This window comes from Bidens hawaiensis, unplaced genomic scaffold (assembly GCF_021521415.1).
Source record: "Bidens hawaiensis isolate Kalapana, Puna unplaced genomic scaffold, B.hawaiensis_p1.1 tig00032083_1, whole genome shotgun sequence".
NCBI classification, from domain to species: Eukaryota; Viridiplantae; Streptophyta; class Magnoliopsida; order Asterales; family Asteraceae; genus Bidens; species Bidens hawaiensis.
Window position 1 is genome coordinate 167,949 of NW_027505237.1, and position 53,188 is coordinate 221,136.

At 36.1% G+C, this 53,188-nt stretch overlaps 9 protein-coding genes, 1 non-coding gene and 1 pseudogene across 11 annotated transcripts; 3 read left to right on the top strand and 8 right to left on the bottom strand.

The window, feature by feature from the left end:
- Nucleotides 1-229: 229 nt before the first annotated feature.
- LOC143611730 (putative serine/threonine-protein kinase WNK11) lies at nucleotides 230-2,347 on the bottom strand. The gene is made up of 3 exons (XM_077085888.1): nucleotides 2,327-2,347; nucleotides 907-1,455; nucleotides 230-826 (listed from the first exon to the last, which is right to left on the bottom strand). The coding sequence occupies exons 2-3, from the start codon at nucleotides 1,408-1,410 to the stop codon at nucleotides 449-451; spliced, it is 882 nt and encodes a 293-aa protein (XP_076942003.1). The 5' UTR covers nucleotides 1,411-1,455; nucleotides 2,327-2,347; the 3' UTR covers nucleotides 230-448.
- Nucleotides 2,348-2,748: 401 nt separating this feature from the next.
- On the bottom strand, nucleotides 2,749-5,994 carry LOC143611733 (uncharacterized). Of its 2 annotated transcripts, none has more exons than XM_077085891.1 (4): nucleotides 5,974-5,994; nucleotides 5,818-5,882; nucleotides 4,095-4,287; nucleotides 2,749-3,119 (listed from the first exon to the last, which is right to left on the bottom strand). In XM_077085891.1, the coding sequence occupies exons 2-4, from the start codon at nucleotides 5,869-5,871 to the stop codon at nucleotides 2,989-2,991; spliced, it is 378 nt and encodes a 125-aa protein (XP_076942006.1). In that variant the 5' UTR covers nucleotides 5,872-5,882; nucleotides 5,974-5,994; the 3' UTR covers nucleotides 2,749-2,988. The 2 variants fall into 2 exon arrangements, with proteins under 2 accessions (XP_076942006.1, XP_076942007.1); XM_077085892.1 differs by having other exon boundaries at nucleotides 5,970-5,988.
- Nucleotides 5,995-12,744: 6,750 nt separating this feature from the next.
- Nucleotides 12,745-13,915, top strand: LOC143611746 (chlorophyll a-b binding protein 5, chloroplastic). The gene is made up of 2 exons (XM_077085905.1): nucleotides 12,745-12,953; nucleotides 13,198-13,915. Exons 1-2 carry the CDS (start codon nucleotides 12,808-12,810, stop codon nucleotides 13,847-13,849), a joined length of 798 nt encoding a protein of 265 aa, XP_076942020.1. The 5' UTR covers nucleotides 12,745-12,807; the 3' UTR covers nucleotides 13,850-13,915.
- Nucleotides 13,916-16,002: 2,087 nt separating this feature from the next.
- Nucleotides 16,003-16,993, top strand: LOC143611735 (chlorophyll a-b binding protein 5, chloroplastic-like). The gene is made up of 2 exons (XM_077085893.1): nucleotides 16,003-16,173; nucleotides 16,260-16,993. Exons 1-2 carry the CDS (start codon nucleotides 16,028-16,030, stop codon nucleotides 16,909-16,911), a joined length of 798 nt encoding a protein of 265 aa, XP_076942008.1. The 5' UTR covers nucleotides 16,003-16,027; the 3' UTR covers nucleotides 16,912-16,993.
- A 339-nt stretch (nucleotides 16,994-17,332) lies between these two features.
- Nucleotides 17,333-17,518, bottom strand: LOC143611748 (U2 spliceosomal RNA; annotated as a pseudogene).
- Nucleotides 17,519-19,097: 1,579 nt separating this feature from the next.
- LOC143611737 (F-box protein At3g07870-like) lies at nucleotides 19,098-20,424 on the bottom strand. The gene has a single exon (XM_077085896.1). It carries the CDS (start codon nucleotides 20,374-20,376, stop codon nucleotides 19,165-19,167), a length of 1,212 nt encoding a protein of 403 aa, XP_076942011.1. The 5' UTR covers nucleotides 20,377-20,424; the 3' UTR covers nucleotides 19,098-19,164.
- Nucleotides 20,425-21,238: 814 nt separating this feature from the next.
- LOC143611747 (U2 spliceosomal RNA) lies at nucleotides 21,239-21,434 on the bottom strand. The gene has a single exon (XR_013149819.1). It is a non-coding gene; the product is annotated as a U2 spliceosomal RNA (small nuclear RNA).
- A 1,316-nt stretch (nucleotides 21,435-22,750) lies between these two features.
- Nucleotides 22,751-25,671, bottom strand: LOC143611741 (31 kDa ribonucleoprotein, chloroplastic-like). Its single transcript, XM_077085901.1, has 6 exons — nucleotides 25,620-25,671; nucleotides 25,454-25,572; nucleotides 25,333-25,371; nucleotides 24,945-25,278; nucleotides 23,147-23,265; nucleotides 22,751-22,984 (listed from the first exon to the last, which is right to left on the bottom strand). Exons 1-6 carry the CDS (start codon nucleotides 25,669-25,671, stop codon nucleotides 22,751-22,753), a joined length of 897 nt encoding a protein of 298 aa, XP_076942016.1.
- Nucleotides 25,672-29,054: 3,383 nt separating this feature from the next.
- LOC143611745 (cytochrome b561 and DOMON domain-containing protein At5g35735-like) lies at nucleotides 29,055-31,207 on the top strand. The gene is made up of 3 exons (XM_077085904.1): nucleotides 29,055-29,720; nucleotides 30,366-30,620; nucleotides 30,728-31,207. The coding sequence occupies exons 1-3, from the start codon at nucleotides 29,109-29,111 to the stop codon at nucleotides 31,037-31,039; spliced, it is 1,179 nt and encodes a 392-aa protein (XP_076942019.1). The 5' UTR covers nucleotides 29,055-29,108; the 3' UTR covers nucleotides 31,040-31,207.
- A 191-nt stretch (nucleotides 31,208-31,398) lies between these two features.
- On the bottom strand, nucleotides 31,399-33,676 carry LOC143611742 (putative MO25-like protein At5g47540). The gene is made up of 10 exons (XM_077085902.1): nucleotides 33,569-33,676; nucleotides 32,912-33,073; nucleotides 32,707-32,825; nucleotides 32,474-32,642; nucleotides 32,335-32,394; nucleotides 32,201-32,266; nucleotides 32,036-32,104; nucleotides 31,806-31,949; nucleotides 31,599-31,701; nucleotides 31,399-31,511 (listed from the first exon to the last, which is right to left on the bottom strand). Exons 1-10 carry the CDS (start codon nucleotides 33,674-33,676, stop codon nucleotides 31,399-31,401), a joined length of 1,113 nt encoding a protein of 370 aa, XP_076942017.1.
- A 17,026-nt stretch (nucleotides 33,677-50,702) lies between these two features.
- On the bottom strand, nucleotides 50,703-52,328 carry LOC143611744 (polygalacturonase-like). Its single transcript, XM_077085903.1, has 4 exons — nucleotides 52,235-52,328; nucleotides 52,072-52,157; nucleotides 51,440-51,955; nucleotides 50,703-50,951 (listed from the first exon to the last, which is right to left on the bottom strand). Exons 1-4 carry the CDS (start codon nucleotides 52,245-52,247, stop codon nucleotides 50,703-50,705), a joined length of 864 nt encoding a protein of 287 aa, XP_076942018.1. The 5' UTR covers nucleotides 52,248-52,328.
- Nucleotides 52,329-53,188: the final 860 nt, after the last annotated feature.

The following is a 53,188-nucleotide window of genomic DNA, read 5'->3' on the forward strand; positions in this document are numbered from 1 at the left end:
AATCTACATTAATGTCCGCCAAAGAACTAGAGCCCTCAACCACTAACCTAAAACACACTTTGCTAGTTTGACACCTCTATAAGCTCTTTGATATGTATATATTTTATATAATAACTATATAATATATCCAGACCAATAATAACTTGGGCCTAGAGAAAATGCTTTGCGGACTATGTTAATGTTTTGATGAGATCCATCATCCAAGTATCATCAACTCACCCTAAAAACCAAAAGCCATTTCATAGCCTGCCTTACAATTCATTGCTTCAATGTCAACAAAACAATACCCGAGTAAACCTTCACCGTTCAAGAAAACACTAAAAACCACTAATCGTTTGATCTACCCATGTCGACGAACGAGAAAACAATTATATACGCAAAGGATAAAAAAATGTTATAATAAAAAAAGACCTCCATATGGGACCTCTTCATCTGTTAGCTACTAGCATCACACAGTTTCGTCATTATCAACCTCCAAAAGAAACGGATCCTTGAGAAGATCAGAAGCAGAAGGCCTTGCTCGTTTCTGACCGATACATCGTTCAATAAACGCTTTTAACTCGGGCTCTGCTACTTTATTAAAGGCTAGAGGCATCACACCACTTGTAACCTTCTTGTATATTTGAGCAACACAGTCACATTCAGTGTATGGTATCTCCATTGTAGCCATTTCTAGCAAACACATTCCAAACGAGTATATATCAACCAACTCGTTGTAATCCTCCTCGTACAGCTCGGGTGCCATGTATTCTGGTGTTCCCAGCAATGAATGAGCCACGTGGCTCTTTCCTACCACTGCTGCTAAACCCAAGTCACCAATCTTCACCTGTTACATGTACATTGGACATTAGTACCGGCCTGTTAGAATAAACAAAATGATTTAGACTCAAGTATCAAATGATTTACCTTTCCAATATTGCCATTTATGAAGATGTTGCTACAATTGAGATCTCTATGAATGACACACGGCTCGTGCGTGTGTAGATACTCCAAGCCTTTAAGGATCTGTTTCGACCACTTTTTTAAGGCTTTGGTTGACACGCGCTTATGTTTCTTCCTGTAATCTCTCAAGTTTCCTGATGCACATGCTTCGGTTATGAAGTTCAAGGTGTTGTGCTCAGTATCCCTCCAGAAACCATAAAGAACTATGAGGTTTTCGTTCTTCAAGGTTTTTAGAAGTTTCACTTCTGAGAATAACCTCTTTAACACGAACGGATCACCACTGAAATTCCTTAGTTTGACTTGGTTCCAAGCCACGTCTCTGCCTTCGGCTTGGTCAAACCCCCTGTAGACCTTCTTGACCGCACCAGCACCCAACAGGTCACTGTACCGACCAAATCTTCCTGACGGGTCAACCTCAACGAATGGCTCTCTGTCGTGCTCTGATGGATCAGGACTTCTTACTTGCATCCTATGGATTTCTTCAGTAAATTGGTGATTATCCAACAGATTTGCCTGGTTACTGAAAGAAGACAAAACAATAGATTAGACAAACATATCACACAAGGTTACAAGAGTCCACCTACTCCATAATCACTCTAACCAATTAAGCTGATAATACTAGCTAAACCTCTAAACAAACCGAACGTTCATGAACAGTTCACCTTCATTTACGTCCGTTTATTTAATAAGCGAACATACATGAACACATGTTTTATGTTTTGTTCGTTCATTTACTTTTGTTAAGTTTGTTTGTTGATGTTCATTTGTGTTCAATTACATTCGTGAACTGTTCGTTTAGGTTTTAAACGAACGAACGAACATGAATACGCCCATATTCTCAATATCTTAATAAACAAACAAGAACAAAAAAAGTTGTTTGGTTATACGTTCACGTTCGGTTAAAGTTATATGAACGAACACGAGCATGCCCCTTTTCCCGTTCGTTTGGTTCATTTACAGACCTAATACTAAACGATCACTAAGATTTATAGAATAATTCATTAAAAGCTATCATTTCAACGCTGCTAAAAGTAAGTACATGGTTCCTACTTAATAATAATCTGTATACGAAGTAATCGACAATGAGATTATGCACTAAAAGCCGCAAACTATTTACAGTACACACATATAATAATCAGAGATAAACAAATCCTATTAACGCACAATCGCATTGACAACGATCGGATCTATTACGTCATTGAGAAATCAGAACTCAATACGAACAGGAATCACACTAGCGCGATATGAATTAGGGTTACGAAACAGCAAAATTAGCATCGAATGAAAGTTATTATTATTAATATTATTATACAAAATACAAATTAACATCTAATTACAGTTATTATTATTAATGCATTAAAATGAGATTGAGTGGTGGTGTTACCTCAACAATTGCTCTGCTAGTTCTTTCTGGATGCCAAAGGCGAATGGTTGAGGAGTCGTGGGGTATATATAGAAGAACGAGAATGGTTCCGTACTCCAAATTTCTATTCATTATCATTTAATATTATTTTAGGGCTTTGACTTTTTGTTTTTTTTTTTTATTTTATTTTGACTTTAACGTGTTGTTGAAGTATTAAATACTTAGGCTACAAGTTGATGCCAACTTGTCATGACAACTCAGTTTAAGCATGATAACATTGACAGTTATTTATTTATTTGGTTATGTGTAAAATCATTGGTTACAGATCATTTTTTATAATATAAAATAAAACTTTTTATTTATTTACTTATTTATTCATCAAAAGATGGTATAGAGAAACATATCTACACAAAATGCAATACAAACTTTACACAAAAGCAAATAAATAAAATTGACACGTAACATACAATATGGCTTTTGCGAATCCTCGATCACACTGTTCACACACCCGTTTCAAAACACGTAAAGGTACTCTTTGCTAGTTTGATTTCTAAGAAGAGAAATGAAACAAAACAACATTTGCGGATGGAGGATATATTGGGTGGATTACACGGGATGTATCAAGTATATGATAAAACTGGGGCTTTTACATGTTTGATACATCTTACACCTTGCATGTCCGGTCAAGGTTCTAGTTTCATGGAAACGACTCGTGATTGCCTGTTACGCTTCGCCACCCTTACAAACACTATTGAGAGGCAAGATGGGGCCCACCATGGCCGCCGGACCTTTTGCTCCCCCTTCAAGCAAGCAACTGTAAAACACAAATATATTATTAGGCAAAAAAGCTTGAACAAACAAACGAACCTAGTAAAATCTCACTGATAGTATCCAGGGAGGGTAGGATGGGAGAAACCTTTCCTCTATCCCTGAAGATAGAGAGGTTGCTCCCACTAACCTCGCCCGACTATCAAGATAATACAAAGTTTGGCATAGGGAATCATATACAACAAACTATAAAGTACAAAACAATAGCAGTAATAACTAGATAAAAAAAGTAGGAAGACATGATTATTTCAACTCAACTACTTGTTCTTGCTAATTAACTAATGGTATTAGGACACTAGTTAGTGCATCAAATGTAAGAAAAACAGCTGTTTGGGAGACAATCAAGAACTACTAAATAGGAATAAAGAAAATACGGTTTTCATAAAGAGTTCCGTAGAAGTCATCTAAGTTTCAAAATTAGATGATACTCAATTGAACTTTTCACTTGTCATACCATATTCTATCATGCTTTCTCATGTAAATCAAATGAATACTTATATTCTAACATTAAGCAAGAAGAATCAAGATTATGTAAAGAAATTAAGTCACAAATTTGATCTTTTCTATTCCATGGATCAAAAATGCTTTATAATCCACAAAAGCCATAGTCGTTCTTGCTAGGAAAAGAAGGGACCAGAGGGAAGGCAAGGGATTTGGTGTTATTTTATTAATCAAAAGGGCAAAACGGACATTTGACATCGACTTAACATACACTTCTAACGTCCATAAGTGTTAGTGTTAGGTATCAAACATGTTAGAGTGTGACAAAAGGTTGGGACAAAATCCCATTAACAACAATAATAAAGCAAAATGATAAGAGAAATATCTGTCCTAACACCATAAATAATGGACGTTATGCCCAATCATATGGCATAACCACTAACATAGGAGTTTGTAAGAGACAAAGATTAACTACCAATATATAAAAATTAAAATCACAACAGAGTTTGAGAGACATTACCTTTAATCCTTCTAAGTTCCTTGCATAATGTTATGAAATCTCCCCACTTCATGTGACAACGCCGAATAAACCGAAGAATTTGTTCAGTTGTAAACATGGACATACCTTCTAGATACTCCCCGTTAACACCATTTTCTTTAAAGGTTTGGCGATACCCGCCCAGATTTATTTCCTCCAACCAAAGGCCAACATCCTGGAAAACAATATTTGACAACACAAGGTCAAACCACTCTGCAATATTCTTCAATATACATAAAGACAGTGCAACTAAAACGAAATAATGGTTCACACATAAACACACATCCTGGAAAACAATATTTGACCGCACAAGGTCAAACCACTCTGCAATATTGTTCCATATACATAAAGACAGTGCAACTAAAACGAAATAATGGTTCACACATAAAGACACATCGTGAGGTACAATTTACTCTTTGTTCTTCTATAGAAGTCATATGACCATGGTATGTTCATTGCAGCTAACTGATGTTACAAGCATATATGATTTATTGGTTTATTACTTTGTTTGTGCTCTATTAATTTAACTTTTTCAATCAGCCAACCTTATTTCTTTGTGTAGCAGGGCCGATCAAAATACAATATCTATAGATATGTAGGCTGTAAATGTACCGCACTGGATGAGACCTTGTTCATGTTCGTCCGTTAAGCTTTTATTGGGCAAACAGATAGTTCATGAACACTTTACTGAACAAAATTTCGTGTCCATGTTCGTTCGTTAAGGCATTGAGCTTGTTCATGTTCTCCGTTTCGGTTCATTAATTTTGTGAACTGATGCAAACGATCCCTAATGGAAACTAACAAACACAAACGAATGTAACGAGACACTAAAGAACACAAATGAACATAAACGAACACAAGCGAATATATATTAATTTGAGAATAACAATCACCAATCACCCAAAAATCCAGAAGTACACCACATAATTTCCGAAAAAAAGCTTAACATAGTAATCATAAACATAACTTAATCAAAATAGTAATAGTAAAAAAATAAATTAATTAATTAAAATAGTAATAGTAAAATTTTTATAAACGAACATATATGTAAGTAAATGAACGTAACCTGGTGAACGTAAACGGACGTAACTGAACAAACCTAAACGAATGTTCACAAACACAATTGGATGAACACGACCTATGTTCGTGTCCGTTCGTTAAGCTTACCGAAAAAAATTCTATGTTCATGCTTACATATATGACTTCCCACCGAACAAACGGCTCATTTACGGCCCTAAGCCTAAGATTCTAGATACACCTGATAAAATAAAATGTGTTTACTTCTTTTGCTCTTTCTAGTGTAAATGATCCTCAACACGCCGTCGCACACGAAAAGAATACATTGGTCACAAACCAACGGGATCACGGCCAAAAAATAGAAATCGAGAGCAAATTAAAGCACAAGAATACTGATACATCTGCTAAAATTGGGATAATCAATTAATCATAGCATTAACTGAAAAATTGGCTGTTTTGTTAACTGTCAGGCATACATAGAGAACTGAAGGTAAATCTGAGAGAAAATTAAACAACTAGAATCAAATATCATCAGTACTGCTGTAATTGTGGACTATAAAATAAAACTCATACTATCCCTAAAAACCCCCAATTAGGATAATAATAATAATAATAATAAAATAGTAATTGGAAAGAGAATTGAGGCAAGAGATGTGTGTGTATAGAAAGAAAGAAAGAATAATAATACCTCAACGGTCCAGATGAAGAAATCAAGCGGCTCCGGTGGCCGTTGTTTGGTCATCTCACAAAACCCTAGAAAAGTGAAAGAAAAAGGCACAATTGAATCAAACAAATCACTAATTCAAAGAATCAATTAGAATTAGAAGTAAAATTAGTTACTTGCCGGAGGGATTAGATCAGGATATTACTATTATTATTATTATTATTATTATTATTATTATTATTATTATTATTATTATTGTTGTTGTTGTTGATTCAGTGCATATGAAAGTGAGAGAGAGAGAGAGAGAGAGAGAGAGAGAAGGAAGAGTTGTTTGATTTGCAGTTGGTTGGAGTGTGTGTTAATGTGTGTGAGGGAGAGTGTTGTAGTAGTAGTAGTAGTGTTGTTTGTCAGCATTGACATGTGGACCTTCCTTCCTTCCATTCCATCCTCTTTGCTTTTAGTATTTTCCATATTTGTCCTTCCTATCCTATCAGCCTTTCCCACACATATTATACATGCATGTGTATTGTTTACATAAAATCTATAGTCACTTTAGTGATAATCAAGTTAATTACTTTATTCTCATTAGGGTGGACGGGCTCCTTTACTCGGGTAGTTCGAGTACTTGACCCGCGTATCCAGGTATCTTGAGGAAATATAAGGAGTACCGAGTATGCTGAGTAGTTTGGGTTGGGTATATGAACTTGGGCTGAACTAGTGGGATTGCGGTTGGAATGATTTTGGTTGACTTGAGGTTTGTATTAGTTAATTGTTGAGTGAGTATTTGGGTACACCGTCCATTAATATTAAGTTTTTGTTATTTTGAGGTGAAATTACTGTGTTGGTTGGTTGGTTGGTTGGTTGACTAGGAGGCTGTTTGTTTACATCTGAATGAAACCATTCAGCTGTAAACATCTGATTTATTCAGACTTCAAACTGTTTGATTCCAAACAAAAAAACATCTAAATGTTTAAAATTATGTCTGAATCATTCAGACTTATTGTTATTGTTGAATGGGACAAAGCCTCATTCAGATCTGAATGAATCTTATGCTTTACTTTTGGTTAAAAAATAAACACCCTTGGTAAGTTAGTGCATGCTGTCCTAGCCCCTAGGTGAATAATATACAATAGATCATACTTATATATTGTGAATTAGTTATCTTGTATCAACTTACTCTTCAAGTCTTCAGTATTAAATGTTTTATGTGCTAAAATGATGTTAGCTCGTATTTTTAAATTTTGACACACCATTCCCATGATGGATACTAAAAAAACCAGCCATCAACAAACGATTAATCTTACGATTTGAAAGAACTGTGATGTACTAGAACAACATTCATCGATAAAATACCATATATTAGTGACACTCATTGGCTAAACGCTTCAAGACATTGAATAGGAAAACTCTTATTGTCACACCCCGATTTAGGGCCTAAGCGTGTGATCACAAGTTGGTACCTGTTTTGTAAATATATCAGAGTTATGGGTTAATTCTAGCGGAAGACTTTTAGGTTTGAATATAGTATAAATTTACATTGAAAATCTACTTGGGAATTTAATACCCAAGTATTAGTTTACAAATATATGTTTCATATATTACAAGGATTAGTTTATAAAAAATGGAGCCATCTCGTAACGCGCTTTTATCTTCATATAGACTCCAATCCTTGCTATTGCTATTTATGCTTAATTACCTGCAATGGATTGGAAAAATACGTCAACTATGTGCTGGTGAACACGTAAGACTCAATAAAACATTTTGAATGACGATTACAATACAAACATAGTTTTCTTGACAACTTCAGCGGAAGTATTTCTACTTCCGGTATATATACCACTGCCCTACACACATAACGGTATTCTCCGAGCCACAAATCCCTGAACAGAGAACTAGTCATGCCCGTTTAGCTCGCGGCTACCTAGCCTTTGATTGATTGAGCTTTACGGTTATGTATGGATCCAAACACATGCGTATTCGGTCTGAGTTGATTTTATTTTCTATTTTGTATTATAACGTTTTAGAGATCACATGATCTCATGTAGACATTGATTGACTCGTTAAGACAAACACCCGTTCATCTTTATCGAGTATAAATATGTTCTGACTGATTAAAAAGGTTAACGTATTCACCTATACCGTCAGTGTTGAAAACCTTGACTGATTGATTGAGAATGATATTAACCTATACAAAAATAGGTTTGCATGAATGTTTTGAATGGTGTTTCTTGATTAAGCTATGATTGCTAAGCTTAACCTTGAAATCGTTTATCTTTTATTGTGAACGAAAACACTTAGATTTATATGACGTTTGATATAACATGCTTTGGCTTAATAGGTTCTAACACGTTGGTGAGTTTCTCCAGGTAAGTAAACGGGTCCCTCGGTTGATTGGGATTTGTACGAATTACTTTCCTTAGGCAAGAAACTCACTACTAGTGGTATCCCCCTTACAGTTACTACATGCCCGTCAAAATATATCATTTGTTTTACATTACTTCATCATGAAGTAACGTTTATGAAAACTCATTTGTGAATATTTATAAAACACGATAAAGGTTAAAGGTCATAGCCTCGACTGATTGTCTAAGCTATAATTCAAATAACTTAAACATAATTCCTACCTTATATGGGTACTTAGATTGATAATAAGAAAAAGGCAGGATCTTGATCTACTAGATTGTATGATTGCTAGCTCGATTATAACTTATATTCTTGCACGAATTTCGAGATAAAGACACGTCGGCTTACTACGGCAACATGGCACATTTCCCTATGCTTATGTGTGTGAAAGTGAAGGTGTAATGGGATGAATAAGGCTCAATCCCGTAACCCTCTATTTATAGACAGAAACAGGGTCCCATCGCGATACGCGATGGGTTTTCTAACAACGTCACGTATCGCGACGCCGCAAAATAAGCCGCCATGCCACGTTGTGACACGTGGCCTGTCATATTGTGCCACGTGTTGACACATGGTTGGACACGTGTCTCCGTTACTTAGCCTGGTCATCGCGATACGCGATGACCTTGGTGTTTAGGCCGTAGCGTATCGCTACACCGCCCATTTATGGGTTAATGTGCAAGGCAATCGCGCTACGCGATGGGCTTTATGCTTGCCTCATCGTGTATCGCGATGGATAAAGATTTTCAGATTTTACAAATTTGGTCCCTATACTTATAAAAATTGGTATTTCAAGCTAAATCTTAAAGGGTTATAGACGCGGTGTTACACTTATGCATTAAATAGCCAAATATAAGAATAAAATGGAAATGCGTGTTAGTGTCGCGTATATATTGAGTTTTATTAGAAACACGTATTTTGTTCATAATACGTGAACAAAAGATGATATGCGAGTGTACGACATTATTTAAGAAACAAGAAAAACTAAAAAGAGGAATAAATATTACAACTTTATCAAGAAGCACGTTTACAAGTAAAGGGAAAAGTAACGACTATGGAGAGAAATGGAAAAACTTTTAATGGTACAATTTAGCAATGTGGATAGTGAAATGACTTTCACGATCAATCGATAAGTACAGAGATTACCTTAACGTCTGGATGCTACAAACATATGAGCTATTACAATGGTTATTTTGTCATTATGGAATCTTTATATATGCAAATATTGATAATTAAATGAAATCTATGTTTTCTTATATAGCTTTAGAAAAGTGATTTGTAGATATTTTTACTTGCCCCACTTATGACGTCTAAAGAAATGCCATCGTTTTCAACACAAAGTTAATATTACAACTATATATATGATTGCTCAAACTGACCACTAAAAATGTTTAAAATTAGTTGCTACAAATACTAAATAAATAAATTGTAGACTAATATGAACTTGTGCTATTAGATCCAGGTTGCATCATTGTGAATTCGATCGAAATCAGTTAGATTTGTGATTTTATGAGCAATTAGTACCGAGTACCGGTACTCATACCGTTCCGATAAATTTGGTCAGCCTTCCATAAATTAGGTATCGTTATTTTAGTATTGATACCATAGAATGCCGAATAGTTGTAACGAGTTCCGGTACGTACCCATATCAAACTAGTAATGTATCGATAAATTTGGTATGGTATTCGGTACCCACCTTTTAAAAATTCGATATTGGTGCCGGTAACGACTCGACATCAATATATTTCATACCTATATATGCAATATCAACTGTCATGGAAAAAAAAGGAAGAAGACATTGTAATTTCATTGTGTATTTTCTAATAATTATGTATATTTTATTATGATATTGTATTTTATAGTGTTCATTTTACTAATGACCTGACCTCAAAATTATAGCATTTGGTTATGAAAAATCTGACTATCAAAAACTAACTTCATAAAAAGAAATTTATGAATCAATCATTGCGTTCATGTTATATATAACTAGAGGTTGCACCCACTGTGTTGCGCCGGTGTCTTATAAAACTAACAATAGAATTTGAACACTTCTATTTTACTAAAAAAAAACTAAAAACCTACCCTCGCAAGGTTCAAACCCGCATTAAACACAATGTAACACACCAACTTTAACACCGCACCACCTTACATTTTCGTTGTTTGATTTAGTATATAGTCTATAAATACATATACCTTTAAAAAATGGCAATTTGGATTTTAATAATATCAACTTAATACAGTTGGCCGATAATAATCCTAACTTAGAAAATAGTTGTCACCGGTCCCAACTCTCACATTATTTATTTTCATTGGACGTCCGTTAAAAAAATTCTTAGACAAATCGCCGATTACGGTTTCAGAATCCGGAAAACCAAACATGCGATGTTGGTTGGGCCAGCCAGATCGACTGGCTGATGGTTTAAAGGTCATTTTTTTACTGTTTGAAGTATGAACCTATTTTTATATTATATTTTTCCAAATTTTATAATGTACTTAAAATGATAAAGTTTATTAACGTCCAACAAACATAGAATGCCTAGGTACTCCGTAAGGGGTGATCCAATGACAAAAGACCACCGTCAACTGGACCCAACTCAGCTGTACGGAGCTCTTAAGCGTCTCCAAGTGATCTCCAATTTCAGGGAATACCCATCCGCCTGAAGGCCACTAGTGGTAAAACAAAGACGACCTCAGGATTGAATTAGTCTCCCTTCATTTTCATTGAGCCACTCATGTCCTCCCAGAATGTCCTAAGTAGGAATTGAACTTGGTATCTATTGAGAAACACATGCTTCCTAGTTCCTACACCACATTGGAAAGTACAAGTCATACACATACGTAAAAGCAATTTTTTCAAAAATAAGAAAAATCATAAAGGTTCAATGGCTGCTACGGTTTTCATGGCTGTTCTTAGGTTTTAAATTGAACCGTCAGCCCGCAACACTTTTATATGGTACCACCGTATTGAGTTCCAATCAGGCAATGAGACTTAATTCTTTTGGTTTAACTTTCATTGGTCTTGACTAGTTGTAACATTCAATCTTTCCTACACGTTGATCATTGTAAGTTTTCTATGGGTCTTAAAAGTTGTATTATTGCATCTCACGAGAAAATATAAACAGCAAAACATATACACCAAGAAACAAGCTAGACCCTAAAGGCTCGTATATGATATGGTATCAATTATCAAGGTTTCTTGAAGATTCTAATCTGGTAGATTAAGTTTGGACTTTGAAGTATATTTAAAGGTTGTGTGAGTTATTCGTTTTAAAAACATCATAACAAGTTAATATTATTTTCTTATTTAAATATTTTATTTAAATTACTATTGGAATGTGATTCTCATACAACACCCATAAGCTGACTGGACATGTATATACGGCTCGTATAGGCCTATACGGGCCGTATAGGCTACGCATGGTTAACAAGTGTATGGAGGGATAAAAAACAATTTTTTGCAGCCTATACGACCGTATATACCTTTACGAGTCGTATATGCTTTTAATTGCTTGTATATCACCTGGAACACCATAAGATCTTCTATACGGGCCGTTTAGGGCTATACGAATGTATAGAAAACTTATTTTTATGTATGGAGACCAAATGTTTTGTTGTTTGCTTAATCATTGATTGATTATTATGTTTGGACTATTGTATGGTGTAACATAATATATAATCTTAGACAGAGGTTCTCGGGGCACAACTACAAATTACTTAGCCAAGTATGCTATGTAAATTTCAGTAGACAGTGTATTCTATTATATTATTCAACCTTTCAGTATAAAACATAATTTTATATAAGTGAAACAAACATGAAATAGTCGAAAAGAAGAGCGGCTAAAATTGCTAAAAAATATACTGCAAGTCGTGATGATGGCTTCATAAATATATGATGTTAAAGTCATAAATCACATAAATATATGGTCATAAAAAAATTGTGTACAAAAAATTGTATATACGGCTCGTATAGGCCTATACGACCCGTAAAAGCCTATACAACCAGTATAGGCCTATACGAGGCACTACAAACAATGACCGACAATGTACAACATATACTGACACGACTCAGGTGCTATACGGCCCCCATTTTAGATTCTCACACACCGGTTTTTGTCTATACAGCTCGTGTCCTATACGAGCTGTATAGGAAAAAAAAAACGGTGTGTGAGAATCTAAAATGGTGTACGAGGATAGTAAGCCTTATTATTAAGTTGATGATTTGCTTTCATTATTTCATATTATCCCTTTATATCAAATTGAAAACGAATGTTCCTGATTTCAATTATTTCAAGCATAACTTTGAAAAGAACAAGCTTGGATAAACAATTTACAAGCCACAAAATTGCCTGTTATTTTTTATTATTTATTCTTTTTCTGGTGGCCCAGGCTCAAACGTACCAAAAAATCGAAGATCCACGTGGCATAACAAAAACCACAATCTTAACATTCTCACCCGCTCAGAATCAGCAACCAAATCCAATGGACCAATCACATATTGCTGACATGTACACAATCTAATCCTTCAATCTTGTTAAGTTTCCATAAATAACCCTCCAACTCCACTTCTCAACCATCAACAATCTAATATCCAATCACAACCCCATTACACCAATGGCAACCTCTGCAATCCAACAGTCAGCTTTCGCCGGTCAGGCCGCGTTGAAGCCACAAAACGAGCTCGTCAAGAAAACCGGCAGCTTTAATGGCGGACGCTACACTATGCGAAGAACCGTCAAAAGTGCACCACAAAGCATTTGGTATAATATTTTATTAATACTGTGTAAAGTAAAGTAAAAGTAACATTTGCTATTAATAGATATATGTACCGCTTCTTAATAAAATTGTTTAATCCTCTCGTGGTACAAATATAAAAATATTGTTTCTTAACAAAATATTACAATACAAATTAAATCAAGTGTTTTTATTTTTTTATTTTTGACTTTTCTAATTTTAGTTTTTTACTAGTTAACGCACTAAGTGAAATCATTATCGGTTTAATAGGTACGGTCCTGACCGCCCCAAATACTTGGGCCCATTCTCTGAGCAAACCCCATCATACTTAACTGGTGAATTCCCTGGTGACTATGGGTGGGACACCGCTGGATTATCCGCCGACCCCGAGACATTTGCCAAGAACCGTGAACTTGAGGTGATCCACTCTAGGTGGGCCATGCTCGGCGCACTCGGGTGCGTTTTCCCCGAGATTCTTTCAAAGAACGGTGTGAAATTCGGTGAAGCCGTCTGGTTCAAGGCGGGTTCCCAGATTTTCTCTGAAGGCGGGCTCGACTACCTTGGGAACCCGAACTTGATCCATGCCCAGAGCATTTTAGCTATTTGGGCTTCTCAAGTTGTTCTCATGGGCCTGATTGAAGGGTACCGTGTTGGTGGGGGCCCACTCGGTGAAGGGCTTGACAAGGTTTACCCGGGTGGGTCTTTTGACCCACTTGGGTTGGCTGATGACCCGGAAGCTTTTGCTGAGTTGAAGGTTAAAGAGCTTAAGAACGGTCGGTTGGCTATGTTTTCGATGTTCGGGTTCTTTGTTCAGGCCATTGTTACCGGAAAGGGGCCGATTGAGAACTTGTCTGACCATCTTAGTGACCCAGTAGCTAACAACGCTTGGGCTTATGCTACTAACTTTGTGCCCGGAAAGTGAGTTGAATGATTGTAAATTTGAGAATGGTTATGGAGTAATATTACAAGTTTCTGGCTCTTTTAGTTATATTCTTACTTGTTTTTCTTCAAAAATTATACTTGCAACGTGATGGTTTATAAGATTAATCAAATACAATTTCATGGATTGACAATTTGATAAATGGAATCTAACATTATTCATGACTTATAATTTGTCCTGATAATTTGATTAAAATGAAATAAAGTTGACGCAGTACAACAACTTTAATAATTTGTATGAACAACGCAAAGTGTGTGTGTGTTTTTTTTATTTGTTAAAAACTGTTGTTACAAATTTCATAATTTACCAGATAAATTTCTTTTTTACTTCTAGGACTTGAACTCAATATTTTTAAGTGTTTAAGAAATTTTGTCTGTCACTGGCCTGTGATGTAGCAGCTTTAAATTTCATAACATTTAATAGATCGATTATTTTAAGCGGTTATTTTATAGTTTATACATATTGTTTAATAATTATCATATTAATATAAGGGTGAAGGGAGTTGTCTCGGGGTGGTTGAAATTGGGATGCAAATTCAATTTGTATTGAAGGGGACAAGACGGTGTTCTTGCACATCTTTCACCTTCCTCTCACCGATACCAATTTGTGTTTTGTTCTTTCATGGATTCGGGGTGGCCATCCCAATTTGGATGATTTTTTGTTAGTACCGAAGGGCCGAGGTGGTGTTCTTGGTGGTCTCGATGGCATCCTTCCAGCACCTCGATGACAACTATACCTAATTAGGGTGAAAGAGACGCCCTAACTTTTACCCAACTACCTAAAACGTCAACCAACCATGTAGACGTGTAGTGCAACCTCATTTTAACCAAAACTACCAAAGATGGTTGTGGTAGTATTCCCGATTTTATCCAATTACTTTCTCAAGGTGCCCCGTCGGCCGCTAAAGATTAATTATATAAACAAAAAGCACTTTCCCTACTAAAAAGCCTTTGACCTGATAGTACTAAGCTGATGAATAAGATTTTGTGTTTGTAATGGTAAGAGCCCAAGTCTTGTAGTAAACAAAAATGTATATTTTATGAGTGAATTACGTAGTGTGCGAGTTGTCAACCTAACTACCAGTTTCCCGTTCATCAATTTCCTAAAATAACACCCATGTCACAGTCGCCATCCATCATTTATCTCCGCTTCTATAGGAATTACCTCGGTCTTCATCTCCGGCAACTCATCGAAGAGTCAAGATACCAACTTGCAAAGGTAAGATTGGAAATAAGCTAATTATAAATTTTGTACAATTTGCTCAATAGACTTTAATCTACCCGTTTACATCAAAAGAAATATGCTTTCTTTTTTATTAATCTACGCAATAAGTTTCAAAGAAAAACATTTTAAATACAATATAAAAAAAATTACTTCAAGCGCAGACCGTGGGGCTCGAACCCACGACCACAAGGTTAAGAGCCTTGCGCTCTAGCTAGACGGGCTTTTGTCTCATACTGGAATGATTAGTATTTGTTTCAGTGTTACAAAAGCCTTTAATACAAGACAAGCAAGTCTCAAAAAATAGAATCTGTCATCATAAGTTCAAACACTTAAGACAAACATAAGGTAAACATAAAGATTGAAACATAAAAGTATAAGGATATCCATATTAACTTATTTAATAAATTCGAATTAACACGAATATATGTCTCTATATATAGTGGCGTATATTGTTCAAGGAAAATACACGTTTAGAAAGGGTTGAATGTCTACTCGAGTTGAGGCCTCCGACCTTGAGAGGTGAGGTTAAGCCAAAACCCATGGGCCTGATAAACCAGGAGCCCAATAAAACCGGGCATAACGATTGAGTTGATATGTTTCTTGTCGTCGCACTTGGAATTAGGCTACAGTCATGAGAGTTAGAAGTGGTCCAGAGCTCTAGACAAATAAGATAATGCTGTCTATTCAACAACTCATTTTTTATGTTTTTATTTTTTGTTTGATCTAAATAAATATAGGATGAAATATGCTAGCCAGGATCTCCATTTAACACCTCAAATCACAGCCTATATCCAACTGACCAATCAGAAAATGCTGACTTGTACACATCCTAATCCATCAAAATTCTTATATTTCCTATATATATATAACACTCTAATTCTTCATCATCTCATAAGTAACTAAGTATTACTTATTTCCTTTCAATCTTTTACACAAATGGCAACCTCTTCAATCCAACAGTCAGCCTTTGTCGGCCAGGCCGCATTAAAGCCACAAAAGGAGCTTCTTCAGAAGACCGGCAGCTTCAATGGTGGACGCTTCACCATGCGCCGAACTGTCAAAAGTGCACCACAAAGCATTTGGTAAAACAAAGCTCACACATTCATATTTTCTCTTTTTTTTATTTTTATTTTCCAAATTTATGTCAATATTTTAATTGGCTTAATAGGTATGGACCGTACCGCCCTAAATACTTGGGCCCGTTCTCTGAGCAAACTCCATCATACTTAACTGGTGAATTCCCTGGTGACTACGGGTGGGACACCGCTGGATTATCCGCTGACCCCGAGACATTTGCCAAGAACCGTGAGCTAGAGGTGATCCACTCTAGGTGGGCCATGCTCGGCGCACTCGGGTGCGTTTTCCCTGAGATTCTTTCAAAGAACGGTGTCAAATTCGGTGAAGCCGTCTGGTTCAAGGCGGGTTCCCAAATTTTCTCGGAAGGCGGGCTTGACTATCTCGGGAACCCGAACTTGATCCATGCCCAGAGCATTTTAGCTATCTGGGCCTCTCAGGTTGTTCTCATGGGCCTTATTGAAGGGTACCGTGTTGGTGGGGGGCCGCTCGGTGAAGGGCTTGACAAGGTTTACCCCGGAGGGTCTTTTGACCCGCTTGGGTTGGCTGATGACCCTGAAGCGTTTGCTGAGTTGAAGGTTAAGGAGCTTAAGAACGGTCGGTTGGCTATGTTTTCGATGTTCGGGTTCTTCGTTCAGGCCATTGTTACCGGAAAGGGCCCGATCGAGAACTTGTCTGACCATCTTAGTGACCCAGTAGCTAACAACGCTTGGGCTTATGCCACCAACTTTGTGCCTGGAAAATGAGTTGAATGGTTGTAAATTTGGTTATTGTTAAACACTGTTTCAAGAAAAAGATTTCATATTTCAAGATTACCTTTTTATTTCCCTTGTGTGGTTGACCTTATGAATGAATCTCTATGACTTTACATTGCAAGCTAACCATCATTGGAGTTTATTGAGCTAGACAGCTAGCAGCATAGGTGAAAAATGAGACAGTAAGGGATGTAAACATTTTTGTATGATCTCCGGCGTTTCATCAAACATTCAAACCTAAGTCTCATCATCATCCCCTTATTCTACTATAATTTTAATGAAACAATAATGGTGTTAACAAGTTTGCATTGCATATGTTTTGTATTTAACACTTGTTAAATATTTTATTGATGATTCTTGAAAAAAAGAACTCATTGCTATTCACCAGCAACAAAATTTTCACTATGTTATAGAGGGGTGCGCCAGGCCTTGGTGATAGTGGAAGACCAAGGCGACACGTGAAGACCCAAGCAGCAATCCCCAATAAAAAATAAGATTAATATCGAGTGAGCCGATGGCTCACATATCAGATATTAGATATTAAACTGAAAAGAACAGATACTACACTTGATCTTAGCCAAAAGGCCGAGAAAAGTATGCTTTTTTTTCTCTTGGGCTGCTGTTTATATAGGCTGTCTTTTCCTCTTTATTTCTTCACTCAGCCAATGTGGGATGGTGAGTGACTTTGCTCTTTGTATTTCCATCTTTCAGAATTTAATACCATCAATAAAGCAGATTAATATATGATAAAATTTAAGATCACTTAAGTGTTCATCAACTCATCAGCTTATGAACAACACTCAAAAAAAAAAAAAAAAACTGAAAACATTTGTTAAACTGACTCCATATGAGGGATCACAATTCACAACAACAATACTCAACTCCACAGTTTCACTATGGAATCAAAACAACCCTTTAGTACTTCCAAGCTGTGATAATATATTTTTAAAAAGTGAAATGCATGATTCACTTGATTTAGTGAGAAATATATCCATCAATTAACCAAGTATATGTCACATGAACAGAAATAATACCTTTATCTTCCATTTCTGTAAGTAATATATCTACTTCATCTACTCTACCCTCCAAACACAACTCGTAAATCAGTGAACTATAAATTTAAAATTTGGTGTGCAATTTCTTTAGTCCATTTCATTATAAATCTTGATTGTAAAATCAACGTATCCGTTTCGACAAAGCCCGTTAATTAAAGATGTGTAAGTAAACATGTCACCATTTCTTACATAACGTTTCTCCTTCGGTTTAGATAAACACCATATTATTGCAATATCATGAGTGCAGCTTCTACATCCCCGTTTTTGCTTAACTGTCTATTAAATCACTAATATGATTATCTTATTCAGTGTTAAACCTTGGTAAACCATTCGTAAGGGAAAAAGTCAACACTCCATCAAGACCTTGTTTAACACAACGCTGAAATAAGTTCAGCATAAATCCGCTCATCCAGTTTGCATCCATTTGCCTTCGTTAAACTCAATAATCTGATTGCATTATTCAAATCCCTTTGTTTCATAAATCCAAATAATCAATGTATTATGCGAAACAACCTTTGGCAACGGGCCTACATTTGTCATTTTACTCAAAAGAACCATACCCTTTCTGAAAATTTTCATGAAGCAAAATGACTTCATTATAGGTTTCAGCATTTGACAAATTACCATTTTGCCATCAAACACCACAAAAAAACAGCATCAAACCGCCCTATCTCGCCTAACTCATATATCATAGAATTATAAATAACCGTGGTTGGAATCAAACCATCTTTTAACATTTTATGGTAAAGCCCAATTGCTTTGCTAAATGGGCTGCGAGCGTTACAAAACAGCCCACTTATATAAGCTGTGTAGGTCTGTACAATTGGCCTTTTTAACAAGCACGTTTGCTTGAGCATGTCCGACCCAACCCGACCCGACCCGCATTGCAGAACCCATTTATAAGATTGGTGTGTTGCAGCATTCGATTCCTACAATATCCTAAAATCATAGAACTGGAGGTGAAAAGTACATCCGAAAGAAACTTTGCAAATCAAAGGCAGGTGTACATTCTGTAAAACAACACGTTAAAGAAAGTTTTAACTGTGAATTGGAGGGGTGCGCCTGGCCTTGGTGGTAGTGTAAGACCAAGGCATGATAAAACTAACCTTTAAAGATCACAAAGTGTTCATCAACTGATGTACAACACTCCAAAAATAAAACAGAAAACATTTGTTAAAACTGTTGACATTTAAAACACATCAACTCTCTCCGAGGGGAAGTCTTGGAGTTTTAGAAAGCTAGGACGATAAGTCATTCCGGTTACATGGCGGTCAAAAAGTCCAGTGTCTTCAACTGTTTTCCTCAAAGTACAATATGCCATTAAACTGTCCTCACCAGTTAACATCAAAACTGTCCCATCTTTTAAACACTCTAACACAGTTGTATAGTCCCATATCTCTGACTGTGGAATAGGGCCAATTATTTCCTTGATCACCACCTCTCTACGCCAAGATTTCTTGACCCCGTATTCTTTCATCACCCAAATCGTGAAATGAGAGCCGTAGATATCAGATGCACACAAACAACCCTTTAGGACTCCCAAGCTTTGATAATGCATTTGATGTTCATCATTTGTAACTTCAAAAGGAGGAGATGGAAGTAACTCGAACTTCTCGTCGTCAAAATCAAAGGTGCAAATCTTTTCAGGAGAGTCCTTATCACAAACAATCCAATGAGCACGGCCGTTTAGAAACGGACCATCCCATCCTTCGAGCCAGTAAGGGACACGGCCAAGACTTCTCCATAGACTCGTGCCAAGCGTGTATACCTCGGCTTCTAAGAAACTCGGCCGAGATGTTGAAGAAGGATTTGGTGGTATGTCCCCTTGGAAAGTCCGTATCACTTTGTATTCTTTTGTCCGTAAACCGACTCCAAAACCGTAAACGATTATGGCATAACCTTTTCTATAATACTGTTGCCTAGGGAGAGTCATGTATTCTCTAGTGATGGGATTGCATATGTAAGTGTTATCATGGAACCGGCCAAACTGCCACAAACACAACAAACCATTGACGGAGCCCACTAGACGCATTTGGGAATTTTGGAAAGTGGCTGCAAGATTTAGATCAAGGTTCATGACAGGGTCATGACGCAAATGGTGGCGATTGGGTTCATCTTCGATTAGCACCCACTTTAAAATTCCTGGTTCATAGTAACCACTTGGTCTATATTTTTCAGAGTTATGGTGAAACATGAGGCCTGCAGGTGATCTCGAGAGATGAAGATCTATAAAGTAAGAATCTGAAACGAGATTCCGCCATTTCTTGCATACACACCTGCAGTGAATTATTGTCTTGACTGGCAGTCTTGATAATATATCGAACATCACGCTTTCTAGCAAGTCTTCCATGGACGGACCACCGCGGGTAGAAGACATAAGTTTATGGTAAAGAGAGTCCATGTTTCATATTTGTGGTGGTTTGTATGTAGGTGTGATTTATAGTTTTGAAACTTATAAAAGTCATATATATACATACTTGGAAGACAAGCAAAGTTGACTTGACTAGATCCTAGAAGAAACATTCAAAGTTTCTAGTTGTCTCACTTGAACGTACAAAATATGATGACCCAATAAGGTACTCGGGTTCTTATATCACCTTTTATTGTATATCAATTTTTTTTATCTTTATATATGCATATTTTCTTTTCTTTACGAGCCACTTGAAGCTAATATTTAGCCCAAGCTAAACTTATTGCCTTAATAGAAAAGTTTGGTAGTTGAGTTTGCATCCCCGTTTAACCATATTTTTAGAAAGCAAAAATGCATGATTCAGTTGATTTAGTGAAATACATCCATCATCCAAACAAAAAGCAGCATCAAACCACCCTATCTCGCCTAACTCACATATCAAAGTAACCGTGTTTGGAATCAAACCATCTTATGGTAAAGCCCAATTGCTAAGTGGGCCTGTGTAGTACGAAACAGCCCACTTATATGGAGTCGAGTAGGTCTGCACATTTGGCCAACGGCCCATCTTCCTCACAAGAACTGCAAGCCCAATAGCGTTTTTAACAAGCCTGTTTGCTTGAGCATGTCCAACCCGTCACCGACCCGACCTGCGTTGCATAACCCATTTATAAGACAGGTGTATGTTGCTGGCATTTGGATTACAGCCTTCTTACCATCTTATCAAATACCCTAAATTCAGATGCAAAGTGTTACTTTTTGATAGGTTTAGTATTTCACTTAGCATCTACATAATAAACACATCAAGAGCCGCCTCAATTATTTGAAAACTAAAGAAAGCCTTCACTGTAAATTGGAGGGGTGCGCCAGGCCAAGGCAGTAGTGCAATACCAAGGCAACACATAAAGACCTCAATAGCAAGCTATCGTGATGGGCCTTTCCCCATAAAAAATAAGATTAATATCGAGTGAGCCGATGAGCCACGTACCAGATATTAAACTGATAAGAACAGATACTACACTTGATCTTAGCCAAAAGGCCGAGAAAGGTATACCTTGTCCTTTCCTGTGCCGCTGATTATATAGACTGTGTCTTCCTTTTTGTTTCTTCACTCAGCCAATGTGGGAGGGATTCAGGGATTGTTATTGCCCTTAAATAAATAAATAATGCCCATTAATTAATATCTAATAATAAACTTACTGTTTCAAATTTTATATTGTGCTAACATTGTTGAAGGAATATTTTAAGTGGCTGTGATTGTCACAAATTAATTAGCTATATATTGTGCTTTGATTTTCTAAGAACCTGACTGAATCTACGGACTACTTCCAGCTATGTTTAACTTAATAAACATATATAACCTCAAAACATAAACCATATCCATTGAGATGTATGAAGCAGCCCGTCAAAACTCAAAAATAAATTAATAGCCTGCTAACTAAAAACGGCAGGCTAGTACGATATCTGCTTGATAGTAATAGTTAATAGTTGCACAGGAAGTTTGAAGATAAGATCTTTCCGCCATAGCTTATCTATAACTCGGGCTGCTATAATATTCTAGTCAAACATGTATACACTGTTGAATTTGCACTTTCACAATTTGACCATCTTGACCATTTAACCTTGAAATTAATATAACTGAATATGGTGATGCTCATCTAGTTGAATCTGCAAGCTCAAGAAAGTTACAAAATGACACAAGAGGTTAACGATTTTGTTGGCTGCAAATATGTTATGCATGTCAAATTTGTGATAGTATTCTATACAAATAAAATACAGTACTATCAAAAATATAGTTCTTGGATTATATATATTAATAATAAAATATACATTGAAAAGTTAACATATGAGGGAAAGCATCTAGCATCAAAACTAATAATAATCATGATTGTGGAAGTACAAGTGTTTGATATAGAGGATGACAACTATTGACAAGAGAAAATTGCATCTAGCGACTAGCGTCAAAGCTAACTATAAATAAAAATGTTTCTGTATTATATTCTAAGATATGTATCATATAATAACCTGGAACAAGAACAATGAGCTGGAACAAAAGGTACAAGAACCACAGCTTATAAACAAGCACCAATCCTCTAAAAGAATCATAGTCACTTTGCAGATAGATAATAAGGTGATTCAAAAACATTTTTCCCAAATATATCATGTTTAAACACAACCAACTAACCCACCCTGCCTGCCAAAAGTTAAATCTATTATTAAGCAACCGTTACAGCCAACTATCATATAAGTATATATATGGGTTAAAACTTGATACCGCAACTTAATTAAATACTAAGGTTATATTAACAAATCATACCACAGCTCGGCCGATCATTTTATTGATCACTGGAAACCGCCTAAACGACAATCATAGCCTACTGTGTCCACTATAACGATCTCCATTCCTATACAAATCAAACTGACTGTCACCATTATACCGGTAGTCCCTTCCTGAACCGGCTTGAGGTTGAGCTTTGCTTACTGTGATGTAACTCCCATCCAAGTTATATCCGTTCATTTCTTCGACGTTCATTTCTAGCCTCTGAGCAAATGTCACGAAACCATATCCTAGTGAACGCCCGGAGACCTTGTCTAAAACAACCTAAATCACACAAAGGTAAAAAATAAACTTTTGACAGAAATATTCTATTACTTGTAAACAATACGACCAAAGCGTCAGTCTACAATGATATAAACGCATATTCTTATATAACAAACAGTTGGTGCAAACTATAGAAATATAGCAATGAAGCACATTTGTTACCTCTGCATCAATAACATAGCCAAACCTTAAGAAGGTCTCAAATAAAGCTCTATCAGATGTTGACCATGACAAACCACCAACAAAACAGCGATATCCCTCCTTATCAGACTTGTTTACAACTGCAGTAAACAGAGATTTAACAACAAAAAAGAAGCATCTAGAACATCAGCCTGTGTTTATATATAAAGGACCTGTAACCGTAAACCCTATCTTTTCTGTATATACTGTGACAAAGATCATTAGACTGAAGTCCCGATTCCCGAACCATGTATATACTGTCCTGTTGTGCTAATTTACTTTCCATATCCGGATTTTTACACTAACAAGGTTGATCAGCGATCATACAAATATCCGACACTTGTGTTCAAAACAACCATTATAATTGTTAAAAGAAGACAACTGTAAAAGTTGATGATCTATACTGATGCATGCTTATAGCAAGTATTAAATGTTCATAATCATCAATTCTATCTTATGTCATAGTTTCCTATACCATGTTTTATATTTGATTTTTAAGCCTGCCAATTTCCAAACACGAAACAGCCATTATAATTGTTAAATTATCGTGGCTCATTTCTATAGTAGAGTAGATCAAATCTATCTAATCTAACTTGATTGTTAAAGCCCTAAGAATTCATTAAAATCTAATCTATCTAATCCAACTTCTAACTATACTAATAAACGAAAATAATGAGGATGATGTGGCAGTCTCACATTCATTCTTGGCCAATATTTATTTCATATTCTTTTAATCTCTCTTCTCATTCATGTTACCTATCTATGGCTCAAAATTAATTTAGCAAATGGGTTATAGTTTTCTAGTTCTCTAATTTCTCATCTCATTCGTCATAGCTATCCATGGATCATAGGTCAAAACAATTTTGGCAAATGTTATATATAAAGAGATTTTTTCAAATTTGTAAATTTGAGATTCTAGACTTCTTATTGTTTGTACTATATATTTCATTTCTTTTTTTACCTTTAATTTTGTTCATTTCTTTTAAACAAAGGAACTTTATTTATTTTTATTATTTGGCAAATCTCATGTAATACACGAATTCAAAAGCTAGTAATGGTTAATATTCTCAAAACACAAATGCATGTCAACGTGAAACTCAAATTTTAATGGCTAAGAGCACAGATCATGAACAAACAAAAACAGTTCTGATAGATTATCAAATCCAATATGATACATACGACGATTAACAACTAAAAAACAATAAACACTCGAAAGCCATCAATGATTAACAACTAAAAAGCACAACACAATCAATCAACAGAAACACACCAGATCTAACATTATATGAATTATATAAAGGAGATACTAAACATATTTGACGGAAGTGATTTCCTTACCAGGCGATTGTGAAGATTTGTCGGAAGAACGATAAGATGGCCATCGACTATGCGGATATTTTAACGGAGTAGTGCGTGAGAACAACCGACGGTTTGAATCTGCCATGGACGAACACTCTCTCAATCCTGTCAGGGCCAATAGACTTTGTAAGGTTATAAGCATGGTCCCAATAGGCTTTTTATAAAGGGTAAATCCATAATTCATAAATGTCTGTCTACGTGAAAGTTAAATTATGATGACTAAAAGCACAGATCACAAACAAACAATGTTGATCGTCAAATCCAATCTGATACATATGGCAATTATGATCCATCAATGATTAACAACTAAACTAAAAAACACACGATAAGGACACCAATCCAAACATAAACACAAGATCTAACGTTATATGAATTAAATAAAGGAGATGGTTAACATATAATAATTTAGTGATTTCCTTACCAGGCGATTGTGAAGACTTGGCGGAAGAATGATAAAACGGACCAACAGGCTCTCTTAAATGATTATTTAACCAAGTGGTGTTTGATAACAACAGACAGTTTGAATCTGCCATGGACATCCACTCTCCAATCTTATCCAAATCAAACCGACTGCCACCATTATACCGGTAGTCCCTTCCTGAACCAGCTTGAGGTTGAGCTTTGCTTACTACGATGTAACTCCCGTCCAAGTTATATCCGTTCATTTCTGTGATAGCATTGTTCATTGAATCCTTAGTAGCAAAAGTCACGAAACCATATCCTAGCGAGCGCCCAGAGACATTGTCTAAAACAACCTAAATCGTACAAAGAATAAAAATAAACTCCTGAAATCAATAATATTCTATTACTTGTAATTTGTAAACAATATGAACCAAAGTGTCACGAGTCTACAATGATATAAACAAACAAATATTATAATATAACAAACGGTTGGTAGAAAAATAGCAACGAAGCATGCATGTTTGCTACCTCTGCATCAAGAACATAGCCAATCCTTAAGAAGGTCTCAAATAGAGCTCTATCCGTTATTGATCTTATCAAGCCGCCAACAAAACAGCAGTATCCCTCCTTAACAGACATGTTTGCAGCTGCAGTATTAACAACAAAAAAGAAGCATATAGAACATCAGACATACCTGTAACTGTAAACCTTAGCTTTTCTGTATATATATTGTGGAGATAAACCATTCTTTAAAGTTTAGGCCGAAGTCCGGAGCCATGTATGTATTGTCCTGCTCTGTGCTAACTTACTAATTTCCATATCCAGATTTTTATAAACTTGACACATAATTCATAAATGTCCTAAGAATTCATCAACTTGAGACACATAATTCATAAATGTCTACGTGAAACATAAGAGCTAACATTATATGAATTAAATAAAGGCTGTGATAAACATATAATAATAATTTAGTGATTTCCTTACCGGGCGATTCTGAACGTTGGTCGGAAGTACGATACAACCGCCATCGGCTATGCGGATATGTTAACCTAGTACGTGAGAACAACCTGGAGTCTTAATATGCCATGAAAAAACGTAGACTCTCTCAATCTTGTCAGGCCGGGCACTTAATTTGTATCTCATTTAATGTTTGTTTATTGATGATGCCATGATAATAGGGGATTGTCAGCCGAAAACTCAGAGATATATTGTTTGGTGTTTATAAAAATCTCCCATTTTTGGAGTTGGAATTTCGGTGGTGGATTCTATGAATTGTATTTTGTTCATGCATCTTGGTCTCATGGTAGGGCAAACAAACATGAACCGGATTAGTAATTGGCAACATGTATATATGGTACGCTCATTTGTTGGAAAGTAAATTCCTTTCGATTTTGGAGAGCCTTCCGAGCTATTATTTTTCCTTATATAGAGCTTTAGTTAAAGATTATAAGCATTCTTGAAGCTAAAAGAAGAAATTTTTTGTGGGGTGGAGGTGACAGTGTTTCGAAAACGATTTGGGTAGCTTGGGATCAGGTAACTTCCGAGAAGAATGGAGGCTTAATTATGGCCTACGGATTATGGCCTATTAGAGTTTCGAGTCTCTCCTTGCGTTCACATCGGTGGTGGAGATATAAGACCCAAGAAGGGGCTTATGGAGAAGATTTATGGCTTTGCACTACCTAGATCTTGACCCGCTTACCGCATCATCATAAGTTGAATGGGACTTGGAGTTGGATAGACAAACCCTTGGTTATTTGATCATTCACTCAACTTTGTTTAGAGGCGGAGAGAAGTTGTTTGGTGGCTAACCGTTTCTAATGGCCGGGAAGTTGGTCTCGTTGCACTGGAATTGGAAATCTCAACTATTCAAGCGCATCAAGGGTGAAATAAATGACAAGGAGGGTCGTCTTCGGTGGCTTCAGTCAAAAAACTTCTTTATTTTGTTGATCCTTTGGCTAGCAATTTTTTTCGGAAGCGATTCATGGCTACCTTTAAAGCTAAATACGTTTCGTTTCGTTTGGTTGGAGAGCTATTTTTTCCTAGTTGTCGACTTTTGATACTTTGATCAACCGTAGCATTATAATAAGGTCCTTATATTTTCTGCCTTTGCCGGTCCACTACGGAATCCGTGGATCATATGTTTGCCGGGTGCTACATGGCGTCAGTGTTGGGCAAAATCTAAGTAAGTGGTGTAAAACTCCCCTATTTTTGCTTTGTTCCACAGGTGATCTTCTTAATATTTACGAGCATATCTCGCCCAACTCGATCAAGAAGAAAATGGTGCAATCAATAGTTTGGTTAGTTGTTGGAGTTTTTGGCGAGCTCTTGGAGTTTTGATAAGCTTATTGGTGGGATCAAGTCTTTGGCATTTCATTGGATAAAAAACAATTTGAAGAGTTTGGTTTTAGATCAAGATAGATGGAAAAACTTATAGCCTTCTTAAAACAATTATTAGATGTAAATTGAAGGGTAAAGTGGTAATTTTAAATATTTATCATTTTCTTTCTTTTCAAATCATGTCAAATTGGCAAGAAAACTTTAAGACTTAAAACACTCAAGTTTTCCTATCATTTCCTATCATTTTTTTTATAAAAAAACTCAAGAATGAATATTCAAACTAAAATCTTATCATTTCCTTTCTTAGGGTATGAAGATGATCAGATGAGCCAATAATATGTCAGCATCATTAAAAAAAAATAGAAGCATAATCCGTGCAACTTATAATCTTTTACCAACACAAATTTTTAAAAGGGTTCAATGAATTGGTATTTTTCGACTACACCATACACAAATAATAAGTAGAAACACGAGTGTTAGATACCATATAGTGATATAACACCATTAACCATCGTATAGGCGTGCCAAGATTTTTTTAAACTAATTTAATTAATTAATTTTTATTATTTTATTGATGCTACTGTTATTAATTTATTTAAAAAAAATAACGGTCCTTAAAATCTTCTTGTTGTTTTTAGTAATTTTATACTTTTAAAAATAAAAATATATAACATGTTAAAACATAAAGATTAAATAAAGAGACAGGTACGTGTCATATTGATTCAATAATACGCAGGTTCGGTAAACAATAAACTATGGAGTAGGTGGTTGAATCAATGTAGTAGTTGGGTCATTGACTCTAACAAACGGAAATGGAAACACATGTACTTTTTCAATCAACAACAAATTTTTTAATTAAAATGAATTATATTAATGTCTATGTACGTATTAATAAATATTATACCACTATGATGCTATAGAAAATCCTTAAATTCTATGTAAAATCTTTATAAATTTTATGTCTATGCAAATAACCGTTTGAATGGTGTAAACACTAATATATTATATATATACTATTTTAATCACCGCATGTTATGCATATGTTTATAAGAAATAAAAAATCTTGTGTAGAGATGATAACTCAAATTTGATGGGAATACCTTGCACATTCAGGACGAGCATTCAGAACCGGATTTGAGATTCATAAAAAGAAATTTTGTAGGTTAATGCATATACCGGTAAGGTATTAGATAATACTTGACTCGATTACCCGAAACTATATACTCGTTTATCTGAATCATACACTTAGAAATTTATCTTCTCTTATTTTTCAAGTAATTCTTCATTATATTCTAGTAGGTTTATTAATTATGTGAAAATTAAAGTTTTTTTTAATCATATGTTGTATGCTATTAATCATGAAATTATTTTATGGTGATGATACATGTATGTATATCATCGATCAAATAATCAGTTGCAGTTGCTAGAAACATAAACACAAAAGTGAAATAAGAAATAAACTTTAAAATCTCATTTGTATTGCAAAACAAACTTTTTTGCAAATTAACGGGTATATAAAATACCAACAATAGATACTCATATGCCAATACTCAACCTCTGATTACACATAATTAGGTCAGGTTGATGTCACAATGTCACATCCATTACTAGTCTCATGAACCATCTAAAAAACAAAAGATATTTCAATAAACAAATAATAAAATCTTAACGCGTTGATTAATAATTAAGCACAAGATGAAGCCACCAATTAACCTTTATATAAACCTTAAAGAACCAGTCAACTCACCTCCATCTTCACTTTATATAAACCTTCAACTTTCTTCAACTCCATCAATTCAATTCAATTAAATCCAATCTTCAAAACCCACAATTAAACATATTCCAAATGGGTAAACTCTTACCACTTCTTTTCACCATATTAATCTCAAACATAATAATATCATCAGCACAAGACTGCAACTCTTATTCCTTCACCAACAACGCAATATTCGCCTCATGCGTTAGCCTCCCAGTTCAAAACTCTCATCTCCACTGGACCTACCACGCAAACAACGGCACAGCCGACATCGCGTACCGCCACACGGGGGTGTCGACGTCCACATGGGTTGCATGGGGTTTGAACGTGAACGGAGGTGGGATGGTTGGGACTCAAGCGTTGGTTGGGTTGGTGGGTTCGAACGGGTCGGTTCAGGCGTACACGTCGGCGGTGGCCGGGTACAACACCGGGTTGCAGCAGAGTGCGTTGAGCTTTGATGTGTCGGGTCTCAGGGCGGAGAGAGTGAGTGGTGGTGACGTGGTGATTTATGGGACTCTGGTGTTGCCGAGTGGGAGGACTAGTTTTAGTCAGGTGTGGCAGATGGGTCCGGTGACAAATGGAGCTCCGGGTCAGCATGCTTTGGGTTCGGAGAACAGGAATTCGGTTGGGACGGTGGATTTTGTTACCGGGCAGCAGGGTGCTGGTGGTGGGGTTGGTGGAAATCTGCTTCACCGGAGAAACGTAAGCCTTTTTAATTGCTATTATTTATTTTTTATTACTTTTTTTGTATATTGGTTGTAGGATATGTACCGTCGGTTTTGGGTTGAAACCGAACCAAAAACCAAAATTTTGGTTAAAATGTTTTTTTCTTGTTTTTTGGGTTTATTATTTGAGTTTGAAACTTTTAAGATGAAAAAAATTGACCTAAAATTATGAATTTGGGCATGACTCATTTTAATAATTAAATATTAATTGATTATTATATATCTTGGCTGAAATACTTTGATTACATATTTATTAAATTTTTACAAATTACTTAAAGTAAAAAAAATAAAAAATTTTAAATTCAGTTCGGTTTAATTTTTCGGTTTATATTTCATGCAAAACCAAAATTGAACTGTAAGTTCGTTTTTTACTAATACACAAAACCAATAACAATTTTTTTTAGATTTGGTTTTTCGGTTTCATGCTCACTTCTAATGGGTTGCGGTCTTGATTATAATTGTGCTTAGCTGAAAAAAGAACAAAAATGGTAGCAAAGCCAAAAAGAATGTTGTTTGGGGGGTTGTATAACATGAAAAAACTGATTATTCGATTTCATGCACACTAGTGTGCAATTGTACATATTAAGAGTTAACAATTAAGCAATCTTTGTTAATTTGACAGACTCATGGAGTATTGAATGCTGTGAGTTGGGGTGTATTGATGCCAATGGGAGCTATGATTGCAAGATACCTTAAGGTATTCAAAGTGGCTCATCCTGCCTGGTTTTACATACATGTTGCTTGCCAAGTCACTGCTTATGGTGTCGGTGTTGCTGGATGGGGCACTGGAATCAAGCTCGGAAGCGACTCGGAAGGCATCAAATACACCACTCACCGCAACATCGGAATTACCCTTTTCGCCCTTGGAACTCTACAGGTATAACATATATCATAACCATCTATTTTGATATACTTAACACGCCGGTTGGGTAAATACAAGTCATAACAGGATTAATGAGTAACGCGTTTGTGTTTATGATTTAGGTATTTGCATTGCTTTTGAGGCCGAAGCCCGATCACAAATACAGGATATACTGGAACATCTACCACGCGAGTGTAGGCTACACGATCATTGCACTTGGAATCACTAACGTGTTCAAAGGGCTCGATATCTTGGACCCCGAGAAGAAATGGAAGCATGCATACATTGGTGTGCTTATATCTTTGGCAGCCATTGCAGCCCTTTTGGAAGCTTTCACATGGTTCATTGTTTTAAAGAGAAAGGGAGAAGATAAGCAACATGGACATGCAGAGAATGGTAATGGCTATGGCCACGGTCACAGCCAGGCGGCTTAGAGGTTTTCTAGATCTATATTTGGTAGATCTTGTTTATATGTTTTTGTTTTTTGTTTTGGTTGAGGATGATTATTTAGTAGAAGGTATTATATTCTTTGTTCTGATTTGTGTTCCACATGGGTTGTAACATATTTATTTTTTTATATATACATGTTTGTTTTTACTTTATACCATCATAAAAGCAAATACACAATCCGATCTATACAGAATACCTGATTCAATTGCAGAATCAGAAACCAAGATGACATACAATTTTTTCTTGTCACCAAAAGTAAAATAGTAAATAAATATGAACACTTTTATCTACCTTTTATAGAGAGCGCTATACGATTAGTGCAACATCTTTGCAGTTTATACGGTTAACAATTGAGTCCGTCACATTCCACATGACTCTCACATTTTTCACATTTGGGCACAAGGTTTTCGATTTCATTTATCACTTGAGCTTTATCAGCTTCAAACTCCTCATCAGCTACACCATATTATGATTTCATAATCAGCTTTTTAATTGTTTGAATAAATAAATTAAGTTTCGAAACATATGTACGCCCTTTTGTACCTTTTTCAAATGTGAATTCGCTAAGGAACCGAAGGAGCTTGCTTCTGTTTGCAACTAGCACATTCACAATATCCTGTGGTTTGTTTTGATTTGCAGGGAAAAGCTGTTAAGAAAAGTTTGGTAAATCCCAGACGGTTTAAAAACCGACATTACAAGTGGTAATATACATTATATAGTTCAGTTATATCACTATATGATTATATATACCTTAAAGACATGGAAAGCTTCCAACTGTATGGTCTTGTTTGAATCCCGAAGAAGATTCATAAGAATTCTCATGTTTTCCAATGAGCTCACATACCGCACCATGACAGCTGTATTCGAACGATCCAGTAACATTGCTCCTAACAGCTAAAAATAATAAAAGAAAACGTTTAATCATGAGAAAATTAAATTTCATATATATCCGTGGGATCTTCTGAAATATCGTATATTGCCTTTTTAACATCAAATTTACCAATTTCATCAAAAACAATTTCGAGAATGACAATTTTACCCTTCTTTTTCTAAAACGTTAAATTTATAGATTTATCCATTTTAACCTTAAAATTTTATATTTACCCACATTATCCCTCTAGAGATTAATAGCATAAACGGTAGACCTTAACAGCGTTCCGTCTAGTGATGTAGTTAGAAGATTCCATTAACTTGTTATATTCCGTGAAAAACTGCAAACGGTCCGTTTAGTCAAGCAAAATCAGAATTAGAGAGTAATTTATGAAATAACAATACTTGCCCAATCATAATTATTATCGAGATATTCAGCAACAGTTGATTTGTGCCTCGTTAACAGCTCCTGGAATACGAATGAAATAATAAGATTAGCAGCCCATATGATGATATCACGAACATAACACATACACATGGTACATAACCTTAAATGTTGCTGCTGCATCCGATGCAACGTCAAAGTTTGTATCATGTTGATAGCTAAAGAATGTTTTCATGTGATCCGACTCCAAAATATATTTTGCAGCCACTTGATGATGAATACAGTCTCGCAAAATTGCACCAAATGATATTGCAGTTTCCGGGTCATCATACCTGACAATTCAACATTTTGTTAGCTTTGACCCATTAACTAAATAGATCAATATAAGAGGCTTACCCGGGTATCAATAAGTCAAGAATATCTGTATGTTGTTCGAAATATTCAGAAGCAACGTAATGGCCATGAACTCGTTGCCTTTGTAGATTTGCAAGCACATGAGTGATATCTTGACGGGACTACACGATACCAAAGTCATTGTTATTAACACTATAAAAAAGATTAAAAATTAGGATTATTGGCTGAATTACTAAATGTTATATACCCCAGGATCCAAATTAGGAAGGTGAGCTATCAGAAGGCGTAATATATCTTCCTTGAAAAACTCTTGGGTTAACTTTGCACACGCGTCTTCGTGTGGCTCTGACATGTCGTCGCCATAAAGTACTATCTTCACTTCGTGAATCAGTTTTGTTAATTCATGAACCTATAATATTAAGACGTGCCAAAATGTATAATATTAAGTGTGACAAAACGGGTTGGATCGGGTTGAGATGATAACCCTACTTGAGATATCTAAATAAATCAACAATTAATTCTACAACTGCCAATTAATTTCCAACATTACATCAAGTTCAGAATATCATATACATACCATACGTCCATACTATGTATCACTAGCATAAATAGTGTGACATGCCTAAATAACATGACTATGAAAATTCATAATATTAAGTTGAAGTACTTGTCAAACCACTTTCCTATAATATTATTTATATACTAAAAAGATCAAATATATATGATTGTGCATTGCGCGTGACTGAATTCAACAAACATCAAAAGAAAGGATGTTTATTGTGCTTATTGAAAATAAAGTACGCAAGACGTGATTTTGTAATATACTTAAAACACAAAAAAGTGCAATCTTGTCTATGTACAATAAAATTAACAGTTTTGGTTTCGGGTAATCATGCATGGTTACCTTGTCCTGGCGCTTGGCTTCAAGAACGTCGGGATTTTTAAGAAGGTCACGAATATGGTGGACGAGTTCAACCGGGGTGAGGGGCTTGGGTTTGAAGAGTGCCTTCATGTTTTGATGATGAACAATGTGGTTTCCCCTTTGATTATGAGTCGATAAATTGGTCGGAAATCCTCCGATCAACGAAACAATTAGAATGATGAATATGAGGGGGATCAAATTTGGGATATGGATGGTGGAGAAGGAGCTCCTAATTACTGATTCGAAATAATCAATTAATATATGATCCATAGATTATTACTAATTTTAGTACTACTTTTTGAATAATTCTAAATTTATACACACACACGATCCTAGTAACAAATACTCATATAAGTACACACATAAATGTGGGGATGATTTTTTAGTTTTATGAAGGTCACCTTTGTTTAGCAAGATTTGTTTAAGATAAATGAGAAATACATATAACCATTCTTAAAAGTTTGGAAGTCTAACATCATAAGTCAAATAAGCAAATTATAACTAGTCCCGAAGAAGATCAATGTGCTCATGTGTAAGGCTGGCGACTAGGGAAGGCCAACGTTTCGTTCTATCCTGGTGCCCTCAATTAACGGTGGTTTATGTGAAGAATAAACCTTGAAAATTCCAATCACCTACTCACCTCGTGTAACATAGCATCCTCGGTTTGGATTTTGATCATGCCACGCCCTCATCTTGGGTCTGAGCGTGTGACTCGCAGTTGGTACCGTTTTTGTAAGTAAATCAGAGTTACGAATTAATGCGTAAATATTGCGTGGATTAAAATATTAATATTTACTTATCAAAACACGGGATTATATAATACCCGTTTAATGTTTACAAAAGATTACTTGTTTATATAAAACCACCATTCAAGTTTTAACATTAACAAAATGATCTGAGCCATCAGATCGTCTGATGATGACTTCTATTCTTCAAGCGCCTATTCTTCATTACCTGTAAAACAGTTTGAAAATACGTTAGCAACACATATTGGTAAATAACCAGACACAAAAATATTATATTTACTTAATTACCCTCGAGACATAACTTAGGTCTCGGCCCATAGTGGCTTAGGAATAATCAAGTTAAAACTTAAACACAATTACAAACTTAAGCATTACTCGAAACCGCTCAGCAAACACCGCATCGTTCGAGATTACATAGCTACCATCATTATACACATGATTACCCTCTATCAGACATAACTTAGGTCTGGCCCGTCATGGAGGAGGCATATAACCGGGTGTGGCGGGGTGTGCCCACCGTCTACCACATGTGAAAGGATCCAGACAAACGTACACGACAACCTGAGGGCCATCGATTACTTTTGTTCATAATGTTTTAGAGATACGTAATCTCATGCAATCAATTTAATTTGACTTGATTAAACAAGTTTATAAAAGTTTGGGACGTATTCACCTTTGAAAATGATCAACTTCACTTCACTGATCGATTAGTCTTTCTCTCGCTATCTCGGACATATAGTGCGAGTATAACCTTTTGTTATTACTAGATCAATAATCTAGCTTTAGACCTTTAGTCTATTTTGTATAATCTTTACCTCGATTATATTTTCTTTTTGAACCTTTAGTTCAAAATATATTTTCTTTATGTAACAAGTTTTAAACCTTTAGTTTTACTTGTTTACTTTTCTACACACTACGTTTCTTCTTCTTGAAGAAACGCATACTTTATTTATTTACTTATTATTTAAGAAACTTAAATAATATTAATAACAAAGAATTACTTTACATTCATATTTATATTTTCTTTTGTTTATTCTCGAGGTATCGAGTATACCTTCGACTAGGGTCTAAGACTTTATATTATATTAATATTTTATTCGGGCATTATCCCTACATTGTTCGACTTATATTTTTCTAGACTTTCGAGCAGCACCTCAACGCTTTCTTGTTTCTCGAGTAATTTAGATCAACACTTCCTCGTACGTGAATCGAGGCACGTTGGTCATCAATCTTCGTCGGCACACACTTCAAGGCGGGGTGTTGACTCGTCTTGTGGTGGCACGTACTTCGAGGTAACGTCAATATTGGGCACAGATTTCGAGATACGAACTTGGGTTCGGTGAAACGCAAAACGAGGTAGTGAGAGAGAGTAAGATTGAGTATGCCCAAATGAGAGGGCTAGTCGCCCTATTTATAGAGCTGATCAGCGAGCTCATCGCGATATGCGATGGGCCATTTGGAGGTTGTCGCGTATCACGACTAGGCTTGTCGTGTCATGACTAGCCTTGCCACGTGTGCCACGTGGCTAGACAGGCGGTGCCACGTGGCGGGGCACATGTCACTGTTGTCAAGCCTCGTCATCGCAATACGCGATGACGAGTAGGCTTTGGGGGTATCGCGTATCGCTATCCTTTTCTTTCTTGGGATTTGTGATAAACCCATAGCGATACGTGATGGGTTATCTTCTGATCCATCGCGTATCGTGATGGGTAAGGGAAACAAAGTTTTACCTTTTTGGTCCTTGAACTTTTAACACTTGGTAGATTTGAATCATAATTTTCGTGATGTTACATATCAGCTCATGGTGTAATACCCATGGTCTTCGTGTTTTTTGTTCGGGACGTACTTATGTTACAAACCTCAGCTCCCCTTCGCAATAAAAAGAAAATTGTGTTAAATGGTACTCTAATGACAGCTCATTGGTTATTTTGTTGGCAATGAATGAGATTATCTTTTCGGGAAAGACTGTCGTTGAAGCCACCTGAGCCCGTTGTGGTTCATGCGAATGGAGGCTTTAACGAATTTTTTGTTTGTATATTTAATATTTTTTCTTTCTAATTTGTAAACTAATACTATTACATTAAAATAAAAATATTATAAGCAACAAATAATAATAGTCTAGCACAAGATCATCGGACGTCTAGTCCACAAATGCTCGATCAACTCATGACGAAGGTTTTCGTGTACCTCGCGGTTCTATATATATATATATATATATATATATATATATATATATATATGACATTTTGGAGTTTTTCTTCATCAGTGATTGTGAATTCGGGTCATGGGACATCACCTTGGAAGTTTTGACAAATGGTCATATATTGGTCATCAAGAATCATGTTATGTAGAATTAGACAAGTGTAGAAGACATCCATTATTTTCTCCATTGACCAAATCTGTAGTGGCCTCGCAATCAAATGAAAATTTTTCTTTAGAACTCCAAACACCCTTTCAGTATATTTTCGTTCCGATTCTTGCTTCTTCGTAAAGTACTTCCGTTTGTCTTCAATTGAAGACGCATAAGCTTGAACAAGTGTCGGCAATTCGTTGTAAATGTCATCAACCAGGTAGTAGCCATGCTTGAATTGTTCACCATTTGCACAAAACGTTTGAGCGAGCTCAATCCCGTCAATAATGACATCGAATATCGGCGGTTGTTCGATAACATTTATGTCGTTATTTGACTCGAAAACACCAAAAAACACATGCAAGAACTAAAGACATTGGGAGGCCACTGCCTCAAGTATATAGTGGGGCTGGGGTGATCACCTCGATGCAACTGATATCTCAAGATCGTTGGACACATATCCTATCCAACATGCGTAAAATCGTTACTACCAATCATTTCGGAAAAACCTGTGATATATGTGTGTGTTTATATATATATACCTTGATGGAAAAAATGAAGTGAGTCTCGCGCAAATTTTTCAGACGTTTTTAAGTATTCATCCATTGCGTCTGACGAAAGTCCATATGCTAGTTGACGAAGAGCAGCTATACATTTATCCATATTAGTGAAACCGGGTCTACCTTTTGCATCTAATCTTTGTTGAAAAAAGATACCGATCTGAAAAATCATTTGCTAAACACATAAATAGTTGTCTACTCTTTCAAAACCATCGCCTAAAATGATGTTCGTCATAAAGGGTGGATCAGCGTGGGGCTAAAATAGTGGCGTACAAAAGTTTCGTTAGCGCCCACTTGATCACAATCAAGAGTTGATTGTCTTGTTAGCCTTTGTCGCCTTTAAAACCCTTCAACCAACAGGTTAACCATTATCCACCCCGTTTAAAAAAATAAGATCATCTTCCTTGGAAGAATCGGTTGAAGAAAACGAATTCCATTTGCATTTTTAATTTATTATTGGGTGTGTTGGAATGAATAGAAAAACAGGAGATTTGTTGTATATTATGAGATATGTGATAACGTGTGTGAACATAGATTTATATAGAAAGTTTGATTATTATTTTAATGCATTCGACAGTTAGTGGCACGTTCCACGTGAAATTCCCACCCAACGTATCTATTCCTCACGCTAATTGGCTCACGACATTCAATCGAACGTGCGCGGCATGGTGTGCATCATCTATATTGATTGCGTCATTCGTTCGTAGCTCTCGTTAGTGGCCCGCAACACCTAGTCTAACTCACTAACATTTTGGCCCTGGATTTTGTATAGAAATTTGAACCAATTACCAAATACCAACGGGGCTCGCGTTAGAATGCAAAGGGGCACATTTTAGTTGATTTTTTTTAAAAAATAAATTATTCCATAAGAGCCGATGAGGACTCCTTCGGGGGTGATCATTCGAGGGAGGGGCTCAATGCTAAGCAGTGTATTCGAATGGTTGATGACAAGCACTTCACGACCGCGGTTAAAGTTTTGTGCTCTTCGGGTGTTGCTCCTCTTGGTGACGCTACTATAAGAGCGTTGTTTGATAAGCATCCCATATTGCCCCCGCCCGCCTTGCCTGGGGCCTTATTCTCGTAGGCCCTTTTGGTTGTTGACGTTGAAAGTGTTTTAAGGTGTATTAAATCCTTTCCTAAAGGGACTTTTTATGGAGAGATTGATGTGTTGAATAACACACTTATATTTCCTTAAAATTTTATAATGTTTTAATGATTTAATATCAAATTTATGTAAGTTTAGGGGGTTAAGTGCAAAGTTTTACAAAGTTGAAATGTTTTGTGTAGGTTATGGAAAGATGTGGAAAAAAAGGCAAGAAAAAGAGAACTTGGAGGGTTTAAGTGTCAAAGTTTCAAAGTTTAATCAAGGCCCGACCCAAGCCCACATCTTAAAAGCCTTATATTATATTATGATAATAACAAGGGAAATCTGCTATTATTAGCCATTAATCCCGAAATCACACAAAAACCTAAAACAAAACCCTAGTTCCGATCGGAACCAGTGCAGCCGGCAAGAAAGAAAGAAAAAAAAGGAAGAAGCAAGGCGGCTGAGGTGTTTTGGACGGCTGGAGAAGGAAGAGGTGATCTTGGGCAGCTGCTAGGGGCTTCAAACAAGCAAAGATCTCAACCATACTTCATAGTAAAACATCCATAAACTTTACTTTTTGTTCAAGAACCCTAACTTTGTTGATTTGATCTTTTGTTTTGAATTGTTTTGCAATTGATTGATTGTTTGACTTGTTATTGATATTGTTTGGATCTTGAATGAGTTTTATAATGTTTATGATGATGTTTATGGTGTTTTTCTTGAGTATGCATGGCTGTCCAAAATTAATGAGTAGCTAAACTTGTTTGTTCTACCTAGGATAGATGATTGTTGAGTAGTTTTAACTTGTTTAATGGATTGTTAATGTTCAAGACTTGAGTTATTGACGTAAAGTTTAACTAAACCATAAATTTGATTGTGTGTGATGGTTGTGTTTTATTTGTTATTACTTATAATCCTCTTGCATTAGTTAATTGAATCGGTTTTGATTAATTGATTGCTTGTTAAACTCTTTACTTGGTGTTTTGGGTTTATTTGCGGGAAGTACAACCGTAGGGATAAGTGGGTAATATAATCATCTAAAATCAGTTAAAATACACATTCTTTGAGACCGAGAGGTGATAAGAAGTAATATTGTCTCGTTGCTTTTACTTGTTAGAATTAAGACCGCGCGAGAGCGGGTTTTTGTCTTGTCAAGTTTGAGTGTTTATGTGCAATTAGTTGGTTTAATTTGGGTTAAGTTAAATTGTTCCTCTATCCTTGGTTGCGTAGTATTCGTTTCCATTAGGATAGTGTGTCGGTGAGACCGAGAGGTGAGTCGGTATTTGAATACGTTAATAATTGTTTTTCCGGTTTATTCTTTAAAATCAACTAAAATAAGTTAGAGTTTGTTAGAGAGACTGAGAGGTAATTTGACTTTCTTAAACAAGTTTTAGTTGTGTCATCTTTTATAACCGGTGTCTTGAATATTTTCAATCCGTTGTCTTGTTATTTCTATCAACATGATTCATTCCTAGGTAGACGTTTTTACATATTGAATTTAAATCAAAGTTTTCTAAAAGTGTTTTGTCAAACGTTTTCGTTTAGTTAAATTAATTTAAGTAGTTAAATAAAATCTTAAAAATTAAATAAATATTATTTTGGTAAGTCTTGGTTAGAGTTTTCTTAATCATAAACGTTTTCACGTATCTTTGAGTTCGACATCCGGACTTCCTTGATGCTATACTATTTATGATCGGTACACTTGCCGGTTTTGTGTGGTTTCTATAGGATTTTCGTTTTTATAAATTTAAAGCTTAATTGTGATTCGTTCTTTATTTATATTATACATTTTCACACATCAGAGATGGGCTTAGGGCCCAACATATTATGGATGACCTATGTGGGGAAGGATTCGCGATTGTCGTGGGGTTTCTTAAAGCTATCACTGAGGTGGTTAACCTGTGGTTAGTGGGGGAGATGCCATGTTGCTTTGGTGGAGTTTGTGGCTTCTGCCTCCCTAACTCCACTGCTTAAGCCCGACAATGGAATTAGGCCTATTTTCGTTGGCGTGATATTGAGAAGGTTTGTATCCAAAGTGGCTATGAGGAGTGTTTGGGAAGAGATGGAAAAATACCTTGGTGATTTTCAATTCGGGGTGGGGATCCCGAGTGGAGCGGAGGCAGTGCTTCATAGCGCGAATAGATTTCTTAATATGTTCCACTCTGATGGGTCGTTGGCTTTGCTTACTATAGATTTTTCTAATGCCTTCAACTTGGTGGATAAACCACACTCTTGCAGGAGGTTTGTGCTAGATTCCCATCTATTTCCCTATGGGTTAATTTTCTTTACGGGCAACCGGCTAGGCTATATGTAAGGAATGATTGTATCCAGTCAACTACCGGGGTTCAACAAGGCGATCCTTTAGGACCCCTTCTCTTTGCATCAGCGCTACACCCCCTCATTCATCGGGTACGAGATGGTTGTAAGTTACTTTCCATGCATGATACTTAGATGATGGCACGATTATAGGAGACATAGTGAAGTGGCTAAAGCCTTGGATATTATTATATCCGAGGGGCCAAGTTTGGGGGTTGAGCTTAATTATTAAAAGACCGAAGCATTTTGGCCGTTGTGTAATGGGGTAAAGGCAAAAGTAAGTTTATTTCCTATCGGGATTGGGAGACCGGAGTTAGGGGTAAAACTCCTTGGAGGAGTGGTTAGCCGGGACGCCGGGTTTATCACTAGTTTGGCCATTACTAGAGCTTCAAGAGAAGTAGAACTAATGAGATATCTTACTCGCCTACGTGACCCTCAATGCGAGATTCTCTTTCTTCGATAATGTATGGGGGTGACTAAGTTGTTGTTAGGACTCTGAACATGTCAGCCTATGTTTGTTAAAGAAGCTGTCTCTGTTTTTGACAAAGGGCTTCGAGCGGCGATTGAGGATATTGTGGTATGTGGGGGGTCCGTTTTTTGGTATTTTCAATGGAGACTAGCCTCTCTCCCTATCCATTTTGGTGGTTTAGGGTTATATTCAGCTGAGGATGTTTCCACATATGCTTTCGTAGCCTCGAGAACACAATCTTGGAAGTTACATGACCACATTTTGCATGATTGTGGTGTTGATGGGTTAGATTCCGATTTTGGGTGTGCGATGGATTGCGGGTTCGCTAATAAGGACACCCCCCTAAAGCCTAAAATGCTTTAGCGAGTGCCCTTTATAGTAAAACTGTCCAAAGTTTGGGAGAAAAGTTTGGTCTGTCCTTTTGTCAGAGAGCGGTATTAGAATGTCTTCAAGCTCCTCATGCTCAAGACTTTTTGACTGTCACCCCCATTGAAGGGTTAGGCCAACACATGTTAGCAGTGGAGTACCGAGCCATTTTTAAATATCGTTTAATGATCCCCCTGTTCCCAGTTGATGAGCTGCCCGGTCTGCCTTAAAGTTTGTTTGGATAATTTTGGTGAACACGCGGTTCATTGCAAAGAACTCCCGGGGTTTAAATATACATTATTTGGTCATGGATGTCTTTTATGATGTGCTAAAATGGGCGGGAATCTCGGAAAAAAAGAGACCCCGTGATTTATTGTCGGATCCGTGTGAAGGAAGGTCTACTCTCCGACCACCGGACATTCGTGTGTTTGGATGGGCGGGGGAGCATGCTTGTGTGAACCTTACTGGGGTGTCCCCTCTTGTTGGGCTTAGGGACACCGGGTTTGTTGCTAGAAAAACCGTGCTAAAGGCAGAAACAATAAAAATTGCTTAGCACGAGAAGGCGTGTGTTGAGGATCAACATGTCTTTATTCCTTTTGCTTTTGGTACATTTGGGTCTCTTGCCCCTGATGTTGTTACGCTTTTAAAAAGGGTTCAGCAGGTTGTGCACAGTCACTCAATGACGCCGAAGAACGATAACTTTGTTTTCAGTAGGATCGGTTTTGCCATTTAAAGGGGGTGATGGGGCAGCTTGTTGCCCGCTTACCTGCCTTTTTATTGTAATTGAGTCTTTTTTTTAATATAATATTGAATTAGATTTCTACCAAAAAATTTAAAAATAAATAAAGTTTTACAATAGTAAACTTAAGTTGAGTATGACACTTTCCATACTGGCCTCCAAATGAATTTGCCCCTTGGCATAATCCATGACAAGAATCGAGTTGTAACTAAAATTCATATATGTTGTGCTTGCCTCACTTATTTTAGAAAAAAAGTAAAATTGAAGTATCTAAGGAAAATTAGGTGATTTAATTAATAATATAAAAATATATACATTTTTTGGCCAATAAAAATATCCAAAGTATTATTGTACTAATTTGTTGGTGTTATAATATCACCATAATTATAAGAATATTGAATATGATTATGGAAAGAAAGATGATAATAGCAAATATGAGAATGTGTCGAATGATTTTACCCTTACATTTACATGCTATATATATTACAACAACTATACTATTTAGAAGACAAGATTGTATAATTGGTAGACAAGGTCATATAATTGGCCTTTGAAATTTGGTGTCATACAATATTGTCGGCAAGGTTGTCGGTGGTGATTCATAACATTCCCCCTTGGATGACACCATTTCAAAACTTCGGGGTCTTGAAGTACTGCCTCATTAAAAACCTTGCTAAAGAAAAACCCAATGGGAAAAAACTTTAGCTAAGGGAAAAAGAGTGCAGTATATAGCTCCCCCTCAAATTGCAGGTCGTTACATTGTCCGTACATGGCGCATGCCAATATCATGAACATGTTTCCTGAATGTTGCTGTGGGAAGTGCTTTTGTGAAAAGATCAACTGAGTTGTTGCTGGACTGGACATATCTCATCTCAACCTGATTGTCTTTAATAAGGTCCCGAGTATACTCAAAGTATCTTGGTGGTATATGCTTTGTTCTATCACTTTTGATATACCCTTCCTTCATTTGCGAGACACAAGCTGCATTATCTTCATAGATAGGAGTTGGAATTCGATCTTTCTTTAGTCCACAAGAAATCAATATGTGCCGTGGCATAGATCTTAACCATACACATTCTCTTGAAGCTTCATGCAATGCAATGACTTCAGCATGATTTGAAGATGTTGCAATGAGTGTTTGTTTTTGAGAACGCCATGAAATCGCAGTTCCTCCATTCTTAAATACGTACCCAGTTTGAGATTTTGCTTTATGGGGATCAGATAAATAACATGCATCTGCATAACCAACTAACCCTTCTTTTGAATCGTTAGGATAAAATAAACCTAAATCAGCAGTTTCTTTTAAATACCGAAAAATATGTTTAATGCCATTCCAATGTCTTTTAGTAGGGGATGAACTGAATCTTGCCAATAAATTAACTGCAAAAGAAATGTCAGGTCTTGTCCAGTTAGTAAGATACATAAGTGCTCCAATTTCACTAAGGTATGGTACTTCGGGACCAAGAATCTCTTCATTATCTTCGCAAGGACGAAATGGATCATTGTCAATATTGAGTGATCTGACAACCATTGGTGTGCTTAAAGGATTTGCTTTGTCCATATTGAAACGCTTTAAGAGTTTCTCAGTATAAGTTGACTGATGCACAAGTATCCCATTATGCATATGCTCAATTTGTAAACCAAGACAATATTTGGTTTTTCCAAGGTCTTTCATTTCAAATTCTTTCTTTAAAAGAGCAATTGCTTCATTAATTTCTTTTTGTGTCCCAATTAAATTTAGATCATCAACATACACATCTATGATAACATATCCTGATGTTGTCTTCTTGATGAAGACACATGGACAAATAAGATTATTTGTGTATCCTTTGCTTATCAAATAATCACTTAAACGATTGTACCACATCCTTCCAGATTGTTTCAGTCCATACAAGGATCTTTGTAATTTGATGGAATACATTTCCTTAGGCTTTGAGCTTATTGCTTCGGGGAGTTTACATCCTTCGGGAATTTTCATATAGATGTCACTATCTAGTGATCCATACAAGTAATTTGTAACAAATCCATAAGACGCATCTCTAACTTTTTAGAGACTGTTAAGCTGATTAAATATCTAAACGTAATAGCATCCATAACAGGATAATACGTTTCTTCATAGTCAATTCCTGGCCTCTGAGAAAAACCTTGAGCTACAAGTCTTGCTTTATATCTTGTAACTTCAATTTTCTCATTTCGTTTTCTCACAAAAACCCATTTATATCCTATAGGCTTCATTGACTTTGGTGTGATGACAATAGGCCCAAAAACCTTTCGATTATTTAGGGAATTTAACTCAGCTTGCATGGCATCTTTCTATTTGTTCCAATCTTGTCGATTTTTACAATCATCTACAGATTTTGGTTCAGGGTCATCATTTTCTTCCATGATATCACTTGCCACAGAATAAGAAAATATATCATCAATATTTTCCATTTCATCTCGATCCCACATTATATGTGATTGACCATAGTTGATTGACAATTCTTTATTGGAATTATTTATTCTTTCCTGAGGGAAGGCTTCCTTAGGGTCATTATCCTTTTCAGAGCCATTTCTTTTTCGAGGATTTTTATCCTTTGAACCGATTGGCCTTCCACATTTTAAACGTTTTTGGGATTCATGAGGTGCATTATTATGGTTTTGCTTGCTTGGAATCTCAACTCGAGCTGGAGCATTAGCAGCTGGTATATGAGATTTAGTGACCCTGTTTATATCAGTAAATGCATCAGGTAACTGATTGGCAATTTCTTGTAGATGTATTATTTTTTGAACCTCTGTCTCACTTTGTTTTGATCTTGGGTCTAGGTGTAACAATGATGGGACACACCATGATATATCTCTTTCTGGCTTTTTCATTTCTCCCCCTAATGCCGGGAACATTGTTTCGTTAAAATGACAATCAGCAAAACGTGCTGTTAATACATCACATGTTAAAGGTTCAAGGTATCTTATGATGGAAGACGTTTCATAATCAACATATATTCCCAACCTTCTTTGGGGACCCATTTTTATGCGTTGTGGTGGTGCGATAGGAACATACACAGCACACCCAAAAATTCTAAGATGAGAGATATTTGGCTCATTTCCAGAAACAAGTTGTGTGGGAGAGTATTTATGATATGCACTTGGTCTCACACGGATTAATGATCCAGCATGCATAATTGCATGACCCCAAATAGAAACAGGGAGTTTTGTCCTCATTATTAATGGTCTAGATATTAGCTGTAGGCGTTTGATCAACGACTCGGCTAAGCCATTTTGTGTGTGTACATGAGCAACAGGGTGTTCTACAACAATCCCCACAGACATGCAATAGTCATCAAAAGCATGTGATGTAAATTCTCCCGCATTATCAAGCCTTACTTTCTTAATAGTATAATCGGGAAAATGTGCACGTAATTTGATAATTTGAGCAAGAAATTTTGCAAAAGCAACATTACGAGTCGATAATAAAGAGATATTAGACCATCTTCTTGATGCGTCTATTAAAACCATGAAGTATCTAAATGGTCCGCATGGTGAGTGAATTGGTCCACATATGTCACCTTGAATTCTTTCAAGAAACATTGGTGTTTCTTTATCGATTTTTAATGGCGAAGGCCTTGTAATTAATTTGCCAAGAGAACAAGATGTACATTGAGACATTTTATCTATTTTGTGTATCTTTTGATCTTTCAGTGGATGACCATGTGTATTTTCAATGATCCTTTTCATCATTGTGGATCCTGGATGGCCTAATCTGTCATGCCATAAGTTTATGATACCAGAATCACAACAATTTTCTTTGACTGTCATATGTGCTTGAGGCACATTTATATATGTATAATGTAAACCAGAATGGAGCATTGGCAGTTTTTCCAATATCTTATCTTTGCTTATGATATTCAAATATTTTTCATTACTAACAGTCCTTGACTGAGTATCATATCCATTATGATATATGTTTTTGAAACTCAACAAATTTCTTGTTGATTTTGGGGAAAATAAAGCATTTTATATTTGAGCTTTGTACCATTTGGTAATGCTAAATTAGCTTTTCCCACTCCTTCTATCAAGTTTGTAGGACCTGATATTGTATTGATGATCCCTTTTGTTGGTTTCAGTTTATAAAAATATTTTTTAGATCTAAGTATAGTGTGTGTGGCTCCACTGTCCGCTATACATATATCTTCATAATTTGTTTGATCTTGTGCTCCAGTGATTTTCATTTTTAAATCTTGAAAAATATTAAGAAAAATAATAAGTATAACGAAGGCATATGATATTTTAATAAGAACTTTATTTAATTGAAACACAAGTAGTACATGAAATAGGAACTACATAATTAAAGATAATGAGAACACACTTAATAATTGCATCTAATTATAGTCGTCAAGCAACTTTGTTTCAAAGTTCCACCTCAAAGTCTTCAACGCTCAGCTCAGCATTGATATTATTAAAGTTATCAACATGGTTCACTTCTTTCTCTTTTCCTTTTAGGGAGGCTTGGTACAGTTCACACAGATGTGGGGCTGTGCGACAAGCCTTTGCCCAGTGGTTTGTACTTTCACATCTAAAACATGAAGTGCCATTGTTTTCGGACCTACCAGCTTCATTCCATTTATTTTGGTGGTTGGAATTGGTATTATGTGGGACATGATAATTATTGGCTCTCTGGTTACGGCCACGGCCACGACCGTAAGAATTAGTGTTCCATTTGAATGAATGCTTACGATCATTAAAATGCCTTTTGTCAAAATGACCATGGCCACGTCCACGGCCTCGTCCACGACTTTGTTCCCATTTATGACCAGAATCTTTATGAGAATTTTTGTGAGCAACATGTGCTTCTGGTATTGCTAATGAACCCGTGGGACGAGATTGATGATTTTTCATCAATAATTCATTATTTTTCTCTGCTAGAAGGAGTAATGCATTTAGATCTGAGTATCTCCTAAAATTCTGCAAACGATAATGTGTTTGCAAGTTTATATTTGATGCATGAAACGTGGAAAAATTTTTCTCTAACTTTTCTTCCTCTGTTATGGGATACCCACAAAATTCTAGCTTTGAGCAAATTCGGTATAAAGCAGAGGTGTAATCATTTACCCTCTTAAAATCTTGGAACCTAAGACTGTTCCATTCATCTCTAGAAGTAGGAAGTAAAATTTCCCTTAGATGACCGAATCTGCTTTTCAAATCTTCCCATATCATATATGGGTTATCACAATTAAAATACTCATGCTGTAGTAATTCATCAATATGTTTATGGATGAAAATATCAGCTCTTGCTCTATCCTGGTCAGAGCACTCATTGTCTTCTTGGATTGTATCTAACACATCCATTGATTTCAAATGTCTTTTGACATTTGCTGTCCAAGACATATAGTTTTCTCTAGAAATGTTGAGTGCAGGGAATTCGAGTTTTGAGATATTTGACATTTTGTTACTAAACACAAATAAGATAAATATTAGGATTATATACTTATTAAAATTGAAAGAAAATACAAAGGTAGAGCTATAAATAGATAAAGAAAAAAGAAAAGATTAAACTCTCTAGGTGGGAGATTACAAATTAAGAACAATAAGATTATCAGCATTATGGTAGTTAACATTAAAACTGGATGAATCATCTTGGAAGACTTATCTTGGATAATCTTAAGAAGAAGAATGTTTGTTGTAAATGAAATGGAGTTGATAATTGGTTATTTATAGTGAAAATTTATAACCGTTTTACAACGGTTATATTATCGTTTTATAACGGCAACATTGCCGTTTGTATGTGTGTGTGTATATATATATAATATTAATTATTTTTAAGTAAGATAATAAATAAGATATTAAATAAAGTTTATTTTATAAAATATATAATTAGTATGCATAATAATAAGAATAGAATTGTTAGTGTAAATAAATCTAACTTCTAAATGAAATATTAGTGTGCATATATATAAATAAAAGTTAGAATAGTTATCAAATTTTAATAACAATGTTTATACACATTACTGCTGTTACTTAGTATATGTATATGCATGTATATATTTCTAATGTATATAATTAAAGAAGTGTTTATGATGCTTATGTGGATACCTTTGTGTCTATTACCTTTCTTGATTAGGATATAAGCGGCTCGTGCTGATAACGTGTTATAATATCACCACAATTATAAGAATATTGAATATGATTATGGAAAGAAAGATGATAATAGAAAATATGAGAATGTGTCTCGGATGATTTTTACCCTTAGATTTACATGCTATATATATATTACAACAACTATACTATTTAGAAGACAAGATTGTATAATTGGTAGACAAGGTCATATAATTGGCCTTTGAAATTTGGTGTCATACAATATTGTTGGCAAGGTTGTCGGTGGTGATTCATAAAAGTTGGGTGGCTATAAAGGTTTTTTCGAAGAATTTCCTCCATAGAAATGTCACAAATTTGAGTCGTGTTGGTTGTCCAAGAAAAGTACTATACTAATTTTGTTCATATGCACGTGTGCAATCTTAATAATTTGAACTTATTATTTTGGATATTTAAACCTCCTTGTATGCATGTATTCGGTTAGACGGAGGGTAGGGGGGGCGCCCCTACGTGGCTCGCGAACACCGCTACACCCCTCAGGTGAGGGTGGGCGCGGTGGGCCGGCGTGGCTGTGACCGCGGGACCAATATAGCCGTTGGGCTGTTGGGTGTTCAAACAACTAGCCGTTGGCTAGTTTAATTTCTTTTTTTTTAGTAAATAACACATTATAAATAACTATCCCATTTTATAACAATAACACACCATTCTCACTACATGTCTCTCTAATAATTTAAGAATCTATCAAGTTACAAACCATGTCGGGTTGGGGCAACATCAACGACACTCAATTTCCCGAGGAATGTAACTACATGGACGACGATTCGTTTCAAGAGTTCATTGGGATGTCACAACCTGATTTTTCGGTCCCAGAAACACAACCGGAGCCGGCAAAACGATCCCACAAAAAGAAGGGGAAGAAGACCGCCGAAGCGGATGGTCCTTCGGCACCGGAGAAGCGGAAGTCTACTCCGTGGTATAAAGAAGAGAAGCTTGCGTTGGCGAAAGCTTGGATTGAAATATCCCAAGATCGGAAAGCGTGTAAATTATTTCGTGAATTTTATTGTTTAATATATCTTTTAAGTTTTATGTGTACTTATTACATTTTTTTGTTATTTATTTTGTAGCCGACTTTCAAAAAGCTCGAGTTTTTTGGACCAAGGTTCGGGAATGTTTTTATGAACAAGTGGGGAGTAGGGCTCGTACCGATAATATGATATCGGGTCGGTGGACCGATACTCGTAAATATGTAGGATTGTTTACCAACATACATAACCGCAATGCTAACCGAATGCGGCCGAGTGGGTCCGATGATCTCGCGGTTTACCGATTCACTTGTGATGAATGGAAACAAGAGGTGTTGCGGAGGTATGAGGTGGTGAAGACATTTGACGATGGCTACTTGTGGGAGGTGTTAAGAAAGTGCTCGAAATGGATTGAACTATGTGCGGAGGACATGGGCGATGGGGCAAAACGTACAAAAACTAGTGTGTCCGGCACATACGTCTCTTCGAGGGGGTCGGAGAATCAAATTGACTTCGACCTAAACTTTTCCGAAGGTCATTTGAAAGACCAAGGTTGTAGCCGCCCTCCGGGTAGGGATCGTGGGAAAAAAACGGTTGTTGATGACGACTATAAAAAAGAAATTAAGGAATTGTCAAGTGGCCTCCACTCGATTGGTGAAGCTCGACACAAAAGAAACCGTTTCAAGAGTTTGGCTTTTCTAGCCAAAGACTTTAGCCACCTACCGCCATACGACCAAGCGCTAATGGAGGAAGAAAAAGAACGTATTCAGAAGGAATTGGCAACAAAAAAATAAAAGCGCTATTTATATGTATTTTTTTATTTTCCTTTTTAATTTTCTTTTTATTTTCCCTTTTATTTTCATTTTTATTTATGTTTTAATGAAGTATTTTAATTTATATTTGTATATATAACAAAAAAATAATAAAAGAAATCAATCAAACCCCTGACCACCTGGACCACTACACCCTCTGGGGCTTGGTTGAGGGGCTTGATCATGTGTCACATCAATGCCTACATGTCAGATTTTGTTTGGATCACTTGGGGCTCAACCAAGCCCCATTACCCTTAGCCTTACTGTTTTTGCTAATTTGCTAAGTGTGTGCGGGGCGTGGTTTGAGGTAGCAACCCCATACAAAATTTAGGCTATAGTCCCATTGAAGACGAGCTTTCACTTTTTATACATTGCGTTTGTTATTTAACAAGTGATTTCACCAAAGTTTGATCACAAGACGTCTAGGATCTTCAAAATTATTGATTTTAAATTAAATACATATATACAATGAAGAAAATGATGTTGAAAATGAACAATCATTGCCCCAAGATTCAGACAAACAAAAATCAAGAGCAAGCATATCTATAAACTAACAATTACAATCTCCAAGAAACTTGGATCAAGCCGCGGAAGCAGCTGGAGTACAGCCTGGAGGGTTAAGTTCGCCTTCATAAATCGGCTTACAGTTATGGCATTCTTGAATTGCTTTGCCTGCAGGACCTTCATATGTCAAATTAATACCAGAAATGTGCACATTCTCACATCTGTTGTTAGCCGTGCTGCATCTAAGCTTTACAACTTCTGGCGTATTCGCTGTTCCCACAACATTCTTGATGTAAACGTTGTGAACCTTAACCAGCGAGGGTTTCTGTTTGATTTCCATAACAACATGAACCAGATTCGATGCACGGTTAGATAAGGCATAATATATATAATTAGCATATTATATACTTTTGGAAGCATGGGATATATATTATATATAAGCATATAATATATCTATACTTTTTGGTTTAGGACTCAAATTAAGTTTTTATTTATTTATTATTTTGTTTGGAATTTAACATCCTTCTAAGGAGTTGGCTACCCATGTAAGTGAACTTGACTAGTTCGCTTGGGTGGCAAGCGAACTCCACTGAGTTTGGTAAAATGTTGTAAGCGGCGAGTTAAGTTTGGTGAAAAACTCTAGAGTTAGCATGTTAATCAAGCAAACTTGCCGAATTCACTTGCCACACCAGTGAGCACCAAAAGAAATTATCAGAACTTGCATTAGTTCGCTTGTAGAGGTTGCGAATATGCTAGAAATTTAAGAACTTTCATAAACGCCTAAAAGACTTAGATGAATTCTAAACCACTTACTTCTTTTACGCATTCACCATGTGGGCAATATTCTTGCTCGATGATCATAGGGTTGTTAACTTTTTCCATTTTAAGATCTTCAAAATGCATTTCGGTAACCTCCCCCGGCTGCAAATCAGGCCATGTTTTAATCCGAACACCGTTCTCCGTGCCTACAAACGTGCAATTCTTCACGTTAACTCCAATCACCGGCTTCTCACCAGTGTTTTTACCCAAACTCCCAACACTAATACCATGTCCCGGACCACATTTCACTCCTTCAATGTTCAAGCTTTCACACCCATCGCCAATTGAAATACAATCATCACCGGTCTCAATAATTGAATTCTTGATCGTGATGTTCTTAGACCATCCGATGTGGATTCCATCGGTGTTGGGGCTCTCTGCGGGTGCAATCACGTGGAAGTTATCAAATGTAACATTTGTGCATGTCATCAAGTTCACATGGAAATTTTTGCTATCCTTTGTTGTTATCCCCGTAATCAAAGAATCCTTGACGAAGTTAAAGCTTAGATTCTGTGTCAGTTTAACACATACTGTCGTTAATTCATGAATTCCTTAAAATAAAATAATATAATATAGGGACGTTCTTTTCAGAACCAATAATCTTTGCCATATACATACACACATACATATTGAAGGGTTGGTTTGACGGCCTGTTTCGGGACATTTGATGCCCATGCCATGGCTGCTCCAACACCATCTAGCATACCCGTACCTGAAACAAAATTTCATGATAATGTAACTAAAATTTTATAAAATTATAAAGATTTTTACAACGTTACGCTTTTGTACCTGATAATGTCATGCCTGTTACATAGCCAAATGTGATCCACTGGACCCCTTTTGGAATGGTCGCAGGATCTTTCGGGGCCTACCAAAGTTCCATCGATTTTAATCTCGATTGGTGCCTTACACGGTCCCTTCAACTCGACCACATTTAACGAAAATCGGCCTTTTGGAATGATCAGCTGGCTCGGTTCGATTGCAGCACATGCCTTTGCCCATGCATCATTCAGAGCCTAAATGTTAACAAAACCAACCATTAATTAATTAATTATTATTTGAGCATATTATAGATTTGCAAGAAACAAACATGATGTTGCATAATTATTATTAATTTACCTGACTAATCTCCCCATCCGGCTTTGCACCTAAAGTTGTGATATCGAAAACTTCAGCCTGCGCGATGGTAATTATGAATACGAAAACCGTGAAAACCAGACATGATTTGGATCTCATTTTGGCTAGATTTTTGGATTTGGATTGTATCTGCAAAAAAGATATTATTATCGTATGAATGATGTTCCGATTTCTATTAGGTGATGTTTTGGAAAATCGAACGAGATCGTGGTTGCTTTAATATGGTGTGTAAGAAAGGTGCTCAACCACATACTTCGCGTATGTATAATTAGAAATTAGTTTCAATTTTTTTATTTTTTATTTTTTATTTTCAACTTTTTAAGGTGTGATCTTCCATTAGATTTTTATTTGGTCACGTGATTTGTTAAATATCTAGTATAAAATATACACTATTTTAGTCAAAACATACGACTAAAAGTATTATGTTTATATGTTGAGACTTATGAAATGAAATCAATATCCCATATGTTATTATAATTTACACTGTTCCTCTTAAAATTTAATAATCATAAATTTTATTAATTACCAACAAAAGCTGTAAAAATGATAATGGTTTACATAGTTTTGACTTGTGAGTAAAATCTTCCTTTTCTAATTAAAATTCAT

Coding starts and splice junctions, on each gene's coding strand:
- LOC143611730 (XM_077085888.1), bottom strand. CDS start 1,410: ATGCAAGTAAGAAGTCCTGATCCATCAGAGCACGACAGAGAGCCATTC. Junction 827..906: donor TAAATGGCAATATTGGAAAG/GTAAATCATTTG, acceptor TACATGTAACAG/GTGAAGATTGGTGACTTGGG.
- LOC143611737 (XM_077085896.1), bottom strand. CDS start 20,376: ATGGACTCTCTTTACCATAAACTTATGTCTTCTACCCGCGGTGGTCCG.
- LOC143611741 (XM_077085901.1), bottom strand. CDS start 25,671: ATGGTTTATCTCCACAATATATATACAGAAAAGCTAAGGTTTACAGTT. Junction 25,573..25,619: donor GCTAAGGTTTACAGTTACAG/GTATGTCTGATG, acceptor TTAATACTGCAG/CTGCAAACATGTCTGTTAAG. Junction 23,266..24,944: donor CAAGTCTTCACAATCGCCTG/GTAAGGAAATCA, acceptor TGTTTACTGCAG/TTGTAAACAAGTCTGATAAG.
- LOC143611733 (XM_077085891.1), bottom strand. CDS start 5,871: ATGACCAAACAACGGCCACCGGAGCCGCTTGATTTCTTCATCTGGACC. Junction 4,288..5,817: donor TCTTCATCTGGACCGTTGAG/GTATTATTATTC, acceptor ATTGTTTTCCAG/GATGTTGGCCTTTGGTTGGA. Junction 3,120..4,094: donor GGAACTTAGAAGGATTAAAG/GTAATGTCTCTC, acceptor TGTGTTTTACAG/TTGCTTGCTTGAAGGGGGAG.
- LOC143611735 (XM_077085893.1), top strand. CDS start 16,028: ATGGCAACCTCTTCAATCCAACAGTCAGCCTTTGTCGGCCAGGCCGCA. Junction 16,174..16,259: donor AGTGCACCACAAAGCATTTG/GTAAAACAAAGC, acceptor TTGGCTTAATAG/GTATGGACCGTACCGCCCTA.
- LOC143611746 (XM_077085905.1), top strand. CDS start 12,808: ATGGCAACCTCTGCAATCCAACAGTCAGCTTTCGCCGGTCAGGCCGCG. Junction 12,954..13,197: donor AGTGCACCACAAAGCATTTG/GTATAATATTTT, acceptor TCGGTTTAATAG/GTACGGTCCTGACCGCCCCA.
- LOC143611744 (XM_077085903.1), bottom strand. Junction 51,956..52,071: donor TCAAACCAACCCTTCAATAT/GTATGTGTGTAT, acceptor AAACTGACACAG/AATCTAAGCTTTAACTTCGT. Junction 50,952..51,439: donor ATGGTGAATGCGTAAAAGAA/GTAAGTGGTTTA, acceptor GAAATCAAACAG/AAACCCTCGCTGGTTAAGGT.
- LOC143611742 (XM_077085902.1), bottom strand. CDS start 33,676: ATGAAGGCACTCTTCAAACCCAAGCCCCTCACCCCGGTTGAACTCGTC. Junction 33,074..33,568: donor AAGCCAAGCGCCAGGACAAG/GTAACCATGCAT, acceptor TTAATATTATAG/GTTCATGAATTAACAAAACT. Junction 31,702..31,805: donor AAGCTTTCCATGTCTTTAAG/GTATATATAATC, acceptor TTTTCTTAACAG/CTTTTCCCTGCAAATCAAAA.
- LOC143611745 (XM_077085904.1), top strand. CDS start 29,109: ATGGGTAAACTCTTACCACTTCTTTTCACCATATTAATCTCAAACATA. Junction 29,721..30,365: donor ATCTGCTTCACCGGAGAAAC/GTAAGCCTTTTT, acceptor TTAATTTGACAG/ACTCATGGAGTATTGAATGC. Junction 30,621..30,727: donor TCGCCCTTGGAACTCTACAG/GTATAACATATA, acceptor TTTATGATTTAG/GTATTTGCATTGCTTTTGAG.